Source organism: Euwallacea fornicatus, chromosome 8 (assembly GCF_040115645.1).
Source record: "Euwallacea fornicatus isolate EFF26 chromosome 8, ASM4011564v1, whole genome shotgun sequence".
Classification (NCBI taxonomy): Eukaryota; Metazoa; Arthropoda; class Insecta; order Coleoptera; family Curculionidae; genus Euwallacea; species Euwallacea fornicatus.
The window spans coordinates 4,362,628-4,417,984 of NC_089548.1; the positions used below are offsets into that span (position 1 = coordinate 4,362,628).

The window sequence follows — 55,357 nt, forward strand, 5'->3', positions numbered from 1 at the left end:
GAGATATTTTCGGGAACGCGTTGCTCGGTTTCAAGGAAAATGAACGCGCTAAATGAAACACAACTTTTCCGATGCTCCTTCGGTAGGAACGGAGCTTTAGGATGGTAAGTGCCAGAACTTCCTGATAGGTCATCTCGACAAACATCTACTGCACCCAAGGCACAAGGGCAATTACAGCACCTAAAACAATGTCACTTGCACTAAGAGCGGCAGTACCTTTGGCGTAACACGTTACACGACGTAGTGGGGGTGCCTGGCTACTTCTTTGAATGAAAAAGCCACGGTGATGTCGGCGCTTTAGTACCGGCAGTACGACGTGCTACCTGTGACGTGAGAACGTGTTTTTAACGCTCCTTGGACGTACAGCGGTTCCCTTTACTAAAGTACTTCGTTATCTTTGACTTCTTGTTCGGATAAACAGACTCTTTTGAATATAAGTTGGAATCAATGGTAGAGTTTAAGTTCCAGTGAGGAGTTGGTACTATTCGAAGTGGGGGATTTAAAGGTAAGCTTATAGATTTTTTCGTGGAATTGTTTAGTATGCTGGTCGCAAAGAACTACGTTTGAATTCTACACAACTTTGCTTCTGTGCGAAGCACACAGGAACCTGCCGTATTTATAGAACTTTATCGCGATATGACCTATTCTTCGATTGAACAATTTGGGAGAGGCATAGACTCGCTTTGAACCCGAAAACGGGCATTTTGCGATTTGCTGAACTGGAGGGACGGATTTCGACTCAGAATTCCCTACCTCCACGAGGAAAATCCGCTCGCCATTTGACCAAATAACTTGTTTGCTTCAAATATTAATGTGCGTCAAGAAATGTTGTAGAATACCATGTACGAGCCATATATTTTGATGTAATTAAGCACAAACAATTACCATAATTTTATCGGTTCAGTCAAGGCGAATACAAATCAGATTACAAGCTGTCATCAATGTATCATTTAGCTACAATGACGAGGTAATGATCTCCCAGACTAGGACAGTTTGGCCGATTAGCGGCTGCTACGACACAAAAAATACAGTGGCCGATCTTTATCTTAATGGATTTCCAATTAGGTCTAATTGAAGCACTGAAATTTTTGCTCAATTCTACAGAGCTCCCTTTTGGTTTATTTTCTGTATTGCGGAGCCAACAACCGCTTCCCAAGGTAAAATATTGTTTTGTTTTTCGCAGATGGACCACATTGATTGCAGTACAATACATTAAATATTCTTTATTGAGAGCGTTGGGTGCATCGTTAAAACTTTCACTCCAGCGGGAATCAACATGATTCGCGCCCTGCTTCTTGTTTCACCTGGAGAGTACTGTGAAAATAATGTTATTGTTTGCAGAGGAAAGGTAGCTTCCTAGGTTCCCTCTGCAAACAATAATGAACCGTGTAATCTTCATGGTATTTTGTCACCCATTAGTACTGCAAAACAATGGAGTCATAATCTGCGCTTGAACAAGGAGAAAGAATAGAAACACGTACCATTGCACCCAACGAGGAGGCATATCTGATGATTACATATCCAATCAGTTTATTAAGCAATAAACTAAAAGTCGCTATTATGATGTTGTGGTTTTCGGGTTGCAATTTGTACTTTCACCGGTAATAAGGCATTTATGCATATCGGAAGGCGATCCAAGTCATGAATTTAAGGAAGTAGTCTAGTGCCAACATCCAAAAATAACCACGATTTAAGACAATAGAAACGTTTTTTTTTTTAATTTAAATATATGCATTTATTTATTTATAAGGCCTCTTTCACATCGATAAAAAAATATCAGTTCTGCTTTCTTGGGTAACTCCGGCCCATATACATACATGTATGACACACCAAATCGAAAGATATACCTAATCATTATCACCGTCGCCATTTTTCGTGCCGAATTTTTGAAATTCCAACATAAATTAAGAAAACGTTGGTGGTTTTTGCAAAAGTCAGAAAAAAATGCGTTTCGTTGCTGTATACAGGGTGTCCAAAGACGTTGTTAGACGTTGGGGTCAACCAGCTTTGAAAAATAATGGTATTAAGCTGAACATGTCTTATATAAAACTTGTTTCTTTTCGATCTACCAGGTATTAAAACGCCTTTTTCATGTAACTTATCCATAAAACTTGCATTTCGCGAGCTTTTGAGATGAACACTTGCGCAAGAGGGGGTATAACAAATCTATCTAAAATGCCTATGCTAACGAACACGTAGGTGGCGCCATCTGGGTCGTACATGCATTTGAAAAAACTAACTTTTTAACTAACCCTCGCTGGTTAATTTTTTGCGTAAATTTGGAAAGACTAGACTCTTTGACTAACAAAAAGTGTACTTACGAGAAGTGCGTATCTCTAACGGTTCTTGAGATATTTGCCTGTATCCTTGCCGTTGCATATTCCATGGAGCGCTGACAGCAGGTTATTAAAGCCGCACCGTTCTTAAAATGTGAAAAAAATTCAATTTTATGATGCGTGAAATACTCGCGATAGAAGCATCATTAGGGAATATGATTTTTCAGTTTTTCATTAATTTTTCTGCATAATTAATTTGAATTAAATGGGTAAACGAGATTAGCAATAAAAACGGACTTGCTTTCCGGGTGAGGCAAAATTTTGATTTAAGACAGAAAATGCGTTGACATGAGTGGCTAACATGTTCGAAATTTTTCTTTAGTGTGTTGTATTGTTCTCGTTATTATTCAAGTACCGAAGTCACGTAATTTTCCGTTTAATTTAAATTAATTAAATAAAAAATTGAAAAAAACAAATTCACAAATAATACTGCGATGGCGAGTGTTTCACATATCATAAAAATACGTTTTTTTCACATTTTAAGAACGGTGCGGCTTTAATAAACTGCTGTCAGCGCACTCATGGCATATGCACCGGAAAGAATACCCGCAAATATCTCGTGAACCGTTAGAGATACGTATTCTTTCCAAGTATACCTTTTTCGTAAAAGAGTCTAGTCTTTCCAAATTTATACAAAAAATGAAGCTGCGAAGTTAACTCAAAGAGTGATGTAAGTTTTTCCAAATACATGTACGACGTAGGTGACCCCACGTATACACCAGGTAAAAATAAACATTTTAGATAGATTTGTTATGCCCAAGAACCGTAGGGTGCAAAATCACATATGGAAAACTTGCAAAATATAAGATTTATCGATAAGTCGTAATTTTTTTTTGTTTTAACACCCTGTAGATTGAGAAGGATCAAGGTTTATATGAGACATGTTCAGCTTAATAGCATTATTTTTCAAGGCTGGTTCACCCCACACCAGTTTGTGGCAATGTTCCTAGGATCCCCTGTATATGGGGTAAAATTATGCGTTAAAGTTTTAACATGATTGACGAACAAGAGTCATAAATTTGCCGAATATTTCGTTAAATTTTGAAGTCGATATGCTCCACCGTTTTGGGCGATCACCTGCGCGTAATGTAAAAGTGTCGTTTCGAGAAAAACGCGTTCAACGTTTTCAGATGGAAAACTCATAAGATAATGTACTTTTACGACTAATCAGCGACGCCAGCACCATAAAATGGGGCCTCATCTGAATCGTAAAAGTCGTTTTCAGCCGCTCTGGTCTCTTTTCAGGCTATGCAAGCTTCTATCGAGGCTTTGAAGCTGCGTTCCCAATTAAAAAAAAAAAAAAAAAAAAAAAAAAAGGTATATTTGGAAAGGTAATTGAAATACCTTTTAAATAACATGTAACTCAGGTTCCCTTCCCGTCTAAGATTTTAGTGGTTGTTTCTAGCCCCGTTGGATATTTACATGTTTTCTTCAACGAGCGAAATGTAGAATGAGGGTAGATTTCAAATTGACACGCTTTACGTACATGACGTTGTTGCACATAACATGTACACGCCAGCAATTATAAACAAAAGGAGGTAGTTATAACATTTTTGCAACAATAAAAATGTTCCGAAAGCGCTAGGTCATAACGCCATTGTTTATAATCTCGAATTGCATAAGCGGCTCGTCCTACTTTTTTGAAGTACATTGAATGCTCTTTACGTAGGTACCCAAATACATTTTCTTTAAATTTTTTGGTGCCTTCTAACCTTGGTATTTGAAGAACGTGCAGATCGAAAACTATTGGATGATTTGCCGGTTTACCACCACAAAACGTTCGGTAAATAGTACCTTTCACTACAAAAGTCTCCGATATTTTTCAGGTAATTAATGATGAATCTTAAACCGCTAGAAATAAAGTCGTATGAAATTATACTTAAAAGCGAGTTGGTATACCGGATGCAACCGTTGCACCACGACAGGTGTATTGGCCGAACAAAAGGGCCCTAGAACCGACAGTTAACGGCTGTGGTTCAATATACAAACGAGTGTCTTCTCCATATTTGCTTCTACAATATCGTGCACATGTGGCGAAATTGAAGGCTATAAACATGGAGTAAAATGCTACCTAAACCAAATAGCTATAAAGTCTTCGGGTCAGTAGGTAAACAGTTGTATACACAGGGACCATTAAGAATCTCTTCACCGGTCTGTGGGCATTGCAATCAACCATAAAGGCATGCCAACTATTACTATTATTGATTAGTATTCCGTGTTTACTCTTAGTTAATCTTTACCTAGAAAGAGTCTGATATCCTATTGTTATGGGTGTTTCGTATGGTGTGGGCAGGAACAGTTAACCAACACGGCTTTAGAATCTCTTGATTTTTTGTATAAACGATCAACGAAGTTCTAATTTGGACTCGAAAGACCGATACCGATAAATTGAAACGTGCAGGAGGAGCAGCTTCGCTTCGAGCTCGGTGGAGGTTCCAAATCTTAGCATCATGTCCCACATGAATGTGAATTCTCACGAGCGATTTTCGGAGGGGTAATTTGAAAAATCTCCATCGAATACACTCTGAGATTTTTACATCGCTGGCCCAATAGTTATGCAAAGCTCGTGCCACAACGCTTTTATTGACGGGCTTTCGTCTATTACCAATTTCGTGGGTTCTGCATAGTCTGTCAATATTCTGAGTAAACAGTTTTATTAGTTGTTTAGAAATTTGAAGTTTATGGTTGTCCGGACGCACCTCTATTACGAATAATTTATCTCTTCTTATGCAGAAGTAAAGTCTCAATGGAGAACGTGTATGGTGCCGATTCTCCTCACTCCACTGGAAGTTCATTTCTTGCCATTAAAACGAATCTACTGCGAGTTAATCACGTTCGCTTAATAAAAACTCACTTAGTTCATTCTTTATAACGCACATCCGGAGTGAGTTGTTCCGCTAGAGAAAGTTTAGTCACCATATCTGGTACTACCCACAGGACTTCGACTGGCAAAATGCGATTCCCCTTGCACCGCTCTCACATTTGTTAGCGTTGATTAAACGAATTTTAAGGAATGGGTCAAGTCCTATTGGTAATGTGGAGTGTCAATTAGGCTCATATTTATGCACTGCTGCCAGCTTTAATAAACGATCAGGACGTTCGTTAATAGTATTTGAAACCTTTAGACGTTTGCCATTTTCCGCGGTTTGCTTATAAATAAAAGTAAATGATATGGCCAAGCATTATCCGGGACAAGCACGCTAATTGGCTTAACGTTACTCACTATCAAAATAAAATATGATAACCATCATAAATATGATCGATTTTTTTTTGGCGATTGGCGCAGTTTTTTTCCTCAAAGACAAGTTCCAGTATAAGGCAGCAGTAATTAAAAGAATGCAATTTTTATGAAAATTGATAAACTGCTAGTTATAATTATAATGCTAACTAATGCACGAGAAAAACTGGTCATCAGGACGGGCTTTAATGGGCGATTCTCCTGAATTGGAAAGTGTTATGTTGTCATTACATTTAGCACTTTGAAACCTTCGTTTTTGGAATCTCAATCGCATGAAGTCGGCACTAAATGGGTGTGTCTAATGTATGTTCATATCATCCATTAAGCATTTTGGCGAGCGATCTCAGGAAAACATCCAATTTTGCACAGAGAGGCACGGAGCAGTGCGTTTTTACACTTTTCCATGTTCACGGCATGTAAACCCTTGCCATGTACATTTCATAATTTTATACCTGCATTGTTTAATTCTGCAAAGTTTTTTAATCTGAAAAAAGCCTTCGGGAAGACCAACCGTTAATATTCTGCCACACGTGCTGATTTGGATATCTTCAAGCAGGAATGATGGTTTAATGGGGGTAGGCTAAAGGCTAACCAGAAATGGGTGAAACTTCTAAGGAGGCTCATCTCACAGCGAAGTTTTGAAGCCAAACCCAGAATCCTTAAACAAAACCATTTTGGCTCAAATTTTCTTGACAAAAAGGTGGTCGCGAGGAAAAGATGGGGGAAGATTTTAAATATGCTAACTGCGTTTGACATCAATAGGAAGATGTGGTTTTGATTGTTCCTTCGCCAACTTACTTTTAAATTACCCTGTACCGTGGGTGTATCGCTACCAATTTTAAAACGATGTGTTGAATCTAAAATCTCGCCGACTGTAATATCAGCGATGTAGACTGACGGGTAATAAAGCGTTTCTGTTGTATGTTCTGCAAAATTGGCAAAAAATCTAATGAGAAATTGTTCAATTTTCTGCTAATTGCGCCGCCACGGCGGTACCTAAGAGTACCATTGTAATAACTTTTAATAGCCCGCTTGTAGATTCAATCGTTTTAGATTCAAATATCAAAAAAACTAAGCTTTAAAACCAACATACCTAGCAGGTTCAGTATATTTCCCTTTGCTGGACAGATATTTGAAAAAATAGTTTTTGTTGATGCAGACACTCAGAATGACGAAAAATTTTGATGTATAGAATTTTTCCGTGAGTACTTGTTTACTGTTTCTGACCATGGGAGCATCCCTACATCACCTGAACCTTTGAACATTGGCGTCGGTGAGTCGTTCAAATTAGGATTGTGTCTTTTGCCAATTTCGCACTGAATCTATACCTATTACTGCATTTAAATGGAAAGAGTTGCAAACTTGGATAAAGTTTTGTTCTGAAATTAAATTCTGAAAAAACTGTCACTTTCTGTGTTTTTCCATCTTTAAATATTTATCTGAGGGTAATGGTAGATTTTAGTTCTTTTTTCCTTTGGTGAGAGCAAACGGCAACACTGAGGCACGCGGTACCCTCAACGTACTGATTCACCATGATGAGTGGCAGTCTTATTCTGATTATATTCAGTGACTCGATACCGTCATATCTGAAAACGGCTTCATTAATTGTGAACCATAGCTCGGAGAAGATTTTACATTTGGCTTCGAAAATAGGCTCGATGGTCGAAGAATATGATCTCTGCTGATATCTAAAGGTTCTGCCCGAGGATTGGCCAAAAGTGCCAATACCCCAATTGTTAATCTGATCTAAAGAAGTTTTTGCTCCACCATTGCTCAAAATTAATAATTATAAGCAAGCGCGAGACTAATTTGCAAGACCTAGCCCTAGGACATTCATGAGACCCAGTCCATCCAAACGGATTCAATGGTCTCGTTGGGCAAACTCACCCTATCACAGAAAATTTCTTTCTACTAGATGGAAATAGAGCTCCTCTGATTGATTGAGTCAAATATATTTAATATTCATGAATCGTGAAAGATATTCAATGGGAAACGTAAGCGAGAACTCCTTGGGAAAATGAAGTAGTTTCCTTTAAATAGCCTCGTAAGAAAAAGTCGAGTTACGTCAAATCTGGGCTGCGGGGTGGCTTAAAGTTCACTGTGGCAAAAACTGAAAACCTCAGATACATTTCCTTCATGCATTTATTTCAATTAACAATTTTATCGTTGAAACCATTGCAGCAAGAAACAATGAGTAAATTTTAATTGAAAAAAACTTACATATTCTTGCGACAATACATAAAAACTCTTTAATAAAGAACTACCCATATAAATAAATCATTATTGCTTGTCTCAAGGTTGGAATTGAAGATGTTTTTGCCAAAAGGAATCTGAAATTGAAACCAGAAATTAAAAGTGTTTTGCGTCGAAGTCATTTGATTTGTTCAACCTCCGCATGCAAGTCTAGAATTTATTACTTTTGCTACCTCTTCATTTGAGATATTATGCAAGAACTTGGATTTTTTCCTTTGCCTAGGTCAATTAACATAAACGCAGTTTAAAACGATACATTTGGACTTAATCCGGTTTGGCGAGATCGTCTAAAATAATTAAAGAATTCGCAGACGCAGACTTGGATTATTCGATCATATTAATATCAATTCTTACTTACAGATATCTGTAGAATTTGGAAATAGAAGTTTTTGTTCGAGTCGAAATTGAAAATTGGCCTCAAAGAAGTCTTATGACTGCTCTTTTCATGTATTTAACCGCGAGTTGCAGACACCCCGTACATGCTGAGCAACATGACGCCTCAACTCAGTTTCAGACCATAAATATCCACTCACACACAAGAGCTGTAAAGTCCATTATATGCAAATTAATGCGGGATTGCCAAGTATGACTCATGAGTGCCATTGTGGTTCACCGTCTTGACTTCGGTTTAACTCGGTCACAAGGTTTCAAATCAGGAATTTTTGTTGGCCAGTTGACAGAGGTGAATTTTAGGACGTGGTTCAATGTCTCTTCAAAGACCTAACAGATGTTCAGGGTCTTCAGAGACGTTTATAACGCGCCTAGTCCACCATGGTAATGAAGGAAGAAACAAAACTTAGGCTAACTTGAATATGCTGCTGACAACTCATAGAGATGGAAATTTCCAAATTTCAGATAACCTCATGCTAGTCATTTTCTAAGGCTTTGTATAAGGTAATTGGTGATCATTAAAAAAAACCTTGCAATAGGCTGTGAACCATAAACGTAAAGCATTGGTTAAGCAATTTATTAATTATAATCAAACATCTGACAAGCAAATAATATGATTGCAATCGTGTCTTTGATATTGTAATATCTCATTCAATTTTTTAAAAATAATCTCCGATTATTATGGTTATTATGACACTGAGAGTTCGTCCACATTGCACGTCATCAATTATGAAAAAACGGAATATTAATTACTTATGAAAATGAGAGCATGAAAATCTTATTAATAAAGAGAGAACGAGGAAAATAAAAAGGGAAAATTTTATTTGGAACAATGGTAGTCAAATTGGGTCATAAGCAGTTTGACGTGTTTCCATTCACTTTCATCCCACCTTCAGATTACCAAGTTTGGACTTGTAACGTAATAAATAAAATTATCTAGTCATATTATACCTGTTGGTCAACTTAGGATCTTGCACTAAATGTTCTTGAAAATGTTTTTCTTGGTCGCTCGGACGCCGGAAAATCGGTGAATAGCCCAGAAATTAATCAGTGGCGTGCCGAACCACGGTCTACGCAATGTTCTAACTTTATAAATTTCGGATCATAAGTATTCTACATCGAATTTTCAAAAAATCTTCGAGCAGAATTGGGCAGAAATTTTAAACAATCTTTTTTAACTTTCCTGGTGCTAAAAAATGCATGAAATTGGTATAGGCACAAGGAAATTTGCTTAGCCCATAGAAATACCATAGAATTAGTCAGATCATTAAAATAGACGGAATTTTTCAATGACTCTCTGTCAATGTTTCAATGCACAAGATACAAATGATATTCAAGGTGACACCCATGCGGAATTTAAGTTCAACAATAAATCTCCATCCAAGTTTAACGGTCTAAAGCTAGAGTGCTTTGCCCTTATTACTCAATAACCATTAATTCGTGTCAACACTGAACCCATATTAACTAAAAGTTAATGGCCACCAAGTTATCTTCCTTTCAGTCGCTGATTCTGACCTCTAATATTTTTCTTAGGCCTTCAGAAGCCTTTAAATTATCAAGCATTGTAATGACATGCTTGAGAAGAAGTGGTTTTTGATGAAGAGCACTTGAAAAAACTAGTATTTTTTCATCATTAACCTACAAAAAACCTTTCAGGAACCATCAATTTCTGGTTATCTAGTCGCATGCAGGATCTCTCGCTCTGATAAAAGGTGCTGCATTTAAAAAGCCGCAGCTTTGGGCTAACCGAAACTTTCAGGCAACCGAAGTTCCGATTTCGAAGCACCTGCTATGGTTTATTTGATTTTATACTGCCCTAACAGCCACGCAATACCAAAGGAAGACTGAAAATCCAAGCCATCAACAATACGCTCATTGTTTCCGACCTATTATTTTTTTCTGTGTGACTGCTCAAGAGTAACATAATTTCTTGAGCAACTGTAAACTTGGCTTTGCCTTCTGCCGTGGCTTATGATCATCGTCTAAAGTTTCTTCTCTTGAAATCCCCCTCGCGTCACATTCTAAGATAATTTTCATAGCTACGGGGATAGTTCCAGAAGTACCAGTTCTAACATATATATGACGATTTTTTTGTTAAAAGTTTGCCTGTAGTACAAAGGCCTAACCTTTAAAACCTTGTTTCTGAAATTGAGGATGATTTGTAGTTGTTTTCGAGCAGTTTTTAGTGAACGCTCTTAGAGATTTTGTGAGCATGGAAAAAATCGCTCATCGATACGTGACTCCATTCTTTCATTTGAAAGGTCGTGGTCCATCCAACAGCAAGCGTAGCTGGATTCTACTCTGGGGGATTCTGGTTCTTCGTTGACAACTGTAAAATACTGGATGGCAAACTTTAAACGAGGTCGTACGGGCTGCCAAGCCGAACTCCGCAGTAGTCGGCCCAACGACGCTCCAGATCTGACCACCCCAGACATTATGGGGAAAATCCACGGAACGGCACTGGCGATTGGCATTTGGCAAAGGAAAGCACATCGCGTTCTGACGGAAAAATTGGATATCACAGAGCTGTGAGCAAGATGATTGCCGCGATTACTCGCAATTGAAGAAGAACAGCGCCTTGAGGAGGTTTTAAGAGAACGTTTGGCAAAGTTTCGCGGCAATAAAGCCGAGTTTTTGCACCGATTCATAGCCATGGATGACACAAGACTCCATCGTTTCACACCTGAGACGAAAGAGTCGTCAAAACAATGGACTTTAAGGGGAGAATGGGCTCCAAAGAAGGCGAAAACCGGTCCATCTGCAGAAAAGGTGCTGGCGTCAGTTTTTCGGGACACACGTGGGATCGTTTTTATTGACCATCTCCTGAAAGGAGAAACAATAAATGGAGAACATTGGACAAATTTATTGCTGCGTTTGAGCGAGCAAATTAGGAAAAAGCGACAACATTTGGCGAAAAAGAAAGTCTCGTTTCATGAAGACAACGCAACAGTGCACACTTCCGTCATCGCGATGGCCAAATTCAACCAACTTGTTGTAGAATCTTTTCCCCATCCACATGATCCGCCGGATTTAGCCCTTTCAGATTATTTCCCATTTTCAAACTTGAAAAAATAATTTTATTGGCAAACTAACGAAGAAGTGCAGTCCAAGGTTGATGGCTATTTCGAAACATTCGAAGCTTCTTACTATGAACAAGGTATAGAACATCGCTGGGAAAAGTGTGCCAATCGCGAAGGTTGTGAAATAATGTAATGTTTTCAAAACAGTTTTTTCTCTTTAAGTGTTAAGTCGTGTAGTGCTGGGACAACTCTCGTAATTCTCGTTGAAATCTGAGCAGAAAGTTGCCACCCTTGTAGGCATTAAAGTTGAATAAGAGGCTACTGATGGAATGCAAGTTACTTAATATGATAATGCATCTGGGCTGCACTATGTAGCTTATTTTCGAATGAAGGTAATAAATTTTTTTTCAAATAAAAATTTTAAATTAATGGTCAATAAGCAACACCAAAGCATTCTGACTTCGATTTTATTGGTCAATAAATTATTATTTTTATGTCTTAATAAGAGTTCTTCTTTTGTAAACAGTTATCTATATTAATCAGTTTTGATTCCAAAGAGGGGCAAAGAACATCTTCGCACTTAAAACCCGAAAGCTCAAACCTGCAGGTACATCCACCCGGAATGTTCTTTAATATTTGCTCAACCCACAGCTAAAGTTTCTCCGAATTTTATTAGGCCCAAGATAAGATAGAGCAAAAAGTAAACTTTGTGCTACAACTTTTTTCAATCCACCCTCGATTTTACTGCAATGGGAATGGTGGTTAAGTGCTCTTATACACCTTTCGCCAGTAAATTCCAAGATCACATTCAAAAGCTAACACTTGAAATCATACAGAAGCTCTCGCAAAGCCATTAGAAAAGGAACTTTTAATAGCAAAAAGTCAACACCTGATGACAGTTGGTATTGCTCAAGAACCAATAACACGTTTGAACCATCTCGTCTAAAGTGCACCATTTAGTGAAAGGATTTTTTCAATATTCGTTTACAGCTATAGGCAAATATCATCTAGTTCTAGTAGGTAGGTTCTCGGCGTTGTTATTAAAAAAGTTGCGTCATGTGTTATACTCTAGTGAAAGGTACAGATGGTTTATGGTACCATCAACAGGGTTTGACGTGTAAAATGGTCAATGTGCTCCGCAACCGTAATTTTTATGTCGGACAAGGTGAGGTATTTACATAGGACAGGACCAGGTAATGAGTTGCTCGGAACCTCTAATTGGTATACACATAAGACATTGATTATGGATCTCTAGTAAGCTGCGCATAAAAAAGATCCCGTAACAATAAACATTTTTAAGAATTATTAAATCTCAAAAAAGTGCTCCGTCACTGTCGTGTTGCAGAGCAACAGGTGTAAGAGTCTGTTGCATTTGGGTAAAAAGGACAGCTAATTGCAACAAAGTCAGACAAATGCCAAACGAGAGTATCGGACGAAGAATTTAATTTTTGGACGTAAAAAGTTTGAGTAAATACCGGGTGGACTAGCCGAATGGAACTAACTGAATATCTGCGAACAATACCGTAACGCATTCCAGATCCAGAAGTTACATCGCGTAACATAAAAACGTCATCCCGACAAAATTCCACCCTCTTTGAGTGGTAGTTGCAACCCCCAAAGCTTCAAGTTGCAAGTACGGCTTCGTGATGCCCCGTCTGAGACCTATTTTCATACTGGATTCAAGACTGCCATGGCTTAAAACTGTGCCGCAAAGAACGATAAAAAATATATATATACATTCATGCAATTGACTATATTCTTTAAAACAGTTAAAAAACTTAATAACTCGTACTATTTCGTTATTGATAACGAATTGAAAGAGCAAACAAAAAAATCAATCTCGACATACCACCCTCGACTTTAACGGCTTTAGTGAAAATCGCTAGGACGGCCGGCGCGATCGCCCGATCTGAATGCATTGGAGTTTTTCGCCAAGAGACGAAATTTGAAATAAATTCTGAGCTACAAACGATGAACTTCGTGTTTTGTACGACGCGTTCGGCACCAAAACGGTTCGGCCGTCTCCCACAGAGGAACAAAAGTAAAATTTAAATTTTATGGGTAAATTTTTGTCGAAATTATTCAGCTGCATTCGTTACGGTGTCTCCGAAGGTTCTCACTTAAAAAAGTAAAAAAACGACATGTTCGGCCGTAGCTCTCCATTATCAATGAGTTTTCGGGCGAGATTGCCCAGCTTCGTTTCACACTTTTAAGGCTCCTTTGCATGAAATTAGCATTACGCTGTTGATTTGGCCGACAGTTTAGGTGTCAGCTGAGTTTAGTTATTCCCACTTAGTTTAAGTTGCGGCCGAAGGAGTTGAATAAAAGAGGAATGTGCAGGTGATTGCAGAAAAACCATCTTCCCGGCAACAATTACGTTCTCCTCATAACATCATCAAAACCTTGTTTCTGCCGCAGCGTTACTGTTATCCGCTTGAATTATTCAGCTTGGCACTTTCGTGATTTCGTTATCTAATTATTGTTAGCATAAAAAGAAAATTCCAATAAATATAAAAAGCTTAAATTGTCTCCTAGATCCGACACACAACGCACAACCAGGAAACCTGTCAATTAAAGAAATTGATACCTATTTATATTGCTAAGCCTTCGTTCTCTGCATCTCGTTTTTATTCAAAATGTTCGATTAATTATAAAATTTTTACAAAGTAAATTGTCTCTTATTTCCATTATTCGTTCCACTCATTTTTCTTTGACGTTTATGAAACAATATTCCAATTGCTTATGTAAAACTTGCAGCCAATTGTGTTTCATAATTATTATTGATTGTACTGAGTGCACTTGTAAGTCGAATACGCCCGTTTTCAGAATCGGTTTCTTTCAATCATCACACTCTTACTGGTGCTGTTGTTCGGTTTGTGCGATTCAAGTTGCAACACGAAATTAATCGTTTTGCCTCTAAATTAACAAAAATGTCCCCCTCATTAAAACTACTACTACTTTCCTATTATCGTAATCCAATAAGGACACCTGCTTCAAGACAGAACTGCCCCGGGGCACCTAGATATAGATTCGATCCATAACAAAACAAACTCACCTAGCAGACCAGTGGACTGACCATTAGCTTTCGGCTAGTCATCGCCAATAGCCCGTATCAATAGAACGATTTTTGTTGGTGCATTTGATATCTTTAGCAATCTATCAATAAGTAAATATAGAGTAAACAACCGTGATAAATCAGATTAGACTGCTGTTATTCATTTATTATCGAATTATATCGTAAAATATGTCCAAGATTGAATGTCCAGTTAGAACTTTTTATTCCTACTATCATACTTTCTCGATTCTCTTGTGAAATGATGCATTTCAGAGGTAATTTAGTGCAAATATTAGAAGATCTGTTGCGTGTTCCTCTAACCGTTTTTGTTCGGTTTCAATTAATCCATCGGAGTTGCCATGGAAACGCGTCCGACTCAATTGCGAGGGGTAATACGGGGTGTTTTCGCGAGGATCGGCGAGTCGCCATGCCGCTGCCACCCGATGGGTCTTGTGACGAATGCCCCATTGGTACCAGCTTTTAATTAATGTGTGAGGTATGGTGTAACAGGCAGGAAAGAAAACACAGCCATCGACCTGTGCAGCGTTCGTGACTAATAAACTTTACTGACATTTGCAATTTTTTAGGAGAGCCTTGCATATAATAGAAAGTAAATTTAGAACAGAGGCGGATCAGTGCAATTAATTAAAAGATCGTAGACATCAGGCGCTCTCGTAGGAGGATAGCGATTCGCCTCAGGGAAGGAGTTGTGGGAGATAAATTATTGTCGGTATTGAGTTTCTTGTGTGACGTTGTTAATCATGTTAGCATTTTGACAAGGGCTGAGGTATTACCGCATTGAGAGCAACGCAGAACAAAGTTCGTACGAAATCTCATTTTCACTTTGGTGACTTCCATTCGGATGGCAGTACCATAAAGCAAGTCCCATTTAACCTAGTTGCTTGTGGGTTTCACATGGATTAAGTTACACTGCAAAAAGACCGAGCACAAATCATACCATTTCCGCTTGCTTAAATGTTGATACCGGCTCAAGTTTCTCTATCAGCTATATCTGTTTAATTAGCCGCTCTACTCGTGGACGCACCCCCCAGTCTTACAGTTATTATAATAAGGTTTCAAACGTTCTAATTTGCTTAACTTCTGTGGCCCCTTTGTAGTCTATTTAACTCATAGATCGTAGGTAAATACTCTAAGTATTCTCTTTGAAAATGCCTTTTCATTGGCCGTGAAATGGTGGTGATTTGCATGAAAAGTCTATTGAAATCTAAAGCCCAAACATAAAATTAATTGAGTGCATGTTAGTGTGCAATAAATTAAAGATTTATAATTGAGTTGTTAGCTGTAATTATTACAACATTAAATTCCAAACCGCAGCATAGACAATGTTTTAGGTTTGAGATTAGTCGATACGCGGGTCGTTGGTGAGTAATGGATATATAATGATACGCGTTTGATAAGCGATTGAGAGTGAGATGATCAGTGAACAGACATGACAAGATTTGTGTTGTCCGGCAGGACAATGTCGGCGCCTGCAGGTGGGGAGACACCATCACCGCAGGGGGAAACATGACACGTCAGCGATTGTAACGTCGAAATACTACTGAGAAAAACCATGGAAATTTAAATTAAAAATGGAAAAAATAGAAACGTCCCGAAGGGGAAGTTTTACTGGTAAAACTTGTGGAGGGACACAAGCAACTCTTGAAAAATTTCCTATCCCTATGTACTTGCAACCATTTCACTCTCGACTGAACGGTAACTGAAACCAACTACTCGAGTAACTCTTATGTGGATATAACTTCAACTTTAAGCCTCCGAAGCCTAAAATCGGTCATACATGCATCTACATCTGGAGCGCCTAATTTTCCCTTTAAATTCCAAACCTTTCCGATTAATTAACATTTTTAAGAACCTGAAAGGGTAAAATTAGTGGAAGGCCCAAAACGAGCAACAAAAACGCCATTTACCTTTAAAACCCTCTTCCCTTAAATCCCGAACTAAACATTTAAAGTCGCGCTGTTCCAATGAATTTAATGTGTAGATGTGGAGTTTACAGCTTTCCCTGCAAGGCTTTTTTAAATTTCAGAAATTTCATGCGAACGCAAGATTAAGCTGAAGCCCTGAAATCTAATGCAAAAACTTAACAATGTTGAAAAAGTCCTTCTCACGTGTAAAGCCACAATCAATAACGTTCCCAAAGAAGTAAATTATGGTACATGCAAATGAATTCGGGAACGTGAGCGTGCCAGACCGGCCTAATGTAATCTATACAACAAGCAATAACAGAGCTTTGGAAAAAATGTATTTGCCGTTAATATTGCATGATGCCTATGAGCCTCATACAGATTTGCGACGCGGAATTTTCTTTAGATTTTCAACATTTCAAGTTGTTTGGGATTCACCCTAAGGGTTGTAGAAAATGGGAGAGAAAATGCAGAAAAAGCTTTGATAAGCTTGAAAAAAATGTGTATATATATACAGTGGGTCTCATGATAAATGTAACCAGCGAGGACAAATGGGCCAAATTTTTTTTCGTTTTTGAATGACCTTTGGGGGTTGAGTTTTGCTTGCTGTAAAATTATGGTACAGAAAATAAGAGTTGATTTCGTGTTGTACGGGGTGTTTTGTAAACAAATCTGTAAAAATCATCACTAACGCAGTGCCTTTATTTTAGCCAAGGTACGAAAAAATCGACTAAAAAAGTTTTTCAAGATGCAATTTTACATCTGTGTCCCAAATTTGAGGAATGTAAAAGTATTTTCCGTTGAGTTATTCGAAAAATGTTTCGTCCTTTTGCCCTCACTTTCCATCTGTCCCGGGACACGCTGCAAAATATTTGAGAAATTTTACGGGGTTCTGTCCCCTTAATGCGAGCGTCCGCGTTTAATTACACAAAATATCTCTTCGTGAATTTGCCACAGCAAAAAAATAACAATATATTTTGCAATAACATTAATAAGTGCATCATTAGCGATCGGCAGAAATACATTTTCAGGGATCCGAATGAAATTCACAACATAGTTTATGACCAAAACTTGTACGCTTTCAGTCATACCAGACCGTTTGTAATTGTTTATGTTCTCGCCAGGCCATTTTCAATGTATTTTATATGGATATTGACTGTAAATAAACAATTTAGATAAAATCTAGAACATTATAGCGTTCATGGCATATGCATTTTACAGTAGTTTTTTCGTGCAAATTAACGTTGGCACACTCGAGTGATGCAATCGCTTTGACCGAAATATTGCTTGCATTTTAGAGCGATTCAGGCTTTCCATGTCTAAAAATACGTTAAACTTCAGAGTTTTTGAAGCATGAATTCCGGAGGGAAACAACCCAACTGTTACAGGTATTTTCCCTTGGCCCAAAGAGCCCCCGCAGGTGCCCGTAAAATAAGCGGTTTTATCACTGAAGTCACCTGTTACGAACATCTGCGCTACGTGAGAATAGGAAAGGGGAGCTTTTACCGAACTGTATGCGGTATTTTGCGAAAATCTCATAAACTTTACGAGGATCTCAGGATGTGGGCGATTTCCGCCTCGAGATTTACTTTCTTAAGTCGTTGAAATTACAAAATAATAAGTGAAAACACCGAAGACTTCAAACATCCTCTTTGAAATTTGTAGCCTGCAGTAGTCATGACTGCGACTAATGGGATTTACTGCGGGTCATTAGGAAAGTCGTATAAACTGCAAGTTAAACATTTTCATTCAGCTGTAACCAGAACGTTTCCGGTGCAGTCTCCTTTGGGCTGAAACACTCGAGAACCGAAATATTCGCACACAATGCCATCATCACTATTGGGATCCCATTTAAGCGAGATAGCTCATTGCTTCATTCATTATACCATACGTCTCTTAATTATAAAGCTTCCTCAGCGATTCGTAACGGTAAGAGTCAACACTTCAATAGCTCCGAGACTTCAAGGAAAGGAGCTTTTACTCCGGAAGCCGAGAATCCTGCCGTACTTCACGAAATGACAAGGTGCTTTTTTTTCTCCAATAACATCCAATAATTACTGAAACTGTCTCATAAGAGCGGTGTTTAACGACCTGTTGAAGTACATTATCCAATTTTCTATTTTTCATTTTCCGCGTAATGTTATTTACTTACCTCGGTTTTTTTTTTATGGTAATACAGGCCAATTGACATTTATTAACGACACGTATCGTAATCTCGTTATTTGTAACGATATTAAATTAATTCCGACTTGTAATAGGCGACCGAATGTGAATACAAACATTTTTTGCGAGCCTTTGAGGGAAAAATGGACCTAAAAGTTTCGGATTAATTAAAGAAGGCGACCTAGATCTAGTTTAATTGTAAAACTTGGGGCTAAATTCATAAACCGTGGCACGATAGTTGATTTGATACAGTTGCAATTATTTTTTTAATTAATTCACCAATCAATTACGTGCAGTACTGTGTCAATGGGAAAACTATGGCCTGATAGTATTTCAGCAGCCTCTATTCATGGTCTTTTTTTTTTTTTTTTTGCATCCAAGGCAGGCCTTTCTATGTCACATTGATTGATCTAGGAGATCATTTTTTCCCGTTCGAATAAGTCACGGCTGCGGCATAGGAGAATAAGAGTAGACTGGCTGCAGACTAACGCCTCGCCTCTCTGAGTCGTCCTCGAGGTGCTCAAACCGTTGGGGAGGACCGAGTCCTCGCGGAACTCGGTAGAATCCGATGCTTTGATTAAGCGCACCGGCTGCCGGGGTGAAGATGTGCCCGAAACGGTGAGAATCACAAGAACCGAGGTACTGGAAAAGGGATGGAAGAGTTCAACTTGGAACTGAGAGAGGGAAGAACTCAAATTAAGCAGGTGAAACTGGTTCGATATACCTGCTATCAAGAAACCTATCGGTCCGCAACACTCTTACTATCGGGTGGTCCGCTTAACCGGACAAAGCGGAATATCTCGAAAATTACGCGTTGGATTGAGAGAAGCTTTAATGATTTCTGTCCAATGGGGCCACTCGATGACACCAAACGCGACTCCCCACCTCGACCGTCGGGGGCTGAGGCGGGGGTAACTTTGAAATCTTAAACGGCAACCCCCATTTTAGAGTGCGGGCTCGGGTTTCATGATGAAAACTACTTGGGGTTTCTCCGAAACTTCTCTCCGATTCGCGACGGATGGTGCTACGAACAGAAAGATACGTCTTGCTTTAATTCCAGAAGACACTATCCGAAACCGGATGGGCTTCTTCGAGACGAACAAGTCCGATTTGGAACTTTCTTCCACCCAACGGGTAGTAATTGTTGATATAATAATAAATTAATTAAATGGACCACCCGGTATACGGTAAATGGAGAGCCGAGGCTTGAGATTTCTTTGAACAATCTGGCCTCGGGGGTTCAACAGTCTATGTGGAACCCACTGCAGCCACCAAACGAAGTTTCATTCGACTACCAATTGACCGGAGACTGAGCGAAAATTTCTACCTGAACCTGCACATGGGGATCTGGAGTTCGGGAGTTGATTTCCCCAGGTGATACGTGACAATCTCAATCACTAGTAAAACAAAAGAGGAGATTTCGTTTCTTTCTCGAAAAATGAGACATTTAGATTTTGAAGCGCCGATTTGAAAATTAGGACGCCACGTGGAAACACGACCACGGCAAAAGCGCGGGAGAAAAAGAATCCCCGGTTACCCTCGAAAAACTCGAGGCTTGGATTGGACCCCGAACGGTTTGATTTATGCACTTTAAGATGATTGGTCGTGTGGTATGCGATACATGACCTACCCGTCGCAATAAAACAGCCAGTCACAGGACACGCTTAAAACTCGGCTGATTCGTGGGAAGACGACTTACTTATAAAAACACGTTTACATCTCGGGTTTTCTCGAAAAACCGGAAGCTTCGGTCAATTTTTTAATTTTGGGAGTTTGACATGAAAATTACTGCGTTAAACGTGTGGGATCACGACTTGCTCCTGCGAACAAGATAAAGAGGTTCGGAATTTTATTGGAAGAGTCGAGGCTTGTATTTGAACCTGAAGAATTCTACTTGGGGGCCCTGTTGCTCTTTTCAGGTCACACGTGAAGATATATAGCCGGTTCTCTCGAGAGGGTAGGGATTTCGGCCGCCTTTAGATTTCGAAAAGTTGACGTGGAAATTAAAAATAAATCTGAGTTTTTTCTCGGAAGACTCAAGGTTTAATATTGCTCTGAACAGTTATAAATAAGTCTTGAGATGATTGGTCGTTTGGTACGTGGAACACTGCTTATCCGTAATATTAATGCAGTGGGCCGCGAAGCTCACTTAAAGGTTTCTTACCAACACGACTCACCCATAAAAAGAAAACAACGTTCTACTAGATTTCGGTGGGGTTTTAATTTCGATAATTTGATATAAAAATTTATGCGACAGATAGTTCCGATCACGACTTGCCGAGACAAACGGGACAAAGCTATTGAAAAAATAGAAAATTAGATTAATGAGGAACTTCCTGAATGAAAAACCGAATAGAGAAAATCAGGTAAAACTTCCAACTTGCAGATCAGTGGAAAAGCTAAGGCTCACTACAGCTCGGAAATTTCAGATGTAGAAATTCTGAAAAACAATAGCTTTAATTTGACGCTAACGTTGCTAACCAGCAACAAAAGAATAGAGACATAAAATGTAAAAAATTTCACTAACCTCAATGATTAGCATAAGAGATTGCACTCTCGGGTTGAGAAATGCTCCACAACGCACCAGGGCGCACATAATCTCAGGCCAGACCGTTACAGGTTTCGTGCTTGTCGACACTCATCAGACAGCTATAGGCAAATAGCCTCGCGCAAGGCGTCGTTGAGGAAACGAGAAACCGCTACTCCGAGGGCTGCAGGTACTTAACTGCAGAGTTTTTCTCGATGACTTCTTGGTGCTGGGGAACGGTCAGAGGTGGAGAATCAATTATCTTCTTCGTCGTTCCTGACGAAGAAGATAATTGATTCTCAGTTGTAGTTATTGGATTTTAAATATCTTTCATCTTTTGTAATTTTAATGTTAATTATGTTGTAAAATGTATTTGCATATGAAAGATACGAAGTTGCAAAAGCGACACAATCAAATTACGATGTGCGTGACCGTTTTAAAACCAGTAGAAATTATGGTACCAACAGAGTAAAGAACATTTTTGAATGACCTCGTGGTGTGGTAATGAGTTTTTAATGTTCCCCGAGAAATGTCATCGCAGTTTTCCCACAGCACCTGTACGAAATTTGACTGTATCTACACACACTTGACTTCTACAAAGACGCATATTAATTAGTCACTTATTCTAGCTTCGAGAATGCCAGATTCGTAGAGCATTGCAAAAGCAGAACTGCGTTAATCAAGATGAAGTTATTGCCGGTACAGCCTATTTCTGCTAACACTAAAAATGGTTAATGATCATAATGTGAGCACTTACGAGTTTACATTATGGTACAGTACCATTTTTATGGTAAAAAATACATATTAGTGTTCGTATCGGTCATTAAATCTGCACGACCGTAAAGCGCAACATGGCGACCCATTTATTTTATTGGTGCGTCACCTTATAAACTAACCATATCTGGGTCGTAAATTTTCTGATTAATTGGAATACATAAATGTCATAAAGAAATATCAAAGAAATAAACATGAGGGCTGTGTGTATGTGAGTTTAATTTCATGTTAATTGAAAATTATGTAGGAATGCGAGGAATGCGGCATTTTACAAGAAGGAAGCGGGGGAAAGCATGAGTTATGTCTTGATTATGGCGCATTTAACTGGTATTTGAGGACAAGACAGATTCATAGGATCAACTCCCGCCTTTCCGACGGACGATTCGTGAGCATTAAAAATTCGTTTTCCCAATGCAATGAATTCGATTCCCAATAAGCTAATAAACTCATTGTTGCTGTGAATGCCCCGTTTATGTCAATCAACGGCCTATTGTATGTGAACCACTTCAACATCCTATTATGATCTCTTTGTTTGTGTATTTTTCTTCTTATACCCGTTTGCACTCATCAATCACGAAAATGACTACCACCATCATGGAAACGTAAACTGGGGCTCCCTGATAATCATTTTAACTACTTAATGGCCGGTTTTTTCATATGCAATAACCATTATTGCAGTTTCCGAAAAAAAAAAGACCGTTTTCTTTCGTTTTTTCTGTTGGACGAGACTTGGGAAAAGCGACCTGATCACGCGATCAACTTTTTGGTCCCGGGTGTTTTGTTATTAATGATAATGGCTCCTTTTTGTAAACGTTAATTGCTGCGAGTCTTCACTTCCATTACCTTGGGGGCAAGGGGAGGGCGCACTTGGAACAAAGCGATTGCAATTTGAAGTGAGAATTTCACGAATCGCCCTTCAAAAAGCCGCATAAAAGGTACCACGATTACCTACGTTGCAAAAGACACCATAATTGTTTCATAACTGTTTAATTACGTGTATGTACACTACAGTCCCTTCTGCTACCGTTCAGAAGCCATCTATCCAGCAAAATTTTGGTTTGGGGCAACCACCAATGTAATTATATGGGTGGCGATGGTTTCGAATATCTCTACCTACCTCGTGGAGGCCTGAATTGCTTTAATTTGCTTTCCGAAACTGGTCGACTAATGGCTTTTCAAGCTGAAAGTTGGTTTAAATTTTAAATTATCTTTTGGTGAACCCTCGTTTATTATTACTTCATTTTTCAACTGCTTTGTCTCGATTTGATTTTTAAATTGGGTATCACAGTTGCTTCAAATCTTGCCGTCGCAATGTCATATTAGCCGCGATGCAACGCGACAGGGTGTATATTTACGACCTTAATATGAGACACTATATGCAATAAAATCAAGTTTAATGAAAGGTGTGAAGTATAGGCGTTAAAAAAAATAGATTAGCTACACGTCGTTAACACACTGTCAACAAGCCTTTACTTTAAATACAGGAAGTTGCTGCAGGTACAAAAATATTGCACAACCCGTTATCCCCGTCAAGGGACTCATATATTGTTTATAAATTCATAGCTTTTCACCGAGTAAAGGATGCAATTTGCATAAGGATATTTGGCAATTTTGTGGGTGGGCCGTATGGCCTACAGGCCTGGGCTGACTAATAATCCCATTTTCGGCCGACCTAGTTTGAAACGTCTTAAACTTATGCGAAGAATTATGAGACATATTACCTTCTAACGGAAAACTCTCAGTTTTAATTACATCTAAATGAAATATTAATTGGTTTGCTTCAGTATCTTCGACTGCAATATGTTTTGATGATCATGTAATGACACTGAAATTGGCGAAAGGACACTGTTCGATCTTAGGAAGCTAAAACGTGACTGAAACACATGGTACACGAGGAAGTGAATTTACAGTTTAGTATTTGTTTGCCATGTGATCGCCATGGTCTGGCTAACATAACTACCAAAAGCCCCTGAATTTTTTTTCTCAAACGAAATTAGCTTTAAACTTGTTAAAACTAATGAGCGGAATTCGGACAAAGTGACGTTCTTGCGGCCGGTGCTGAGCGCATTTGTTTTTCATAAGTGCTCTGAAAGAATGAAACCGCTCGAGGTCAACTGGAAAGTCCTGGAGAACGCGCGTCGCGGGTTCACTAGTTTTATCCGGTTTAATTCGGTCGAATCTAGCTCAATCGAGAATTCGAGAGAGGTGCACGTCTCCGATTTTCCGATACGTGCAGAAGTACCCGGCGTAACGCCCGAAGAAAAAATTATTGGAAAATATTATATTATTTCTCAACACAGTCTCCTTGGAGATTGACGCACCTTTCCCAACGATGTTCTATAGCTTCTAGACCCTCTTTCAAAATAGGGATCAACCTTGGACCGCATCTCTTCGTTATTGTGCCAATAAAATTACCTTTTCGAGTTTGGAAATAGAAAATAATCCGAAGGGGCTGAATCTGGCGAATAGGGTGGATGGGGGAAAAGTTCGAAACCAAATTGGTTGATTTAGCCCATTGCGATGACGCAAGCGTGAACTCGTGCGTTGTCTTGATGCAACAAGACTTTATTTTTCGAAAAACGCGATCGCTTTTTCCTAATTTGTTCGCTCGAACTTTGCAACAAATTCGTAAAATATTCTCCGTTTATTGTTTTCCTTTTAGGAAGACAGTTAATAAACATTATCTCACGTGCACCCCAAAAAACCGACGCCATCACCCCTCCTGCAGATTTGGCCCTCTTTGGAGCCGATACCCCGCTTTGAGGTGCTGCTTGCGTGAAATGGAGGACTCGTGTTCCATCCCCGGTTATGCAGAAACTTGGCTTTGCTGCCGCGAAACTTTGCCAAACACTCCATTGAAACGTCCTCACGGAGCTGTGTTTGTTCATCTTGTGCACAGCTCTCTCATATCCAATTGCTCGGTCAAAATGCGATGTCTAGTCCTTTTTCAAATGTCCGTCATGTCTGCCAGCCCGCTTAATATTAGCCGACATTCATCCAGTAAAGTTGCGTGGATTTTCAGCACAATATATGGAGTGGTCAGATCTGGAGGGTCATTGGGTCGACCACTGCGGAGTTCGTTTTGTTCGCGTTTAAACTCTGCCACTATTATTTTACAGTTGTGAACTTGAAGAACCAGAATGTTTTGTTGAGCAAACATTTAAAAAAGACGCCCGTTTCATGTGCATTAAAAATGTCATTTTCGTCGTAATGCTTCATTATATCAACAGAAGAACTTTCACCACAAACCGCCATTTGGACGATATTATGCCTTTTTTTTAAACTTATCTAACCATCCTACACTAGCTGAAAAATCTTTGCGACCCAAAGCAACGGCATATTCTTTAGCATTTTCTCTAATCAGGGTATTTGAGACAGGAAGATTTCTTGTACGGGAGGAAGTAATCCTCTTACACATAGCTTCATCGACATTACTATTAATACAAGTTGTAAATTCTTTTTACTTATACAAGTTAAGATTATGGTCACTTTCTTGTAGTGAAACTTTGTATTTGTTTTTTAAAATGGTCGAAAATGCGTTAGAGGAAACCCAAAACTCTCCTGCAATGTGCTTTTTTCCCTTTTTGCTGTTTCCCACCTGAGTAATTGGTTTTAGTTTTTCCTTAAGAGTTAAAAATTTTAAATTCTGCTTCGCCATTTTAATACAATGCAGCACTTCAGATACAGCACAAATACCCGGCATCGTAAATCAGTAAATCCCTGAAATTCAGTAAATATTTTCCTGAAAAATTCGAGCCAGGCTTGGTTGCCAGCTAAATCTCGAATCTAAATTCATATGTATCCGAATCATGGTAATCAGATTTAGAAATATAAAATTACTTACTCAGTTTGTAAAATATTACTTTCGTGTTTCCTAACATTCGCTTTAGAGAATACTTCGACTTAAAAAGTTCTACAGTATTTTATACAGGCGACCAAGCACAGCCGAAAGCGAACGCATGCGCTGCCTAAAGTGCGTTTAATAGCATATCGTGTGTGCGGGTATACTAAGGTATACACTTATCGTACAGCCGAGAGCAAACGCATGCGCTGCCTAACGTGTGTGTAATGGTATACAGCGCGTGTGTATAAAGGCATACACTTGTCAAACGCATACGTTGGGTTGTACTTGTTTGTTTTTCACATAGTTTAAGATGTAAGACATTTAACATGACATATGCAATATGTACCGATTGAACGTGTAATATTACGAATTAATCGGATGGTGCAAGAAGTATCTCAAACAAGAGCAACAACGCAAATGTTGATTTGGTGTGCCACGTTTCCCGAAACAACCGTATAAACGCAATTGGTTCGCGCCATTACCTCATTTGCTGCATATATCATGTTGCATGTCTCATGCCTCGTGTCACTTGTCTGAGCATATTCTCGACTGAAACGAAATGATCATCTGACAGCTTGGACACATTTCGCACGGTGTTGTTGGTCGCTCACGGTTTTTGGCCCGTTCAGAGTGTTTTCCAACTATGGCAGTTCCAGGAAAAATCAAATCTCTGCATTGTTAATAGTATTTGGAATTTTGAAATAGGAGCTCAGTATGGAAATGTGAGAATAACGAGATTTTTTTTTAGGAAATGCGAGACACACCTACGCAAGTGAAAGGTGAAATAATAAACATAAATAAAATAACGTTTGTGGCCTGATTAATGGATTTGGGTTCAAGATATAAACGAGGAAGTCAGCTTAGACTTTTAAGTAATTTGAAAAAATGGAACGGAAGCGACACATCCCCATTAAAAATTGCCACTTTGATCGATACTGGCTTTGTGAAACATCCGGTATACTTTCAACAAATTTCAAATCATAGACTTGGTAAAGGCAGATAGGACAGGCGGTAATCTATGACTCTGGGAAATGGAGCTCGCATTGATATGGGCGGTCATGAAGTAAATGTTAACGTGTCTGGAGCTACAGTTTGGTTTTAAAAAACAGGCAATGTATGATTTAAAAGCTGATATAAAGGAACCCAAGAAAAACGGCACTATATGAACCAAACGTTTTCTACTAGAAATAGAATTTGGTACAGTGGTAGTAACAAAATAACGAAATGAAAATGAACAAAACATGGGAAAAAGCTCACACAGTTTTGTGCAGAAAGACCGTAGAATTATTCTTCGTTTACGCGACTTTCCATCAGTACCTTCCCTTTGCCTAGAATAGAATAGTATAATAAAATAAATTTGAAATCTTGTTTGATTTTAATTCATCTTTTGAAACTATCAAAGCGGTCGTGGAAAGCAAGTGAGGAAAGACAGGACGGACGTGAACATGAATGAAGTAGAAGGCACAGAAGATCCGCTTGCAAGCAAGCCCGCTATGCGGCCCTTCCTTTGGTAGTAATGGAAGGTAGGACGGAGAATAAATTTGGGGGAAGGTACGTTTTACGTAATTTAACTCATATTTCAAAACCAAATCTCTTTTTGCTCAATTTCTTCAATTATTTGCCTAATTTTCTTCTGTTGCACTTATACTCAATCCCATTCCCTATCTGTCTGTAATAATCAATTGCAATCAATGGAATAACCGCAAAGCAGGCCTGCTTACAAATTTCCATTTTGTAATTTTATTACGTACACCGTGTTCATTATACCCACTTCTGGGTAAACTCTAAAAATTCCAAACTTAAATCATTTCCTGAAGCAGTTATTCATATGTATCTAAGTTGAAACAATCAAATCCAATTCAGCCAGTTCTTCACGGTTCCAAATAGAGAAACTATTATGGTAAATAAGGCTGAATATCTCAACGTTGTCGGGCAAAACAAAAAATCTATAAATTATACTCGATTATTCCATATCGTTACGAGAAACGAAGGAAACTTAACGAGATCTAGAACCACGTGCCTGATGGATCTGGATGTTCTGATAAAATCCCTAAATCGAGCTAGTGATTTTCCTGTCCTACATTCAAAATCGCACGGAAAGCATTAAAGCAAATTGATAATCCCCGTCAAGACCCATATCTTTACACAATACATTAACGGCACTGTAATCTGTTACCCATAATCGTATAGGGATTTATTGCGTTAATTTTGAAGAGCGGTGAGGTTAACGATAGCTTCACGAAAGGAGAGATTATGTTGAAAACAATAGGGTTTAAATCGGGTCATATTTAAGGCTAATGCTCCGATTACTTTGGCATCACCAGGAGAACCAATGAGGGTGAGGGAAAAGAAAATGACGATGAATCCCTATCACATCAGACGCAGAGATCATTATAAAGAAAGCCCCAGAAGATTTACGGCCTTTCGCCCGCAGGTTTTTCGTCTTATTTCTTCTTGTTCTTCTTTTTTGACCACGTGCTCGCCGCCTTCAAGTTTGCCCGGGCCCGGGGGCCGTCACGAGTATTCCGAATATTCCGTATTTTGATAAATGTAGTGTTGTTTTGTTACGGGGCAGCAGCGGCCCTGAAGGCACACTTACAGACGGCTTATTTTATTGAAATTGCAGAAAATTGACAGGTCTGTACAGTTATGCGTTTTGCGTAATTATGTGCCGGAATTCCACTTTGAAAAAATGGGGCAGGCTCTGCGTGCTGGTATTTTTTTGATGATGTTTTGGGGACAACAGCTTGAAGTGTTTTTCTGAAGGAGATCCGTGTAGGAGTCGCCGGCACACGTAGCCTAGAAAACAATGGAACAAGGAAGAACGAGGATGTCCGTCCGCGGCACGCAGTGCGCTCTCCTCCTGGATAAATGGGGCAGACTTAATTCGTTCACACCATCAAACTGTGAATACATTCTTAGGCATCTTGAACAATATTTCAAATGTTAATGAAAGTCGGTGCAACACGATTTGACTTAAACATAGGTTTCGCGTAATGACCGGGTCTTGTGGGGCTTTAATCGGAATAACCAGGGTCGTACTCTGCAGCCCGATAGTGGCTATCTTATCTCGTTCTAGTATATCTACAACCGAGCTCATCCAATAGTTTCACCAATGTGTTTGTGTTCTCGATGATCTTTGAGTACAGAATATCATCACGAATGTCTAACTGGGAATTCTTTAATATGAATTGTATTGAGTTAAGATACCAATCGCAATCAATGGAACCGACTGAAAATAACCATTGACGCTTCGAAATCTCAACCAAACATCGGTTGGTAAAAGAGTAGTCGAGACCAAAAAAGAACCATTACCGAAACCGTTACCGTTATAACTGGGGAGTTTCGTTGCAAAATTATCTGAAAACCTTTGAAAACAGCATATTTACAAATTATTGGAAAATAACCGTTCCGCTGTGAAAACCTCTCTATGTGCCCTCATAGCAGAGTAGAATTGAAAATTAGCTTTGCCCACCACATCGGTAAGAAATTCGCGTTTTTCCAGTCCGGATAGCTTTCAAGTCAAATCACTGGAAATGTTGGTCAGTAACGTCTAAGGCAATGAAATTTTGACTGGTGGAAACCTGTAACTGAACCCGGTCAACGTAACCAGCATAAGTCCCAATATAAATGTTTCCTTGCAACATGATCTGCGGACAGAAGGTTCCAAGGTAAAAGCTCTTTCGCCGCCGTGGAAGTGAAAACCTCGTTGGAAATATTGCATGGAACAGTTGGAATGTAACGCTTAAAAACTGTGAAATTCTGCCCACTGCACGCCTGATAACAGAATATTTCCAATTAAAAATTAGTCGTGAAATCTTTTCGGATCGATGACTTTGTCTCTCTATATCAAACAAAAGTTCGCTCAAAACGGATCATGGAAATCATGAGAAAAAAGCTGTTAAATTTCGACCAAAAATCAGCAATTACGTTTCAAACTTTCTTCCAATCGCACATGATATTTCCGACTAGACGTTACTATCCATTTTATGTCAAGCATTTTTCAGAAGAAGTACTGGAATAAAAGGGTTATTTAGGATTATCTTCTCTAAATCAATCGAAAACCTGTTTAAAACAGGTCACATACCTGTTGGAGAATAACGATATAACAGATTATACCAGACCAAAAACTCGGTCCTTCTTGGAACCGCTTAAAACGAGTAACTTAATTAAAATACGAAGAGAGCAGATGATTTCAGATCAAAGATTGAGACACTCTATTTCATCACCATTAAAAACTGATAATTAAAATTTTGAAATTTCGGCCGAAAAACTCGTCGAAATCAGTATATTTCACTCCAGAGTTGTTTCCTTCCAAAACTGTTCTAAATCGAACCACTCCGGCCCTTAAAAATGTCCCCGGTCAAAGTTGTAAAATTGTATTAAAAAATCGCGTAAATGTATGTTTTATACAAAAAATGTGTTGCTTTTTTGCAAATAATATCATGATTTTGTTCAAAGAAGATGATTTCAGATCAAGGAGGTATGTTTTCTGTTTTGTTCAATTAGTAAAAGACAATAGAGTGTTTGTGTACTTTACTTAAAAATACTTTAGAAGCTGCAAAACGGGTCACCGGAACAGTTATAAAATAACGTTAACGCGGTATAATCTCATGCAGAAGGTATCTGGTAAGTGATTATTTAAAATCTACTAATGTTTCCTTACGTGCCATTCAAAATCTTTGAAAACGGGCAATGGTTATTTGAGAGAAAAAACGATTAAATGATTAAACTAAACGAGTATTCGCGAGTGCGCTCTTAAAATCAAATCAAAACGAGAATTGACCATCGAGGATAGGTTCTCTCTACTTCCTTCTAAAACTCTTTCAAGGCGAAGACTGCAACCATTGGAAAATAAAGCTCAAGTCTGTCAAAAACAGAACGATAACAGTATTAGATCGAGAATCGTTGATTATTTGTAGTTGAAAATCCGCTGGACATTTAATCATTAAGACTATTCCCTCATAATCTCTGAATAATTTGATTATAATTTGAGAAATTTATTTTTGATATTTTATATCATCATCCTCTGTTTCACTAAAAAAATTGCCACAAGCGTCATTTGGATCTTGTAAGATAACGCCTAATGCTAAATTTCGTACTTAAAATAAGAAAAAGTAAATTTTTGAATAATCACGAAATTTTCTGGATTCTCCAAAAACTGGAAGAACTTCAACGAATATTATGAATTTATACGAAATATCGGAATTTCACTATTTTCCGAAGACTAGGAGCTTCGTGAGAGAAAGTTTTTTCAATTCAACAAAATTTTACTTAATTATTCACAAAAAAATACAATTTTTACCGAATACGCTTTGCTTTTTTTTAGCCTCAATTTAACACAGAACCAGAAAACAATATATCACTTTTCAGAAAACAGAGGAGTTAAAATTTTTTCCATTTTTTTAAATCTTTTTTAATCCCCTTGCAGAGACTACGTTATCGACTTTAATCAACTCGTTGTGACTCTTTTTGTTTAATTTTGAATGACGATTTCCAATACACTAAAGGCTTTTTCACGTGTGTCCTAAGATTCTAGTCGGGATAACACTCTGACCTATCCAAACAAATGTACCTTAAATGAGATACAATGTATCATCATGGTCAATCTTTATTTCCTAGACTATACTAATGCTGGGTTTATGCAACGCATAACATAACACGTAGCATACAAAGTTGGTTTAATGGTTATACCTATTACTGTTTATTCAGCTTAAAGAATACACTTAACAAATGATATGGAAAGCTCATCTGCTTGATTTTCTGTGCATATCCTAAGTATTATGTTGTGCGTTATGCTTTGTGTAACCCTAGTATTATGGTATATTACGTAAAATTACAATTTGGCTTCAGAACAGTTAAGAATTTAACTGTAGTGAGCAATCTACGACTCCTCTCTTCGCACTATCCTCCAAAACAGTTTTGTTAAGAAAATCTAACGAATTGCGTAAGTTCAGATTGATCGCGTGAATATATCTATCGCACAGATGATATGGAAATCAACACGTGTCCATTCAGGCCTATTGTGCGTTATTCATGGTGAACGGTTGTTTTGTAACAGAAAAAATATGTCAACTCATACCTACGAAGTAATTTAAAATTTTCATAGTTGTCTCAAATTTAGATTTCAACTGTATGAAATCGACCATAATTTAGTTCAAGCCTGAAGAATATCTTCCGTGGAATTGATCCGAGTTCAACGAACCATATTTCGAGAAATAAATCCTTTTCTATCAAATGTGTGTCTCGCGTGCAAATAGATGAATTTCAATCGCATCGCATTCCTCTTTATAACAATTATAAAATTCTTCAGTGCTTTGATGAGAGACTACAATGGTCACGTAAACAGCTAACCTAAGGATTACACGGCTTATTTATCACGCTAGAGACAAGTTTTTCGGAGGCCATTTTTCACACTAGACAATTCGCATGGCTATTGATATAAAAAGGAAAATCCCAGTGATCAATTCTCTCATCTCTCTTTTCATTTTGGTTTTTAACGTTTTTATGTCCGCATTCCCAGGAATACAAAAGAAGATTTCAAATTAGCGATAAGCTGCAATAACAAAAAAGCGCAATTAAGTAAACATTAGATCACGAGCTGCTTCTGGTTATTTCCTCGTTCCATAAAAGGACGATTTTCCTCGAATAGGCAGTGAGAGTGGTGACAAAGGTATATTTATGAAACCGACGTTGTGTGGATGGATATCTAACTGATTTTAATTAGAATACGGAATCAGCTTGGAATTAATATCATGCAATTACGTACAATATGAGCATTTTCTTAGATGCCAACAATATCCCGGCGCTGCTACATTACCGAATAGGCGGAATTCTCGTTACAAGAAGTCCTGAAGTCCGTTTTCATTTTAAAATTGATAAACTGCTATTGATCCGCAACATTGTAAATTGTTACTAATTTTATCTCTGTCATGTCCACTTATAATCCATTCAAATCAGGCTGAATGATCATTGAATGGTACCTGGTTTGTAAAACCGACGCTATGTGTCTTATTATTTATTTCTGCGGTGGGATGCTATGGCCAGTACACCAGATGTAGAATAGTCTGTCTTGCATTAGAAGTTTATTATAATTAGTCCGGGTTAACCACTTCCGTAACTTGAGAATGATAAGATGAACAGAAACTGGAAAGGATGGGGTGAATGCTCGAATGATGAAGCACTAGCCTGCCCAGGGGGCTAAAGTCGTAACAAAATCGTGTGACGTGAATTACTGAAGCCTGAAGGTCCGGGAAGTAAGCTCTTGAGTGGAGTAAATTTTCCGGGATGTGTTGGGTTCAGTTCAAAGAGGTTGAGGGAAGAACCCACAAGTGTGACACTCGTATTTAATGAGCGAACGAACGAAAATTTGGACCTGCAGCATCTCGAAGGAAATTCATGAAACCCACTCTTACCTAAAGGTTCCAAGGGAAGGAACTCTGTCGTGCAAAGAAACGTTTACACCAGAACGTTTCCGAAAGATTAAGCGTTCATATAAGCAGGAAGAAAAAAGTTTAAGCAAACTCAAGAAACCAACTCGTAAATAAAAGTTTGAAGGGCAGAAACTCGGCGTATTAAATACTCAAGAAAAATATTTTCCGAGAATTGTCATTTGAAGTCGAAAAATTAGAAATGGGTCTCAGAAGTGAAATATATTTGTTTTTTATTGTGAATTTGCGAAACTCAATCTAACAGACGGGTTGCACGAAGAATCCTGAAGGCAACTCATGTGAATAAAGTATAAGCAAAAGTTTTAAAGAAAAAAATTAGGATCCAGAAAAAAACTCGTTAGAACAACTCGTAATTAAAAATTTCCAGCAAAGCATTAATCGATTAATATCATTGAGGTAGAACGTTGCTGAAAAATTATGAGTTCAATTGATTAGTTTGAAAAATTAACCCGCAAATTTGAGAGCTTTCTAAGAGTGAAAAGCTCAGGATGGCGCTAAAAATGTAAAACAAATCGTATGGAAAATCATACTCAATGTTTCTGTACAAGGTGGTTTTGTATATTTAGATAGTTTTATTCAGCCCTTGTCATGAACTCCTTTTTTCTTTTTTTTAACTTAAAATTTACTTAACCTGATGCTGGGTTATTCACCCAACACGTTCATTGCAAGTTTAGTAGGATCTAATACTGATCCGAATTTGAAAATTTTGAATTCAGTTAACTTCGACGTGTACTAATTTAAAAACATATTTACAACTTCCTGTCACTTCCGGTTTAACCGGAAATAGCTAGAACTAGTTACCTTAACTTCAATCTTTCAAATTAGCATCACTTTTAGATCCTACTAAGTTTTCAATGAAAGAGATGGGCCGACAACCCTGCCATAAGATCTATATTATTTACATTTGGTAGTACTCCCTTAGGGTGGTTGGAGAAAAAGGAAACGAGATTGTCTTGTCTGTCTTGTTAAACAATGTTGATTTAGTGTAGTTTGGCTGCGAGGGTTGTTCTTCCACTTCTTCTGCAGGTGTCGGGTTCTGTCCTGTCCGTATGTTCGCATAGTAATTTTAGAGCTGCGCAGAAAAAATAGAGCTCTTTTAATTAGCCGAGACGGTTTGAAGTGGCGGCCCCCATTAATTATAATAAAACCGACAGCGTTAACTTGTTTGCCACGTCCGGAAGCCCCCGGATATCAAATTTCTCTGCGTCAGATGAAAAAACATATTTTGATTGCAGGAATCCGCCATTGCTCTCTCCCCCGTTGCTTTTGAGAATACCCATTTGTACTGACCAGATCTCTACGCAGCTCACATTAACCTCCCTCATTACACGTGCAGGCCTCGGTGACAAATCAGCAAAATGTATTGCGGACCGGCCATAGTACATTTGCAAATCGTACGTGTTTCCGCTCTCATCAGACACAGAACTTAAAATTCCCATCGTAAGTTACTGAGAAATCTCCAAGAATACGTGCAAAAAAAAAAAATCGAAATTGAAAACGGATATGGTTCACTGCGGAATGGATTTGGCCAAAACTGTGCAGCAGGAGGAGATATGCAGTTAAATTTCGTTGAGTTTCATACAGTGTGAAATATAAGAAATTCAAATGAGTAAAAAGTGCTTGAGTCGGAAATTTTATGGCTTTCAAGCGTATAAAACCTTTCATTATCGAGAACTCAACTAACCTCTAGCGAAAGCACTTCCTGCAAGCACGGCAGCTTCTAATACGAGACAAAAATTTCCCTTGGCAGCAATTACCTTTTAGGTATGCATTTAAGTGGAAAACACCTTGTTTCACCATAAAGTGAAACTGAGTGTCGGCTACATAATTATCCAACTTACAACATAAGTAGCTTACTACTATCATGAAAGCAATTTACAACCTACCGCACTAACAGCCGAATTATGTCAAAACCAATAATTAACACACATGTTAGATTTCCACGTAAGGCAGCGTTCAAGATAATATGTGGTCCGTCAGGCTGACCATTAAGCCTATGTTATCTTAATTAATTACTTGTAAATGGATTTCCACTATCTGCAAACTTATTAATAAATTGTTTATGTTGCATAATTACAGTCAGTGTGAATTAACCACAGGTGATTAATCGCTGATTAGCGAACGGCAATGATTTTAGGTTTTTAAGTTAATAGTTGCCTCCTTATAAACCTCTTTTCCAGATACAAGAACTATGTGGTTGAGTGACACGAGTCGGGTGTCGAGGCACCGGGACGATTCTGATTTAGAAAGTAGCTGCAGCAGTGGAGAAGAAATTCCAATATGGATTAGGGGCGAACAGCGGTGGGTGTCGGGTATCACCGAAGAAACCACCTGCATTGACGTCATTCAAGTGTTATCCAAAGATGAGGAGAAACGAGTAAGTCTTTGCCAGAAAGTTGATTTTTTTCAATTCAGTGCTAACGCAATGTAATCCAATCAAGGGTAGACACATGGGTCAGGCGGACCATTACCAAATAACCGAACGATGGCGTGGTGTCGAACAGGCCTTAGAGCCCTACTCAAAAATCCTCGACATCTGGAACACGTGGGGATCTGCTCAAGCTGAGGTTGTTTGACTTATTCAATGAAAATAATAATAATAACTTTTAGTTTACAGGTGAAAATCTCTTTAAGACGACTTAGATCTGACAGATCTTCAAACAGAAGAACGAAATGCAGATCAGACGTGAGCATACACTCGGACAAGAGCATGTGGAAAACGGTGCATCCAAAGAGGTTCCAAATGCTTACAGATAAAGGGTCTTCTAGCACTGAGGAATTGCTAAAACTGGTGTTGGCTCAGGGGGAGATAATCCGGAAACAGCTGAAGAAGTTACGGTAGGCCGAAGCTATTTTAATGGTAACAGTTGTGATAGTTTAAGTATCTAGGCACAGTGAACACCAAATAGGGTATCTGGAAGACAAGACGCACAGAGCGAGAGTTAGAAAGCACGGAAGTAACTATCTTCTTGAAACATACCTTAAAGGGCTTTCTGAGGCTGTCACCCCTGAAATAGATGCCATTGGTTTGGACAAGAACAGTGACAGTGGGGTGATGACTGAAGGAGATAGTGAGCAGTCCCACAACACTAATCTGAAGGAGGGAAAAAATACTGAGGTAAGTTGTCATTCAAAAAAGAGCCATATAGAGTGCCATTTGATGTGGGCCTGGGAAGATGTTCCGTCAAGAGAAGAAATTTTCCCTTCTCAGTGATTCTGGGAGATTTCAAAGTGATAAGTAGGAAACTGCTTAAAATATTTATTTCTCGAAAAATACTTATTGTTGGAAACTCGTAACAAATAAAAAAGTTTCAGAAACAACATATATTACTACTTTAGTATGACACGACAGAATTTATATATACATTACAAAGATAGTTGCACGAAGGAGTTCTAGTAGGAAAAATGAACTAGAAAAGATAAAAAATAAATTGAATGAATTCTTGAGAAAACAAGTCAAAGACATGGAACAAAATAAATTAAGGTTTCACCACATATTGTATACCTCCTTAACGTTCAGGAATATGTCTGCATAGCCCCGGGCCTTCAATCCAAACCTCATTCAGTCGATTCAGTAGCTCTATCAAATTTCCAAGAAAATATTAATCTTCCTTCGTCTTAAACAAAGCAAAGAAATAATCGAATTTCGTTTCCAGGTTACCAGTGACCGATTCTCACCATCATCGGAGGAATTCAATCAAAACGTCAAAGACGACGATACCAGCTCCACCATTAGCGAAACCACCCTAAGAGAACAAATTGAGCTGATTGAGAAAATAATCAAGCTCAACAAAAGCTTGCTCAAAGAAGAGGAAAACATCACCAAATTGGACGGTAACTTGAAGAAGTACGATCGCAATAAACTTAAAGAGCTACAGCATTGCAAAGAAAACGAGGAAGTCAACAAGGAACTTTCGAAGCTTCGCACCGAGATGGCCAAAAGCGCTTGCGAAATGCAGCACAATGAAGTGGTCTTAGAGGAAACTTTGGAGGTGGTGGAGAGGAGGAGAAAGCATTTAGAGCACTTGCATCAAGCGTTGAGCTACGAGGATGAAGAGTATGAAATGCTGCAGGCCCTTTTGTATAGTAGCAGACATCAGAGAGACAAGAATGAGGGCGGATATAGCAATTTGTATCGTACCAAAGAGATGTTGGATACCTTAGTTTGAGTGACGTAAATTTAATACCAAATATTTGTACCTAATTGATTATTATGTTTTTATTGAGAAAGTTTGATTGATTTGTTAAAAATTAAAGTTTATTTTAAGAAACTAAATGAAACCAGTTTTGTTTTGTGATTTTTCCATTTCTCCCTGACTTCTGTTGTAACTCAATTTGTATTAAACTACGTTCGAAACCGTCTTCAGCATCAAATTATATTTATTACATCCGCAAATTTGTCGGCATTCTATAGCATAAAGCCCACTCGGCAAACCGTGAAAAATTCAGTATCATTTAACAAACAACGGGAGACCATTAATCGACGCCATTGAATCTGTAAGAAACCTAGAAAACATGTCAAATTTGAAAAATCTTAATTGTTAAGTTCCATCAGTTGCGTGCTTTGGATGCCCTTTCAGAATTGGATAACTTAATGTGGGCATGCTTTAGAATACCTGTGAAAATCGGCAAAACTATCCAACCATTAGAACGGTTTGGAGAGGAATACCTTCATATCTAATCATGGCGGAAGGTGTCACATTTTAAATAACTGTCAAATGACACTGACTAGATCAGCAACTGCAGACTGCTGATGTGTCCTTAAAAATTAATCGAACTGATGGTATTGGCCTAAGTACAACATTGCCCTTATGAGGAATTAAGCAGGCATTTAGTTTTTTTAAATTGAAATCGCCCTATTTGAACACGTAAAGCGGTTCCAGTTTTGACACCATAGATTCTTGAAATTAGATAGTAGAACTAATTTTGATAATGACGTCAAAATGACGTTTGCAAAACGGTGTAGTAGCATCCAACTTAAACAACTTCACGTCATATTGACGTCATCCCGGGTTATACCTCACAGACTCCAAAATTTAACCTCAGGTTTAGCATATATGGTATGTAGATATGAACCGGTCCATGTAGCAAGGACAAGAATGTAGGTCTCATAAACTGTATGTATGTATTTATTGGCATAACATAATTGTATGGTAAAACTGTGCTGGAAAATCGTAATCTCACATAAGCCTAATTCAGTGGATTTTCATGATTTGGTTGTTTGGAATGTAATTTAATGAATGACGTAAAGCAACTGCCAGCAATGGTAGGACACTCTTCATCCAATAGCTAATTGCTGAGTTCCCGAAGACACGAGTTCTCGCTACGAGTACAATGGAAGTTGATTTGAAGTTCATGATTTTGCGGCAAGCCGTACTTAAATTACCGTAATATTCAGTTTTGGACGATAAGCTTCCTGTAATTATGAAGAAGTATAAACAGGATTTGCCAAAATACTTTATCAGTTCTTATGAGCTTGATGAAATAAGCCCTAGATGAATTGTCGTTAATTATGTGAAATCGTCGAGTCGATTCTAGTGATTTGGATGACAACAATTCAAAGAAATATTAAATTCGATGTAATCTAAAGTGTACCGAAAATATTTTAAATCGCAAAAAAATATATAAAATTTTAATACAACGTGTAGTAGAATCGAATTATATACATTACAATCGCGTAAAGTCGATTTCGAACCCTCTCAAAAATCCTCCCCACTTCAGTAAACAAAACAAAAAAACAACAATAAATAACTTTCATAAAAGCTTTCTGTATTTTAGCGAAACATATCAAAATAAATATATAAATGTCACATCAAATACAACATCAAGTACGAACCCCGTAACACAAGGGTTTTACAAAATTGTGCAGCAACACATCGTAGTGGATGGCGGACCTCCGTGGTGGTGCGGAGGTGGTCCGTGGTGATGAGGGGGTGGCGGTCCGTGGTGATGAGGCGGCCCGTGGTGAGGTGGTCCATGATGAGGTCCACCATGATGATGTCCTCCAGGTCCACCGTGAGGCATGCTTATTTCAGATTCGTCGTTAAAACCAAAATATCGGCGAAATGTGCAGGTTTGCCGGATACAACGATTAGTCAATGAATGAAATATATTTAGCCATCATTGGCACTCCTGAACTGATAGCGTCTCTTATCAGCTCATTAAAAATAATGGGTAATCTTAGTTAGCAGGCCGTGTTAAACATAGATGATTATAATATAGTGCAAATACAGCAAACCGGCTCTTCTCGGTAATACTGCCTCCCACGATGAGGAGGTCTAACAATAACAGGTGGTGGTGGTGCCGGGAATATCACCCCTGGAACATGGCGATGGTGGCGGTGGTGGTGATGGGGTCCGAATCCAGGTCCTGGGCCGTGATGTGGAGGTCCGAAGTGGTGATGACCTCCGAAACCGCCCCCGTGATGATGACCGCCGCCAAATCCTCCACCATGTCCATGAGGCGGCATATTGCTTTAACTTTAGTTAACACTTGCACGTTAAATTCGCGTGGATATTATAGTATGCCTGTTTTAATTTAATGGTGCTTTTTCTGTATGTAGATATTATCCGGGAAGCTGATTATTAATAACTGACATTGAGAGAAGATAAGCTGTTATCATGCTTTTCTGCTAATCAAGTTGGTGACTCAGAAAACCGATATTTAGTCAGAAATGGAAAGTGGAGTGCGTGCTGAATTTTAGTTTACAGTACATATATATATATAACTTTTAAGAACACTGTGTTCAAGTATTTGGTTCGAATTTGTAACAAATATTGACTTTCTAAAAATGTTGCTTTTGCCATCTAGTTTTACCGGCCAAACACATTTTATATCTTCTGACATTAAATTTTGAGGCACTTAGTGAAAAAAATCGTTTTTCCAATCGAACACCTCAACGAGTTCAAATCACATAAAGGATGGAGGCCACGAAATATCTTAATGCAACGAATGCTCATCAAAAATTTTCAACAGATTTTTTGCACGTGCGTTGAACATATTTCATATCAGATGAGTATCTTGAATACCAAAAACAAATTATGGCTGCTGACTATTCTCAGATTCTCGTAGTACGTGGTAAATAAATCACAATTAATTGATTGATAGCGAGGAATATCGATCATGAAGGTAATCTTATTTCAGGACTTGATGTTTTTAAAAGCTTTCAACAACCTGCTTTCTAATTCAAAATAAATCTGCGGATGTACGAGGTGATCCAAACTCAAGGGTCATCATTAGCAAGTCGAAGATTTTAAAGGATGCACCGTCGATTAAATGGTGGGAAAGTTGCATAATTAGTGACTCAACAAACTCACAAGAGATTTGCAGAAATCAAAGCTATTCCTGAATTATACGAACTGGTCAATTGGGGTCATTACGTTGCTTCTGAACATATCTTAACAATATTTTTAAAGTGAATAATTGTGAGCCCGCAATAATACGGTCTGATGGCGATTGGGATGCTTGAGATTCTTATTGGAATTCTACATGTTTTGTTGCCTGGCTCTAAAATGAGCCTCCAGTAAGAGACTTCGTGGTGACCAATGATAAATAGAGTGAAATTCTTCCCTGTCAGCATGAAGGATGTTTTATATGCAACGATAGATATCAGACAAGTGATATTTCCCTTTGATGCGGCGAAAAGAACTAATTTTTCTAAATTTTCCATTTGAAATTGCAGCCGAGCTTCAAGAGCGTAATTGGGAGAATGCCATCAGTTTGGGCAGAGTCGCTTTCGGACTCAGAAGAAAAGCCAAATTCGAAGATTACTTCTCTTTGGATGAATTGCTGAATACTGTGGTACAAACCGTTGCGTATGGTGGTAACTCCTCTGCCATCTGACGGATTCGATTTAGAAATCCTTGTCAAAGATACAGATAACATGGTGAAGTTATTTGTTTGCAAACTAGATGTCACTGCACATAAGTTCTAGGTATCAAGTTGAAAATTATCGAATCTGCAATGACAATGAGATTTGCGTGATGGAGAGGGAAAAGGATGGATGTCCTCGAGACTTCGTCAAGTCCCATATCTTCCCACGTAATTATGTTGTAATAAAATTTTATAAAATATGATGTGTCACCTCTTCAAAATATTGTCAATCTCTGTAAAACGTGTGTCTAGACAGAAAAACTTGAAATGCATTGGAGTAAAGTATAGGAATATTCCATTTTAAAGTGTTACGATGCCCAAATTTAGTTGTCTATTGTATTCTAAAATTGATTCAATTTCCCACACAACTTCAGTTATTTTCATTTTTTCTAATAATAAACGTTTCGTTTTACAAGAGTCATAGTCTCAAACTTCAATGAATCTAAGTTATATCTCCTATTTTTTCAATTCAGCAACTATCCTCATCGATGTAGGTCCAGCTCATGACGGACCATCGATATGATCTTCCAAGATCGTCTTCTCCAGTCAGGTGCGTGGCTCTCCATTAATGGAGAAGCGATCAACGAGACCCAACCATGGACTACCGCCCAGCAAGATAGTCTAAATGAAAAGTATACTATACCACCAAAAAAAACTCTTATTATACATTAGTATTAGAACGGCCAAGAGGCTAAGATTTGAATGTGTTAACACTCGAATCAATCGCATCGGTGTTTGAGGAAAATACTGTAGACAATGTTAGCCTTCTGGCTTATAATGGCGAATTGTCATGGAAGGCAAAAAAGTGAGAGATCGTGAAGATATCCCTTTCCGATTTGACTGACATCGAATCCAGACAATTTTTATTTATTGTGTTTGGTTTTAATGTTGGGAAGCGTGTAAGGTAGAGAAAAGCCTTTAAGAAAACCTGGTTCAAAGTAAAAGGGAAGGAAATTTTTCTAAACATATATCCAAAAAAAGAGAACTTCATTAGAGTGTCTCGTGTAGTTAAAGGCGTGTTAATCAACGCATTTACACATACAGGGTGTTTTCAGCTGAGTGCCTACTAGAAATATTTACAGAATTGCGAAAGTTTAAAATCACAATTTGGTATATAGCTAGTTGAACCTAAGATCTAGTGATTTCAAGCGTTTTCAAAATGGCGGTACTTCTATAAGCGCCGGAAATGGATAACAACTTTGTTATTTTCAATGAAATGACTATGTTTTTAATTTTTTTTTATAATTCCTTGTTGAATTTCAGGTAAACTTCATGTAACATACTGATAACCGAAAATATCAACAATCGGAGGTAAAAATTGTTTTACGTTAGAATGGCAAAAATTTTCTTAGCAAAAAAAATTGTCGTAATGGAATTAACAAAGATAAAAAAAACGACATTTTGCAAGTAAAATGTTAACATATTGCACTTCATTCTTGTCACTTTCAATCTTGATAACTACCTACAGGGCGTAAAATAAATTCAACTAGACCAACACAAAAATGCCAAAAAATCATTTTCTTCAAAATGGAACACCACATATTTTTTTACATGGGTTAAAAGGCCATTTCGTTCTGCATTCAATCATTTAACATTTTTTCTATTCTAATTCCTATTCTAAATGGCTGCATGCCAAACTGTGATTTACTAGCTTTGGTAGTTCTCGAAGTATTTCTGATGGACACTCAACTGAAGACACCCTGTATGTGGTTTGTAATTCCTAATTTTCTTGATAAATCACTGTTCGATTTAATGCTTCCCCACTCAAAGTTATTGGGAAATCGATAAAATTAAAACGCAATAGTTGATGTGAGTTTGACCTCAAAACAAAGTAAATACGTACAAATTGAACCTCTTCTATGGGGTACTAAGACGTATTTCACGTTGGAGTAGTAATTAAATGTGCGTACTTATTGACAAGCTACTAAACTTATTTAGTATTTCTGAGTATGGACATCTTCTACGTCTTAGATATCTAGGGATCAACTTACGAGATTACTAAATATGAAGATGTTTAAAGTAGTTTAATGCAGTTTCACAGGATGTTACGCGTATATTTTGCACTATCATTTTGTAGGTTAGAAATTGTAAAAAAATACAGAGAGAAAGATCAGTTATTGTGCCTTCATGTCCATGAATACATGTAGGACTGGAAGGAGCCTCTGTTAAAGCCCTTGTTGGTAAAAAAAAAATTATAAAGGGTGTCCCAACAAGAGCGCCAAATTTAAATTTGGCACCATTTTTTCTGTTTTGTATCGATTGTTAAACTCTTTTAACGATTTGATCTTAAAAAGTCCCAAATTTTTACAAGTGGTCCAATTTTCGACACAGCGACGCATTTCAATTACTAGAAATTATTTCAAAAATGGTGAGAGTTTGGCCGCCACTATACGCAAATTGCGTCCAATTTTTGATCAGCAAAAAGTACGGAACGCCTCGAGTGTATTGAGACACATGACGTCCTTGTTTCTTGTGTCTCACACGGACGGCATTGATTTTAAAGACCTGTGGTTCTGACGGGACGGTACCACTTTCCATACATCACACGCACCAATGGAATAGTTCCATGAGACATCCCCGGTGGTGTAATCTCCCGTTTGGACGACATGAATTGGCTACCTAGATCGTGCGATTTAACGTCGTTGAACTTTTTCGTCTAGAATTTTTTAAAGTTGAAAATTTATGTGAACAAGTCCGCCACTGTTCAAATTTTGAAACAGAGGATTGGATAGTGCATCATTGAAACCCAACTACATTTATACCAAAAATTGATAGAAATTTTTGATAAAAAAATACGGTAATGTGCCAGCAAAGCCAAGATGAGCATTTATCAGAGATATTGTTTTATACAGGATTTTGACAACTTTATTTTATGATTAAATGATGATTTCAGTATGTTCTAAAAGAAACTTGTTTTATTTTAAGTTTAAATTTTGCGCCCTTGTTGGGACACCCTTTAGAACACAGCCACAGGGATTTTCGGACAGTCGTAGTACCCCGGTGTGTCCTTATCACAAGATATTTTTGACAATAAAATGAGGAAAAATTCACAATTATTATGTAATACAGGGTTAGTTCCTCGTTTTCGCTTTATTGTACAAATGTGATGAAAGGAATTTATTCGAAAACATAATACAATAGGTTGATAACAAAAACACCCCTTGAAATAATTATTCCATGATTGCTCCATGCAATAGCTCACAATAGCATTTGTAGAAAATAAATATATATAATATTATTATTTTATCGCCTTTTCTTAGTAATGTTTTGCCGATTATTATTACAGTTAAAATTGAATACTATTTTTAATATGGTTCCTGTTCATGAATGCTCGTGAAATAATTAAGAGAAGAAAATGGCAGAAAAACAGTACTACTTAAAGTTTCATTATTTTAACATCAACAAAAATATGTGAGAAAATTCTATCTTAAAATATCAATAGGAGCCACTTATGAGTTTATATTAACGTTACACAACAGGATGTTTTGATAACCACAAGCAAAGATTTTTTTTTAAATTAACCGCGGAAAACCTGAAGTATGTCTCGTTAATAGGATCGAATTATCACAGAAGATCTATCTATTTAGCACTAATCCACAAAGTAAAAAAAAAAAAAAACTAAAGAATGCCGTTATTAGCCCTGTATTGGAAGACCCGAAAAGTGCAGTTTTTCCTACTACATTGTAATATTTTCGAAGTTTTGCCGAATTTGGAAATAATCGTTCTAACGTACCATTTGCGGTCAAATTAGGCTCATAAGGATGAAAGTCATAGAAAGACAGGTTGCAAACATGTAGTGATTTAACAGAAAAAACAGATTGCTATACAAAACGGCGAGGAGCTTATTTGCCAGAAAAACATACAATCCTATACAGCTGAAAGAAAATCTTAGTCAAAATCCTTGCTTCCCTGGACAATTTCCCCAGAAATCATTCATGTGCAAAATTGCATCACACGAATCCATTTATTCTCACCGAATACTCAGAGCCACATTTTCCATGTCCTCTTGCAGTTCTCTATTTCAATAATCATTCTCACAATATTCAACAGAGTGCATTAGTTGGAGAGGAGCTTCTCTCGACCAACCAAAGCTTATTGTAATGATTTTTCCGTAACTGCAATCAATGAATTATTTCGTGCGGTAATAATCGATCTATAATTTTCAACAATTTTCCACTAATCGAACATCTTGATCATGAAACTGATTTGAATTCGTGCAAATTTCCCCCAAGCTATCGCACAGCTAAAAATCCTGGACAGCTTAACAGTGATGAATGTGGCAGTTCGCATATTCATAGAATTTCTTTTACCTGGATATGTAAATGTAAACCATGCGACAATAGAGATTCAGTTTAATTGACCAAAATGGGAGCGATGCCAACTCTTTTAAACCTAATGGGCAGCGAAGCGACAGAGGGGACGTTTTGGAAATGAGCAACTCACGGTGGGAAGATTTCCCAGGGATTTGGGACACTATTTTTAAACCGCCTAATTTGTCTTTAAAAGTCCTCATGCTTATATGAATAATAATACAAGTACATAGTAAACTAATAAACATAATGTTGCTACCCTCTAGCCAGAATAAACAATCAAATTTATTTATCCTTTGGCAGCGGCCAGTGGCGCATTACGAAGTGGTAAAAAAGGGCTTGACCCTTCCAAAAAGTGTCACCCTATAGATTTCAGTTATTTATTTGGACGTATCAGACTTAGTCGACCATAACAGTACCAACAATTATATAACGCCAAAAAACGCATTCGTTACTGCTAACAAGCACAGCAAGTTCAGTAAGTCAAAGAATGATTATTTTAGAACTTTACCATCTCGTATCTCGAAAACGAGTTTAGTTGTGGCACCTAGTATAGGATCACTTTGTGTACGAAGGAGGAAGAGGATTTCGGTTCTATACTGGAATAGTCTGCATGTTCGGCACTTATGTAAAATAACGCAAAAAGTATGCCCCATTCAGTTAAGTAAATATTACTACTTCTTTGGACTCTCGATTTTAAGAAAAAAAATCATTTTAAATAACTCATAAATTGTCTGTGCCCGTTAGGCATACACGACCAAATATTGTAGAACATTCTGTACAGTTATATAAAATTGAAAAATAAAATAAATCACTCCAAGGCTGTCCGGATTGTAACAAAAATCCATCAATAATGGTTTCGATCTCATCCAGTTTCGAAACCAATAGCACCAATACCCACATTCTATAGATTTGCACTGTAAGGTTTAGTTTCACTCACTATGATACAGTATCACAAAAAAAATTCTAATCTGTTGCGCGTAATAGAAACCGATTCATTGGATTTAATTGAATCTCAGAGTGGCAATGATTGTTATTTTTTCCCCACTTAACTTCTTTCCCAAGATGTCGAAATTTCAACAAGTCATATCCTTTGAGGCACATAAGATCAGCACCCTCTCTAATCGCAATCTTTCAAAATCATAAGCAAATAGTATAGATTAGTCACTATTGTGTTAAAATTGCGATTGTGTTTCAAGTAGACTCCATGTCACAAAGAAAATCTTGGCGAATAGTGATATATAAACCAGGCCAGATCTTCTGTGCGGCACAGTTCTTCAATCAGCAGAACAGAAATCACCATGAAAACATTCGTTTTGGCTAGTTTGTTGGTAGTTGCCGTTAGTGCTTCCCTTCTGGGGGAGCATGGGACTCAATTCCAGGCTTTCAAGGTACGTAAGAATATTTCGGAAATTCGAAGAATTTTGGTGAAACTCACTTATTTCTCTAGCTTGCCCACGGTAAGACCTACAGCAACCAAGTAGAAGAAACCAAACGTTTCGCCATCTTCAGAGACAACCTCCGCGATATTGAAGAACACAACCTTCTCTACGCTAAAGGCCTCGTCTCTTACAAAAAGGGTGAGTCAAACTTTGATCCGACTTGAAGTAGTGAGGTAAACTTGCGTTGCTTTTGCAGCTGTCAACAAATTCTCTGACTTGTCTCCGGAAGAATTCAGAGCTTTCCTCAGCCTCCACGCCAAGCCCACCATCCAAACTACCCCTTACGTGAAGAAAGGCATTAAAGTACCTGCTGCTGTTGATTGGAGAAATGAAGGTTACGTCACTGATGTTAAGGATCAAGGAAGTTGCGGTTCTTGCTGGGCATTCTCCCTGGTACTTTAGTTAGAGGAATTGGTTGTTGAAATTTTGTTATTGGCCATTTTTGGATTTTAGACTGGTGCCACTGAAGGTGCTTATGCAAAGTCATCTGGAACATTGGTCTCTCTCTCTGAGCAACAATTAGTCGACTGCACCAAAGACTTCAACTACGGTTGCGATGGTGGATTCTTAGACCAGACCTTCACCTACATCGAAACCAATGGTCTTGAATCCGAAGCCGACTACCCTTACACTGGTAATTTTCCTGTCATTCCAATATTGATCGTGAAAAATTATTCATTTTGCTTGTAGCTGAAGACGGCCAATGCCAATACGACGCTTCCAAGGTTGTCGCCAAAACCTCACGCCACGTTTCAATCAGAGAAGACGAAAATAGCCTTTTGGAAGCTGTCGCTAACCAAGGTCCAGTCTCTGTTGCTATTGATGCCAGCTACCTTTCCTCTTACTCCTCTGGAATCTATTCTGACAACTACTGCTCACCCTCGACATTGAACCACGGTGTTCTCATCGTTGGTTACGGAAACGAGAACGGACAGGACTACTGGATCGTCAAGAACTCTTGGGGAGACGTCTGGGGAGAGCAAGGATACTTCAGACTTCTTCGTGGAACCAACGAATGTGGTGTTGCTGAAGATGATGTTTACCCAATCATCTAAATCGCAACTTTGAAATAAAATGTAAATGTAACATACATACGAGTTGTGAATAAAATTGTGATTTTTCCTTGAATTTCAAATATTTTTGCTTTCCTACGAATTTTTCTTTTATTTCAATAGGGAATAATGTCTCACACACAAGTAGGAGTTGTTGGAGCTGTGAACTTATACACAGTTTAAACGAATTGAGAACAATGTTCACTTTTTCCTAAAGACTCCGATGAAACCTTTATTGAAAAAAAAAACAGAAATTCGACAAATCTGCTAACAAAGAAAATCTTTAAAATTTTCTAAATGAAAAACGACACCTTTAGTAACGTGTATTGCTTCCACGAGTTCTAATCACAGCATTCATGCAATTGAGCATGCTACAGATTAATGCGGCAAATTCTTCCGAAGGAATTTGCTCTCATTCGTCATGAAGTTATTTATGTATTGAAACTTAGCATAACTGGAACAAATACATCGGCCCAGAATTTCCCATGCATTTTCTATCAGGGTCAAGTCTGGACTTCTCGGGGCCAACGGTTATAAAGAAATACCAACTTCATTCATATACGCTCGCATTATCCTTGCAATGTGTAGACGAGCATTGTCGTGAATTAAACAAAAATATTCACCAACAATGTTCTTCCAAACATTTTCAAAGATCGTTCGTCGTTTAAATAGCCACCACAAGTTGCGACATGTTCTGTACGTGCCTCTAAGGAAATGCCTGCTCACACTATTACACGACCACCGCCAAATTGAACTCTAGGGGAAAAACAACAGTCTGCAAAATATTCATCAACCCTTCTCCAACCTCTCCTCCGTCCATGAGATGTGCATCTGTCGAATTTAGTAAATCGGTGAAAAACATTGCACCGCGTTCTTCAAGCTCCTAATGAAGATGTTCAACAAACTGTAAACGCTTTTGCTGATTATCTACAGTCGATCAATGTCCCGGGACAGGACTTCTGGAATTTATCTTAAATCCATTAAGGGCCTAGGAATTCTATAAAAGAAAACGGCGGTTCTATGATTTTCATTTAATCGTTGGAAAAGTCTTGCAGCTGACAATGTGCGGTTGCGTAATACCTGTAATGTCCTGGTTTTCTGGCGAATTATCCTGGTTCCAGGAACCGCGGTAGTGCATCTGATATAATTTTTTGAGGTATTCCTAAGACTTTTGCCATGCAATGAATACTCTGTCATCTTGCGCTCTTTGTTCAGTTGCCATCAATTTTTTGTTGCAAGAATGAGAAACTGAAAATGGCACAAGAACTTGGAATAATACTGCTTTATTTGAGAAGTTTCTTTCGCTCTGATATTCAAGGAATTTGTACTACTAAAAGTTTTTCTAGACTATACAGGCAAAGTAAGTTGAAACAAGAAAAAACGTTGTGTATCAGAAAAATTTTCAAAACTTCTTTATTGCAAAAAATATATACAAACTTAAATGCCTGATTAACTTTCTTTCTCTGGTTCTTCTCATACACACCATGAATAGCTCTATGATAAGATTTATCTTAAATTTAGTGTAAAATTTTAGTGCAAAGTGCAAAATAAACAGAGTACGTATTGCCAAGTGCTAATTACTCTCATAAGCAACGTACGCACGAAGTAGACCAGAGCAAACGTATGCGTTTGACTAGTGTGTGCCGTTGAGCACACGTTAGGCTACGTGTGCGTTCAAAGCTCTCGGCTGTGTTCGGACACGTGGCGGCACATCGAAGTATATTCGCCAGATCCAAGTTTGCATGCGTTCGGCAGTGTGCACTCGTGAACGTAAGGAGAATTATTTATTCGCCATCGAGTGGAATCTTGAGTTAAAACAAATAAATGCACATATTCCTTACTTTGATCGATCAGTGGGGTAACTGACGAGCGAAATAATGCGTACGCAAACGCATGAGAAATAATACGTTTGGTTATGGTCCTTCGTCTAGTATGCTCAAGGCAATTTTATTATACAAGGCATACTCAATTCCAAGAGATATTTAACAAAAGTTCGGGGATTGTTATTAACAATCGCCAAGCTGTTAGAAATTGAATATATAGTATTAGTTATTTTTATATCTAGTGCGAGAAATACTATATACATATAAGAAAATTATTTTTCTCACTGAATTGATAATAACTGCTTTTTGATCAGCATCCAGATACGGTTTATAACTGTTCCTTGGTTTGCTAAAAGTATCATAAGTTAGCAGATTTTGGTTAAATAATTTCAAACAGTTTCTGTGTGGTTGCAAACGTTCTGGGTACTCTTTAAAGCATTGCTGAACGGCCATATTACTATTTCTATTAGAAGAGCAATAGATTTTGAACACGTCACGTGTTTTTTCGTTAGAAAATTGAATTTTCCGGCAACAAGTATTAACACATCAACTATAGTGCATGAATTTTCACTAATGAAAGATTTTTCAAAATAGACAAATAAGCCGCGTCTGTGACACCAATCGCAACGCGTCTATTCCTATCATGTGACCATTTTCTGACATTTATTTTGACATAAGGGTTTTCTATTTTTACCATGCAAATGGAGTAAGTAGAATGCCCTATTGTGGAACGGGAACATGTTAAGATATTGTTTCTCTTGATAATGGATATTTTTGCTCTAGATGTTACAAATCGGCAAGTGTGACATATGGTTGTTTTTCAATTATCAATGACTAGCCGAAATCGTAAAAATAACGGTCAGGTCTCTTTTTGGAAAAAAGAGGGATGACGGTATTGGAAAACCTAGACGTCGTATCTCCGAAAAACTCTTTTCATGTTGTAGCGCGGAGAGAAATGTCTTAAGAAAGCTTTATCCATTTTCATGTTTCTATATAATTTAAGGAAGAAAAAACATGAAAAAGAAATAAAAAGTATCGTTTTTTTTTCGGATATCTCCGAACATAATCGGAATTTTTAAAAAATTAAAAAGGCAAAGTAGTCTGCTTAAAAAGACATAACTTTGCCTCTATTTAACCGATTTTGTATCTCCTACGGATTCCGAGATCCCCATGTTGAGAGTCGAATATGAGACACCCTGTGCACGGCCGTAATAGCAACAACTGAAAGTTCCATGAGCTCATTTTTAAATTAATTGTGACCGAAAATTAGTTTTTCCAACAATGCCACGTAAATATTGCTCTCTAGAAAATACACTGTAGTCATGTTACATGTAGTATTTCTTACGAACCATTTGGGCTTAAGTTCCCCGTAGAAATGTACTTCGAGATGAAACCAAAATTGATGGTACATGTTTTGGGAATTGTCTGAAATTCCATTTCATCCTCGCCATAAACGTACAAAATTTTATTTTCGGAAAATTGTGTTTCGATCGCCCTGCTGTAATTAGTTGTACTAATTATGCATTAATTATTTAACATAAAGTCAAGAAACGTCGAAGGTGTTTGTCCAGTTCGTGGTAAATTCGTTCGCAAAGAGCCGATGCCTTTTACGGTAGACTCACTAGAACGTTACCTACAAGACATCTGCGACTTTTGTGACCATTTTTGTTTGTTTTAAAATCCATGTTGCATAATACTTAAATAAATATTACTATTTTATTTAAATTCAGTTCTTCCTATTAAGCATATTGATACGCACCATCATACTATTCGTGTGCATTATGATTCGCAAAGCCTGAAAAATAAATTACAGGGACGGTTTTCCTTAAATTTGAAATGCTTAAATTTTAAAATGCTAAGTTTCACAGATATGATGAATATTGTCTTAGACAATATTTTAGCCAAGATATTTTTACACTAAATTTTATATGAATAATATTTTTGCTTAGAATCTATAGCCATTCGCGCTCAAACGCACACAATCCATCGACGCAGGGAGAAGTCGATGATTCATAAGGAAAGAAGATTAGATGTTAAAATAGAATGTCTAATCCTATATTAAACTTTTAACTATCAGAGGTTTCACCGCAGTGATTTTTCTAGCTGCAGGCTCAATATTTTCTCATTGGATAAGCCTTAAGTTATATGGCTGAAATCAGGCTCTGAAACGAAGTATTCCTCAAGTGATTGTTTGAAGCTCTTCAGAAGTATCGCAAAAAGGAAATGATACTTTAAGATATCATTCTCTACGTGTTATCTTGACAACGCATATTCAAAAGAAATTTCTAACAAAAAGAGAGTTGAGATTTTGCACTCGAAATACATTGTAATTATTGTAGTCAAGATAAGACATATCCTTAGTTTACTCCTTAAGAACTTAAATTAGTTTTTGGTTTCCACAGAATGAACTTGACAAGGTGTAACGTAAAATGGTGCTTTCATATCAGAAGGTTCCATTTCGAATATCATATAAATCGTCTTAACGAATTTCTTATTAATTAAGAAAAAGAGTTATTTGAGGCTAAGGCTTAAATTAAACCATACAAAAATTCAGATGGATTTCTCGTTTAGTTTTTTTCATAATTTGTTTATTTTGCGATAAATTTTTAATTTTTTGTACGACATTTAGGTTCCAAAATTTTAAATTGCCCAATAATTTTCAAAATTTAGAGAATAAACTTTTTATATTTCTTGTAGAGAACGAGCGAGTAATTTACGGGTTCACAAAACTTTACATTTTTAGTTGGTTCTGCGGTCTTCCTCGTGTTCCAGGGGTCATGACTCGATATTTTCACATGACTCACCCAGTATGTTGTTTGGTGATTTTTCACCAATATTTTGAGTATAAATCTAATACATTTCTTCTAGAGAGCAAACGAGTAATACGAGGGTTTATGAATCTTTATATTTTGTGTTGGTACCGAGCGGTAGCTCGTGGCCCAGGGGTCGTAACTCGAATTTTTAAAAATCTCTAAAGAACAATGGCATCAATTATTTTTATGATAAATATAAATCAAGTGCCACTTTGCCATGCTGTGTGGTGTAATAAAAATAAAAACACAATTAATTACTTGAATAAAAGATGTATTTTCTGCGAGAAATAGCACAAGTTAGAACTTTTATATAGAATTAAGTACAACGAATCTGAGGTGAGTAATAAAACTTCAAAACAAGAATTTAGAGGCAAATCTGTTTTTTGGTTATTCAATTTATTTCCATTGTTTTGCTTGGTTGCGAAAGCCAATCTGTAGATACCTACTCGAAACCACGAGTGTTACTTAAGGATGTTATTATCATCATACGTATTCTATTATTCAAGTAGCTCAAGTGTACAATATAATATCCCACTTTACCGTATAAATACTGCAAAATGTGGGAACTGATTACAGTTCTTCACTTCACTTACAGAAAAACTCGGCCATGAAGACATTTATCTTAACTAGTTTGTTAATAGTTGCCGTTGGTGCATCTCTTCTTGAAGAGCACCAGGTTCTCTTCGAAACTTTTAAAGTAATTTTTTGTTTATTTTTCCACACATTTTCAAATATACGGAATGGTCATTCTACAAAAGGTTTTTTTATTATCACAATTCTCTTTCTCTCTCCCTCTCTCTCTCTCTTGTGATCTTATACTAAAATGAATGTTGATATGTAGTTTCTGCGCAAACTTCTTTTAATAAAAATAATGCCTAAATTTACAATTTTAAGTCTGCTCATGGTAAGACCTACAGCGAGCAAGAAAACGCCAGACGTTTCACCATCTTCAGAGATAATCTGCGTTCCATTCAAGAACACAACGCCCTTTACGCCCGAGGACTCGTCTCCTATAACAAAAGTAAGTAATTTTTTTTTTAGTGGATCTTATTATACTTTTACTTGCCAACCTGCATATCGAAACTTAGTATATCTCTTTAGCTGTAACCAAGTTCTCCGATTGGACTTCTGAGGAATTCAGATCTTATCTCACCCTCCACGCCAAGCCTGCACGGTCTCTCAAAACCACCCCCTTCGTCAAGACTGGAGCAGCTATACCTGCTTTTCGCGATTGGAGGTCTGAAGGTTATGTGACTGAGGTGAAGAATCAGGGCGCTTGTGGATCATGTTGGGCCTTCTCTGCGGTAAGCAATTCTCCAATAAAAAATATTAGACCGATGACTTGTATCTGCTTTAGACTGGCTCCACCGAGGGGGCTTACTTTAAGTCAAGCGGAAAATTGGTGCCTCTCTCCGAGAAACAATTGGTCGACTGCTGTTCCGCCAACGATGGATGCAGTGGTGGATCTTTGGACGATACATTCCCCTATATCGAAGAATACGGACTTGAATCCGGAACCGACTACCCCACAAGTATTCCACTGCTATCTAGTTTACAAGTTAACACATAATTTCTTTTTTAGCTGGTGATGGCACTTGCAAATACGACGCATCTAAAGTGGTCACCAAAATCAGCAGCTACGAATGCATCGATAAAGACGAAGAAGCACTTCTGGAAGCCGTAGGTACCGTTGGACCCGTATCTGCAGTTGTAGATGCGAGCTACCTTGCCTTATACGCTTCGGGAATCTACAGTGACCCATCCTGCTCATTCAACAACTTGAACCACGGTGTCCTTATTGTAGGATACGGAAGCGAGAACGGACAGGACTACTGGATCGTCAAAAACTCTTGGGGACCATCCTGGGGAGAACAGGGATACTTCAGGCTTTTGCGTGGAACTAACGAATGCGGTATTGCCGAAGACGATGTTTATCCAATTGTTTAATGATTAACAGCTTACAAAAATATGATTATTTCATTTAAATAAATTACCCGACATGTTTTATTCCAACTTTATGTATGATGCAGCTCATCATCAACTGACACTGGACAGTGAGGTAATTGCAAAGAAGTGCAATACAATTACAAGCTTAAGCAACATCACAGCAAGATGCAATCCACAGGCTACACGAGTACACTGATGTGACTTCAAAGTGCAATTTTCTCACCCTAACCAAATCTACATCATCTCTTTTCCTCTCCCACCCCGTTTTCGTCAACGATGTTCCCTCTCCTACTCTATCCCTCCCCTTCTCCCTCCCAATCTCCCTCATCCATCCCCTCTCTTTCTATCGAGCTCATTATCCTCTTGGGATCGACAGGAATGTGTTAGAGTCAACGATAGATTATCTAGGGTGTCCTCCAAATTCCTCTCGAGCCAAAAAGCTCAATGAGAAATAATTATTTAAAAAATGGGCTAATTATTGCTCGAGTGCCCATTATTCTAACCTACATGTTAAATAAAGTGACGATGAAGTGCAATCCTGTAGATACGAAGGTTCTTTCGGGACAGTAATGCTAATTTCTTTTGCTGAAAATTTCATTATTTTCCACTTGAATTCTAGTTAAATCGTAATTTTAAAGGGGTTGAAGCCTTTCATTTTTTGTTTCAATTGTACTCCTCTCCCACCAAAGCTGCATCTATTACATTTACCAAATCCTCATGTTGGACGTACTTATTTTAGACACACTGTATTTCTCAAGATAACATAGAAGTTATTTATATAAAATAACGAAAAACAAAGAGATAAGGTTTTCAAGAGTTGTGTACCTACTCCAAAAATGTATTATCCACCCCACACGAAGTTTAGATATAAATAAATTATTTGCTGTTTTCGAATGAAAATTCGATATGCATTCAAAATTAGCTGGTTGGCGATCTCACAGGAAGAGAAATCCAGTGAGAATACTATTTTTCACTCTTTAAAATATTGAACCTATCTATGCGAATGTCTTTGGGGTGCTCCGCGAGAAGACGTTCAATACGAGATAAATATTCAACAGATCGAGCCGTTTCGGTTTCAAATTTTCAATTCTGTGATCGTTTTTCTTGAATTTTGATTGAATT

The 55,357-nt window shown here is 37.8% G+C and overlaps 2 protein-coding genes and 1 long non-coding RNA gene across 3 annotated transcripts; all 3 read left to right on the top strand.

The window, feature by feature from the left end:
- Positions 1 to 290: 290 nt before the first annotated feature.
- LOC136340642 (ras association domain-containing protein 10-like) lies at positions 291 to 37,261 on the top strand. Its single transcript, XM_066284864.1, has 6 exons — positions 291 to 505; positions 35,157 to 35,353; positions 35,418 to 35,543; positions 35,594 to 35,814; positions 35,866 to 36,094; positions 36,633 to 37,261. Exons 2-6 carry the CDS (start codon positions 35,168 to 35,170, stop codon positions 37,143 to 37,145), a joined length of 1,275 nt encoding a protein of 424 aa, XP_066140961.1. The 5' UTR covers positions 291 to 505; positions 35,157 to 35,167; the 3' UTR covers positions 37,146 to 37,261.
- Positions 37,262 to 39,172: 1,911 nt separating this feature from the next.
- Positions 39,173 to 40,537, top strand: LOC136340640 (uncharacterized). Its single transcript, XR_010732340.1, has 3 exons — positions 39,173 to 40,053; positions 40,120 to 40,254; positions 40,306 to 40,537. It is a non-coding gene; the product is annotated as an uncharacterized lncRNA (long non-coding RNA).
- A 5,852-nt stretch (positions 40,538 to 46,389) lies between these two features.
- On the top strand, positions 46,390 to 54,301 carry LOC136340785 (uncharacterized). Its single transcript, XM_066285127.1, has 10 exons — positions 46,390 to 46,549; positions 46,609 to 46,738; positions 46,797 to 46,993; positions 47,054 to 47,234; positions 47,291 to 47,652; positions 52,836 to 52,985; positions 53,183 to 53,309; positions 53,390 to 53,592; positions 53,646 to 53,820; positions 53,871 to 54,301. The coding sequence occupies exons 1-10, from the start codon at positions 46,460 to 46,462 to the stop codon at positions 54,233 to 54,235; spliced, it is 1,980 nt and encodes a 659-aa protein (XP_066141224.1). The 5' UTR covers positions 46,390 to 46,459; the 3' UTR covers positions 54,236 to 54,301.
- The last annotated feature ends 1,056 nt before the right edge of the window (positions 54,302 to 55,357 follow it).

Coding starts and splice junctions, on each gene's coding strand:
- LOC136340642 (XM_066284864.1), top strand. CDS start 35,168: ATGTGGTTGAGTGACACGAGTCGGGTGTCGAGGCACCGGGACGATTCT. Junction 35,354..35,417: donor CCAAAGATGAGGAGAAACGA/GTAAGTCTTTGC, acceptor AATCCAATCAAG/GGTAGACACATGGGTCAGGC. Junction 35,544..35,593: donor GGGGATCTGCTCAAGCTGAG/GTTGTTTGACTT, acceptor TTTAGTTTACAG/GTGAAAATCTCTTTAAGACG.
- LOC136340785 (XM_066285127.1), top strand. CDS start 46,460: ATGAAAACATTCGTTTTGGCTAGTTTGTTGGTAGTTGCCGTTAGTGCT. Junction 47,653..52,835: donor ATGATGTTTACCCAATCATC/TAAATCGCAACT, acceptor TTTACCGTATAA/ATACTGCAAAATGTGGGAAC. Junction 53,593..53,645: donor CATGTTGGGCCTTCTCTGCG/GTAAGCAATTCT, acceptor TATCTGCTTTAG/ACTGGCTCCACCGAGGGGGC.